We start from the raw sequence: 72,089 nt of genomic DNA on the forward strand, positions 1-72,089 counted from the left end.
GGGCACCTGGCTGTGACAGCCGGGTGCCCACTGCGCATGCGCGAGAAGCGCTGCGCTTTTTGAATGGCCCGGCATCTTCTGGGACACATAACCGGTCTCAGAAGACGCCGGGCCATTCACAAAGCGCTGCGCTTCGCGAACATGCGTAGTGGGCACCCGGCTGTCACAGATGCCGGCGCGGGAAGACTGTACAGCACTGGACCGAGGAACAGGTAAGGTCCTGCTGCAGAGAAGAGCTGAGTGGCCGGCCCGGTAGTCCGACACGGTGTCGGCGGCGTAAATACCGGACCGGCAGCTCCATATTCGCTCCATAAGACGCACAGACATTTTCCCCCCTTTTTTGGGGGAGAAAAAGTGTGTCTTATGGAGCGAAAAATACGGTACATACATACACACACACACTGCATGTTGAAATGCGTTTTTATTTCAAAATATATGAAAAATATTACTAAAAATACATTTCAGAGATGTCTTTAAAAATATAGATTTTTTAAAAATATATTTAGATTTTTTTTTTAACATATAAAAATGTCATTTTAACATATATTTTTACATATATTTGTAAATGCATTCCAAAAATGTAGATTTGTATTTTTAAAGACATACAGTATATCTGAAATGTATTTAATAATACTTTTCATATATTTTGTAATAAAAACGCATTTCAACATGCAGTATACATTTATTGAAATATGTTGAATATGGGCAAAATTGTAGCATTTCAAATATATGGCAATATATGTGGGAAGAATATTTTTAAAATATATTTCAAATATATTTTTCTTCCATGTGGGAAGCGAATATCCTGCCCTAGGAACCAGACATTTTTCCCTCCTTGTTATCCTTGGCACTGGTCCCCTCACCATCCTCATGATTTCTCCTACCTTTGGAGCCTAACAGAAAGGATCTGGCCACTTTAAGTGTTGTCTCCATAAAAAAGGGTAGAGCATATCACTGCAGGCAATGATGTGGACACCCCAAGAAGGACCCCAGGAAGTTAGCAGACATAAAAAAATTGCCATGTGACTGTGGCTTCACTTAAAGTGGTTGTAAACCTCAGACTTGAAATATGAACAAAGCTCATCTCTCTATAGTGAGTACTTGTCCCAGTTCAGAGCACTAAGTATCATTTCTGTCTGATGCTTCATTCCTCTGCTAACAGAATGAATCTCCTCTGAGAAGTTTTCCTTACACCAAGAGACAGGGGAGGGATCTCCAGCAGATTGACAGCCTCTGCTCTGTTCTTGTGAGCTGTGTGAAGGGGGTGTGTCTCTTCCCTCCACTGATGCAACTTCAGCTCCCCGCCCCCTGATTTTCAGAGCTGAGAGATCCTATGTAAAGTCTGCATTTTGAACAGATGTAGAGAAGACTACAGATAAACAGGTACAACTTATGTAGGAGGATTTGTTTAATCTCTGTGTATAACTGGTGCCCAGTCACTTCACTGGGTATAGACAAGGGATTACAACCACTTAAGAATAATGGGCATTTAGATTTTTTTTTTCATACCAATGGTTAGTAAGAGGAGGATCTGCTAATATCCTGAATATGGCTTTAAAGTGTTACTAAACCCACAACAGTAAAATCAGTCTGTATATGCAGTAAAGCATGCTTGTTATACTCACTGTGGAACCTAAGGGGTTAATCCTCTGCATTGTGTAAAAAGGCTGTTTAATTCTGACTTCTCTGCCCCTCCTCTTGTTCAAATGTTCACGCTAAGACAGACTGAACCCGTAGCCCTTCTGCACATGCTCAGTTTAGTGTGTATTGCTAGAGAAGTTTTTTTCTTGGGAGAGTGCATGTGATCAGCACAGGGCCAATCAGCCTGTCCAGACAGAGGTAAGGGGTTTTGCATCCTCCTAGAGCAGAATTAAAACCTCCTCCTACAAGCTTTAACCAGTGCTCAGCTGAAGTCACAAAACTGCTCTAACTGCTGATGAGAAAAGGTATTTAGCAGTTTATAGTTAATAAAATAATTGTACTTCCATGTTCTGTGTGATACCAGATATAGTGAATGCAGGGTCCTGGGTTTAGTAACACTTTAAGAAAATAAATGCAGCGTACGTGAAACAGTTTGAATTCTAAAAGTAATATTTCTTATTCTTGCAACTAGCCCCCCATTTATTGTTTTGTTAAAAAAAAATATATACATCTTAAGAATTTTTTTAATCCATTTTTTTTTAACTTAAATGAATAAATTACAAAAAGTTAAGTGCGTTATTTTTTTTTAAAGTAACATATCACCAAAATAAATATATACATAACTGTAGACTACAACCATATCTTTAAAAATATGGAATTGAGATTTATAATTAAAATAGGCCCAGTAAAAAAAAATTAATAAAAAAAAATAAACAGAGATAAAAGCAAAAAAAGTGCCCTTTCTGGAGATTCTGACCTTTGCAAGATCTAAACGTGCAGTCTATGTTTGTTATCCAGTGACCAATATTAATTAGCACCCTGTCAACCATGAAAAGCAGCCAATTTTAACCATTTTCTGCCAACTAATACATTAAAAAAAATAGTCCTCGTTGGCCACCCTTTACGTGACTTCAAACTGCTTCTGACAGGTATTCTTGTTGTTCCCATGTAAAGCACTTTGGTGGCTTATGAAGTGTTACTTTCCTGAGCCAACTCCAAGTTTTCAGCTGCTGTAATATGCATCTCCCAGAATATTCTGGGCTCCACTGTCCTTTAGTTTGGCAAATAGAATCTGTGCTGGAGGTGCAACACCAAGCAGATTACAAAATAGTGTTTTTTACGGTTATGACTTTGCTATATATTTGACATGGCAGTATACACGGAAAACCAAGGATCTGGCTCATGTGTTCCGAGAATGGCTTCCTGAGGTTTTGGGACAAGGGCTGGAATTTATTAAGGCTGTGGTTAAGTCTTCACTCAAGGCCATTTCTTTGGAGTCGAGAAGGTGGAACTCTGCACAGAAAAGCAGAAGGTGAAGGTAGAGGGTGTTCAGATGGGGATGTAGTTCAAGATTCACTACCGTTTTAAAGTGACAGGTGTAGATGTGACCCAGAAGGTGGAAGAGGAATCTGAATGTCTTTTGAATGGCTGGTTTAAAGGCCTTTGGGAAATCTTTACCTGAACGAAAAAAAAAAAAAAGACAAACATCATTGTTACAAAATCAGTCAAACAATTTTAAAAATGCAGACATTTTTAAGAGCAAATACTTGATCAAATGTGAATTACTGGCTTACGTACCTTGTTACGCAATTACAAAAAAAAAAAAAAAAAAGCAGCTTTGAGCCAATAAGCTTTGGGTTCCGGTACCTTAACCCCTTGACGCCGACGTAACACAAAGATGTGGCCTCACAGAACTGGGTTTTTTTCAGTGGGGCTGCATATTTGCGTAGCTGTCTTTGTGCTGGGAGCGTGCCGCCGAGCCAAGCGGTATTTAGATTTGTTTTACACTTAGGCGTGAAGGGGTTAATAAAGAAGCATTTCTGTCACTAGTATTCCTTAGGTCAGATCTGTGCCATATCATAACCTTCAAGTACCATCTGTACTTCTATGCAATTCAGAGCATCTTTGCAGGATATGAGCTGTATTTACACAACAGCAACCACAAAGTACAGCTAAAACTTTGTTCTTGTTTCTGGGCCATGCTACACAGAGACTGAAGCCATACCTTTGACAAAGCTGGCACTTAAACTGGACATTGCTCTCTGAAATTGCATGTCGAGTGGATCTGAATGCAAAATGGGAAGATTTGCTGTCTTGATATATTAAACATCTGGAATTGTTAACTAATTAGTATCCTGAAAAATCTGCCTTTTTATCGTGAATTCCCCTTGAAAATAGCAGTTCCTGGTATGTGAGGGTGCCTAGGTACTCCTGTGCCTACAGCCTCATAGATGTACAGTATATGTGTGTGTGCATTGTGTGAGGCACTGCTGCCTTTGACTGCTAGTGTCACAAGAATTGAAGCAAGATTTGGTAAAGCTGCTTACTGCTTTCTTTTCTGAAACGAAAGCTACTATGTAATGAGCTCCTTGTACCTTTCTTAAAATATATATATATATATATATATATATATATATATATATATATATATATATATTTTTTTTTTAAATACCAAACATTATACTAAACTGCTCTGTGTAATGGTATAGCACAGAGCACCTCCAAACCCCCTCTTCTGGGGTGCTCTGCCACTGATCTTGGCTCTTCCTCTTTTCTTTTTCCATGTGCCACCATAGGAAGCCGCTTCTTATGGTGGCACATGTGTGGGCTCGCTCCCGAGATAGACAGTGTGCATCCACAGACACACACACACACCGCAGCTGAGCCCCACCTCCTGCTCCCTCCTCTCAGCATTTGATTGACAGCAGCAATCTCTGCTGCCTCTGAGTCTGTGAGAGCGGAGAGAGAGAACCAGCACTGCTGCAGATGGGCACAGTGCTGGATTGATACAGGACTCAAGTATTTAGGGAGGGGGGCGGGGTTGGGGGAATAACTAGTGGAAGGTTTTTGCCTTAATGCATGATGTATGTACTACATTAAAGGAGAAGTATAGCCAAAGCTTTTTTGGTATACTTCTCTTGATCACTGGACTGTAGTTAGCTCTGCACTCCTGTGACCTGTTTTTCAGCTGACAGAGGGCTGAAGCCCGCTGTCATCTGACGTCACAGAGCTGGTCCAGGTTCTGAAAAGACCCCAACCATACATTTGGTATATGCCCAGAAACCTGGACTGGCAGCCTGCTCAGCCTCTCAGAAAGCCACTGAGAGCCTGAGCCAGCCGCTCCCACCTCCTCCACAGCCCAGTGCTCCAATGAGCGCTGGAAGGGCAGATGACTGACAATCACCACTCTCTGCTCAGAGTGGAGGGGGAGAACTGAGAAATCGCATTGTTTGATCGCTCAGTGCAGAGCAGGTGGGGGACAGATGCACCATTGGATCACTGCTACATTCACCTTGGTAAGAATAATGTTTTTTGTTTTTTTTTAAAGTCCATACTTCTCTTTTAAGGTAACAAAAACAAAAAACAAACAACAACCACTTTAAATATTCCCAAACCGAACAGTAATAAGATTACCAGTAGACAAGTCATCAGAGAGCAACTAAGCAAATCCCTGTGTTCTTTAAAGTGATTATAAACCTTTAATTTATATTTTAAATAACAGTTGTTATATTTACCTACTCCGTGCAATGGTTTTGCACCCCTGATCCAAGCCCCACTTGTAAGAAGGGCCCATGAAACATGGGAGATTGCAAAGCAGGTGGGGGCAATGGTCTTTGGAGTAATGAAGAGAAGATATACATATAGTATGACTGCTGCCAAACAGCCCAACCAGGTAAGTGACTTCACTTTACTGCACTGCAGTGAAGCAATACAGTTTAGTCACGGACTAAATATTAAGTATTTTTTACATGGGATCAAAAGGGTAATGGTCAGGGCACATAAGCTTAACTTACAGTGTTTAGTAGGGACCAAATCCTCATCTGTCAGGATTTTTTGGATGATGCTGGCAGCATAATCTGCATACTGTGGTCCAGAGCATTTTCTTTTGCGTCCTTTTTCATCTGTCCACTGGATTTGCCTAGGAAAAAAATAAATTAATTAAACTCTTGGCAAAGACTGTGGCTTTATACATCATTTAAAGCATATGCAAATTAATTTTTTTTTAAATTAAATTTTTTTAAGTTTTGGATAGAATGGGAGGGGTTAGACCATCTGTCATATTTTTGTTTGATCCACTCCACTATTTTGTCCTGGTGACCACTGTCCCTGTGATAGAAAATTTAACATTTTGGCGTTAGTCATGACTGCAAGAGATGAAGGAGAAATCTTCCAATGGGGGCAAATGTTCTGATGACTATGTTGGAAATTCCCCTTATTTTGGAAGATTTCCTCTCACTTTCTGTTATGTCTGCAAGACAGAAAGTAAAGGGAAATCCCTACAGCAGGACAAAGACTTTTACTCCTGTTAAACCTAATTGCTTTACATAATAATATACTGGTAACCCAGCAATTTTAATTTAAAGTAGCATTTGTCACCCTGTAAAAGCTCTGATTGTTGCAGTTATCAGCAGCCTCACTTATTTCTCCAGTTTTCATAAATCAACCACTCTAGTTACTGGGGAACTACAAGTCTCAGCATTCGCTACCTATTATACTTCCCATGTCCCATCATTCTTTTCCAGTTGATCTTTATTCTCTAGCATTCTTCATCAGCCTCCATAAAAATAAAAATCTTAACAGATCTACAAGCCCCAGTATACAAATTATGTAGAACCACAGTGTTTAGGATGACTACACAATACAATCTGATTGTTGTCCTGCTGCCACTTTCCTTTGTCCACAACTTACCTCCTTCCTCAAAAGCTACAATCGTCTTTCTGTTTATCTTCCAACCATGCTTAGCCCCTTCTATTTATTCCTCCAATGGTCAATGATCACATTACAATCAACCGACTCTACACCTGGTCCATAATCAGAACCACCTTATATCTCTACCCCTCCAACTAATCCACAGTAATCTACATTCTGCCTTTTCTCTTGGGGAAAGTGGAAAAACAGCAATAGAGCCATAAGGTTATCTTACTGGTATTGCCATCTTAAAGAACGGATGTTGATGTAAATAATCTGGTCCTGGGCAGGCAGCTTCTAAACCCCAGTGGATCTCCATGGTCTCCTTGGCTTGTAGTGTTATGTAACAAAAATGTAAATTGAAGCTCCACACCACTGCTTACAGGCTCAGATGTGACTTTGTTCTAATAAAAGGCCGGCTGACAATCCAAGGAGTAACCAATGCATTTCAGAGATCCAAAACCCCCCCTTTATCAGGGCCTAATTGAAAACAATGTGAATGGACTAGAAGTGAACTGGGCCTTTGATGGCATTTCTTCCAATGTGGTTACAACCACAGGTCTTGTCAACAGCTTGTCTGGCAGCCAAAACAGCTGCTGATAGCACCTATGCTTGGATGGAGGAATCAGTTATGTTCTTGATCATTCTATGCCTCTCTATTTGTTTCCCAGTCATCTCGGACCCCATCTTCTCTATCCTTTCCAATGTTCCATGGTATGCTGTAATGAACAACTTCCATTTTGCCTTCCCTAAGCTCTCCTGGTCCACAATCCTTTGTAGTTCTGCCGTTTTCAACACGATGGCACAAGAAATGCATAAATGCACATCAACAGATGTCAATGCGCATAAAAACACAAGTAAATGCTTTTCAATGCACGCGTATTTTCATGTTTTTTAAATGCACGTTATGGTGTGAAAGAGCCCAATCCTTTTCCTTCAATCATGTTTGGCTACCATTCTGCCTTCTTCTTCCCTCATGGTAAATAACAGTCTCCTATACCTCTGCTCCATGATCAGATTACCATTCTCTCTCCACCTATGAGTTGTAAATGGGGAAGACCACTTGACAAAATAATCTGTTCAGCTATAATATCGTATGAATCAGCAGTAATGCATACCAGTGTGTTGAAGCCAAAAGACCCCAAGCCTAAATTAACTCATTCATGAACGGCAAACATTTCCTAGTCTGTAGTTCAGCCCATCTAACGAAGGTTTTCATATCACTGACAGATGGAACAGCTAAATTGAGCATAAGCTGCGTGTCAAAGACCACTTCAATTCCGAGCAAAGCAAGGCAGCAGGTGCAGGGGGAGCTAATTATACGTCCCTCAGGCCTGCGTCAGCTGGTTTTTTGTTTGCAGGTTACCTGGCAACTTCATGACAACAAAGCGGAATCTGCACAGCTCTTCGGCAAGTGTAACATTGGATTTCCCAAACACTAGCCACAAAGAGAACATGTGTCATAGACCACCTTCTACAATGCTGGAGAACCAGTAACGTCACTACTTAAATTGGTTCTTCTTAAGGGAAGTGTGATCTATGGTTTTAAACAGCACTTTCTGGCCATGCCATCTGAAAAATGTAATTGTCAGAAAGTGCTAGGCTGCACAGCACTGTTAGAATGGGTTTTCTGATGCTGACAGTAGACTTTGCCTGCAAAATGTACATTGATACTGCCGCTTATAGTCTGCCTGAAGCTCACATGACAGGGTGATACCACAAGAAAACAGATGGGAGTTGGGTTGCACCAATACTGATACGGTATCGGTGTCAAAACTAAACATTTGCATGAGTACTTGTACTCATGCAAATGCTCCAATACCTAAAAATTGTTTGAGTGGTGCGATTTGAGCCCGTACAAATTGAATAGGCTCAATCGCACTACAAAGAGTCGCATGTGATTTGAACAGGAATGCGGTATGATTCCTGTCCAAAGCACATGCGATTTTCCTGTGGGTGCAGTGCGATTTGACCCTATACAAAATTAATGGGATCAAATTGCACTACAAAGATTTGCATGTGATTGAACAGGAATGCAGTGTGATTCCTGACCAAATCATATGCAGTTTCCCGTTCACATAGGAGCGGTGCAGGAAACTGCATGTGATTCAGACAGGAATTCAACTGCACTCCTGTTCAAATCACGTGTTTCTATGCAGTGCCATTTGAGCCCACTCATTTTTGTATAGGGTCAAATTGCACTGTACCACATGAAAAAAATAGATAGCGGTAATTGGTATTGGCGACTACTTTATATTTACATATACTGCCAGATGTTTACCCCCCCCCCAAAAAAACCCCCCCATCAAAGTCTGCCGATTAAAATCATATTACATACATGTGATTTCTATGGAACATAGTAGAGAAAAGTTCTAAGAAAATGTTTTACTTCAGGAGAGTTTTATTCCCCTTTCTAAGCTACATTGCAACCCACGCAAGGAAAAAACAAAATGGTTTCTGTAAACGGTTAGCATAACATAATGATAAGATCAGGTCAGGTTGGCGAGGACTCAAATGAACACGACAGAGCATTTCACAGATTCAAGATCACTAAAAATACAAATGACATCCCATAATTTATGTAAATATTTGACGCTTGTACAACAAATTTCCTCTTGATTGTCCAACATCATTGCTGAGAGCTGGGGAAGAATTTTTGAAAAGAAGTTCCTTTTTTAAAAAAAAACTTTTAATTTTCTTTATGAGGTGGAAGGGGGGGGGGCAGAGATCTGATGAATTAAAATGGTTGTAAACTCAAATAGGTTTTTACCCTAATGCATTATCTGCATTATGGTAAAAAAAACAAACAAAAAAACTTTCCAAACAACTGTTCCCATCACCCGGTCAACCTTCTCTCAGCCGTGCTCCCTCCTGGCCAAACAGGAGACTAAGAGCAGCGGGAGCCATTGGCTCTTGCTGCTGTCCATCAAATCCTGTACGGAGAGAGTGGGTATGGCTGAGCAATCTATGAACACAGTCCGGCTCAGGAGTGCACCCACATGGGGCACAAGGCTTGCTGAGAGGGCACTTGTAGGAGAGGAAAGCGCGATTGCATTTTATTTTTTAAAAAGAGCCTTTACAACCACTTTAAACTGGAGCTCTACCCAAAAGGGGATGTCCTGCTTTAAGGCCTCGTCCTCCACTCCCTATTAAGGATTGGCACCTTTGGGAAGTGGGTGCCCGATTATGACAGGTACCTGATCCCACTTCTACTGAAATCACCAAGGTGATCGGAAGCAGAAGTTGTGATCCCCACCCTTCCTCCCCGTCATCTTCTGGTTGAAGTGACAGGTCTCAGAAGATTACGGGACTATTCACAAGAAACAGCGATACTTGTGCATGTGCAGTGGATACCTGGCTCTGAAGCCGCAAGCTGTCACAGCCCGATGCCCACACTTAAGATTCCGGCATCGGGGAGAGAGGACGGCCATTGAAACCGGCTGCGGTGAGGACACCGCTGGATCGAGGGACAGGTGTTTTTTTTTAAAAGTCAGCAGCTACAGTTTTTGTAGCTGTTAACTTATATTTTTCAACATTTTGACTGAGCAACCGCTTTAAGACCAGATTAAGACCCTCCCATGCAGCTTTGTAGCAACAGATCACTTCTAAAGCTGGCCATACATTGATCAAAATTCGATCAATGCCAGGCTATCCCTGCTTGGCAGAAGCTGATTTTTTCATCGACTTCTGTCGAAGGCACATACTGGAAATCTTTCATAGTAGTGCCAAAAACAGTAATGTGCATTTTGCTTTTTCATCCCACCTAAAACACACTGACACTAAACAAAAACAGATTTTCTATTTCATCTTACATAAAATACACTGATCCTGACCCATAACTCTGACCTAGATATAACCCTGATCTAGTTATTTAATCTTTATTTTAAACTCAACTTTTTTTTTGTTTTACAATCTTCTCTAGCAAGAAGAAATGAAGTGTATCTTTTTTTCTCCTTTCAAGAGGAGAAATAGACAGTGACTGATCACTGAGTGATGTGATGGCCATCAAAGGCTATCAAGAGATTCTGGTTACTAACATTTATAGGTAAAGTTGATCCAGGGAATATCGGATTGCCTCTAGAGGGATCACGATGGAATTTTTTCCCCTGCAGGAGCAAATTGGATCATGCATTGCTGGGTTTTTTGCCTTCCTCTGGATCAACTGTGGGTGTAGGATTATAACAGTTTTTTTTAATGATTGAAATGGATGGACTTTTGTCTTTTTTCAGCCAGAAACCAAAGCCTTAAACAGCCTCTTTGGCATTCGTAATTTCTGTGATTGCCGAATGCCTGTGCCTAGGCCAAGCTCTGGCTCCTCCTTCACTGCTTAGTCCTGTAGTGACATAGGGGGTTGGAGAAACAAACCGGAGTGTGTGTGTGCGCGCATGTGTGGTAGGGAACACAAATATCCAAAATTCCTGGAAGAGAGAAATGCCAAAGACATGCCGAAATGTGGAAGGCAGCAGTGCTGGAATGGAGGAGAGGTAGGAAAAATGGAGTGGTAAGTATATAGCATGCTCTATTTCAGAGGATTGCTACATTTAAACTTTTAAAGATCTGACAGGGTCTTTAAGAAAAATCCAGACCATGTTATCTACTGCCTGGCTGAATTTAGATCCTGGCAACTTAACAGCGCCCTGAGATCCTAAGAGGTTAACATGACAACACATTCCTTAATATAACTCAAGGCAAGAAAACACTTGCAGCAGAGTAAACTGCATGTGCTAACTTCAGAGCTCAACTATTGACCAATCTCAGAATGATCTATCATCATCAATGTCCAGCGTGGACCCCAGAGTAGAAGTAAGAGGCACAGTCTACTCCTTCTCATAACAATGAGAGAAAAAAAAAAAAAAAGCACACAGATCCCTCTTTAAAATACATAGTGTTTGCTCAGTGCTCAGGCACAAAAATTACCAGTCAAGTGAGATGCATTTACTGTCAGTTTTGTAGCCTTTTGGTGGATCAGAAGATTTTATTTACCCCCACTGGAGCAATTTGGACCATGCTGCATAGGGGTTTTTTTTTGTCTTCCTCTGTATCAGCTATAGGTATATGGAGGTTTTCAATGTCTTTATTTTTTCTGTTGGTTGAACTAGACAAACTTGTGTCTTTTTCCATCCTGACGTACTATGTAACTATGTAACAACAACCTTGACATTTCACCATTGCCACACAATTCATCATGGTGCCTGAGTTTTGTTTTCCTATCAACAGAATAAATTCCATAAGTGGGCCTGTCCTTTTTTACAGGACTTCCTGCTACTGCGACTTTTAACAGCAAGACAAGCCCAATGCTTGATAAGCAGGAAGAAAATACTTTCAGACTGTGCAACAGGTCATCAAAAGCTTAAATATGCTTATCACAATGTGTGGGTGTGTATATCTATCTATCAATCATATACACACACAAAAAAAGGATTATATATGTGTGTATATGTAAAGTACTGATATGAACAGTTCAACATCCTCTGATAGCACTGTGTATAAGTGCTTTCAAAATGCTAAACGAGCAGGAAATGGGTAACAAGGAAAATACAAAGAATCTCACAACTTATATACGGTAGGTTCCTTGCATGCACAGAAAAGCAACTTAAAAGTGGTTCTAAACACTAAGGTTTTTTTTTTTTACCTTAATGCATTCTGTGCTGCAAGATCCCCTCCTCACCCCTTATACTTTCCTGAGCCCAATCTCGAGCCAACCTGAGCCCAATCTCGATCCAGCACTGTACAAAAGAACAGTGGCTCTCTCCCTCCTCACAGGGTAGATTGATAGCAGCAGAATCCGTTACCATATAGGCAAATTTGGTTCACTGTTGTATCCACCAGTATAGTTCCTCAGCCATATTTGCATAAGACAGTTATGTACAACATTGGTCCTGACCCGAAAACTAACCCAATAACAAGAGCAGCATGTTATGTCATCAAACTGTAGATAGAATGGGATTTCATGCTTTTTTTTATACAAGCAGCAGCAAAAAGAAAAATATACTATTACACATGTTATATGTTATTGCCTATCCCTCCCTGATGAAATATTGGCTAATTCGAAAGTAAAACTCAGGGCTTCCATATGAAGCAAAGAAAAAGTATGTCTGCACCTCCGCCCCCTTTCCTTCTCCCCAATACTTTATTTATGAAGAATCATTAGTAACAGGCTCTTGCAGATACCAAGATTTTTGGCTCTTCACAAGTTCAGCTACAAAAAAAAAAAAGAAAGTCTGCTACAAAGCAGAAAGGATGTACAGCAAATGCCAGGGGTTGGCATACCTATCCTTAGTAATGAGAAAGAGTGGGAGCAATATAGGGTAAGTCTGAAGATAGATAGATAGATAGATAGATAGATAGATAGATAGATAGATAGATAGATAGATAGATAGATAGATAGATAGATAGATAGATATAGATAGATAATCAACCGTGGAGGGCTTAGAAATTTTTAGGACTTTAGCTGAAGAGTTACATAGCACGCCCGGCAACAATTTTTTTTATTTTTCCAGCAATGTGCCAACTAAGCTCAATGTGATTTAATGGGTTCAAGTTTAGTTTAAAAGGGAATGTGTTTAAAGTTTTCATGAGTTGCAGCCTCTGTATAAGGCGTATATTGGTCCCATAAACAAAGTTACAGTCTACAGAGAATACTATTAAGTTGAGCAAACATGTTATATATAGTAGGTCTAGTTGAAAAAAAAAAAAAAGACATAAGTCCATCCAGTTCAACCAACAATATATTTTTCTTTATTCGACAAAACTAGGCTGCGTGCCAGGAAGAAGAAGAATGTTACTGTCCTAAGAAGAATGCTGCACAGTCTTGGCCTCATATTTAATTTATCACCTGATCAGAATCCGAGTGCTTTATGTTTTCTCCAAAACACAAGCTTTGGAAGAAAGCATAACTACAGAAACGCCATCTGTTGTTTGCTAGAGAATCATGGAAACTTAAAGATGGCCACCCATGTGCCGAGTTTCTTGGCCAACTCAGCAGATACATAACATTGGCCGTAACAAATAAATGAAACTGCCTTCATTAACAAAGGCCTGAATGTAAATTGACAGCTGGAGAATTAAATTATGAAGCTAACTGGTTGCTGCGCATCATTGCAGACAGTTTTAATACTAGACAGCAAACATTTTCCAAATATCGAAATACCAAAATCATTAAATTTTAACAGCACCTGCAATGGCCTACCATAAGCTAACCTTTCAGGAAGACGAACTTCTGTACAAGCAGCCTGCCCACACATGGATAAAAATTTGTCCTGTCCCTGCTGAACTGGTCCCTGAATTTCGATCCATGTATAGCCGGCTTTTCAGGGGCGCCTAAAGGTGGGCAGGGTAGGAGATAACAGGACAAACTGAGGTAAAGAGATCTAAAGGATGAGAGAAGCTCTAGAGAAGTCCTGGAGGTGAGAATGAGAAGAGGTAACAAGAGGGTTTGAGAGCAGAAAGTCTTGGGAAGAGCGCAGAGGACAAATTTGGTTGATATTTTTGAGACAAGGTTGGTGATGTAACGGAAGCAAAGTTCTGGATGTCTTTATATGTTGTCGTTTAGATATATTTTAAAGGAAAACTACATCTTAGTATGGTGGTGTTAACATTTATATGATTATCATTGATGCATAATTATATTTTAACTCATTTATGGATGGTGACCATGTAACCATGACCATAATAAAAAAAGAACCAATATGTGCAAAAGACAACACATTCACTTTAATTTAAAGTGGAAGTCCAACCAAAACCTAACTAACTAAGCTTAAACCTGCACCCACTCCCATTTTAAGCCCTATGCTATCTACTCTGTAAAGCAGGGGTGTCAAACTGACGGCCCTCCAGCTGTTGCAAAATCAACTGGATCAACTGTGGGTGTAGGATTATAACATTTTTTTGTATGGATGGACTTTTTTTTAACTAGACTAACTATGTATCTACCTAATCTAAGGGTGCTCTGGTATGGTCACATGATCTCTTCAACAGCCTGCTTCAGATGGGAGGAAAGTGACAACAGCTGCAGAACAAAGCGGTGATGTCACCCATAGACTTACTATAGGGGAATCATTGTCCACTGTCCCTCCTCTCCCCTTCAGCCAGCGCTGAGAGCCAATCATGTGACCAGAACAGAGTGCCCTTGGATTAGGCAAGTATAAGCATCTTTCCTGTACAGGGCAGTTAGTATAGGGCTTAGAATGGTTGTGAGAGCAGATTCAAGCTTAAGAGGAACTTCATCCTCGCAATCAACAATGACTATTTTGAATCCTTATTCTGCTAGCATTATTAAATAGATAGGAAAGTATACTTTACATGTTTTAAACTGTTTTTTACATTTCTTTAGGTACTTTCTAGTTTCCATGCCTAGGCAAATGATGTCATATATTCCGGAAGTTTTTGGAGGGTTTTTTCTGCCAAGCACACCCTCCTGCATGCATGCCTGAGCTAAGTGCAAATGGATTCCAGGAAGTAAATAATATATGAATCATTTGCCCTTACTCAAAATAGCCATGGCCAGAAATGCTAGGGGGTGTTTTTGGTTTGTGGTCCTCAGATACAGTGTAGTTCCGCTTTAGTTAGGTTTTGACCAGACTTCCACTTTAACATAATGAAAAGTCAACACGTGAAAGCACCCCCCCCCCCCCCCCCCCCTTTCATAATGGCTGTAACAGGCTGGTTGATCTGGTAATTCAGACAAAAAAAACCTCATAAACTGGTGTTTTTGTGGCATCTGCAGAAAACCCAATATCAGTTTGTTTTATGTTTAAATAAATAATCTGCATTAGATATATGGAATTGAGACTCTCTAACTATCTAACTACACTGTAAATGTTCTTTGTTTACCTTTCACATTATTACATTAATTCACTAGTGCACAACATTCACTTGAACAGAACAGAATGTTAATGATTGACCAGTCTTGGAGGTCACTATGTCAAAATTGGCACAGACGGGAGTTGGGCAGTTTTTCCAGACTCAGGAGGAACACATGTGACCATACAGGTGTATACACAATATTTAATCATTTAACCACCCAAGGGATAATATATGCAAATCAACCATATTCCACAGGGTCATAGTCAGATAATCAGTGAAAACATGATTCGCAAGCTACATTCCCTTTACAATGCACTGACATTCAAAACGGTTCATGTGCTGTAGATGGAGGGCAAGGAGTACTGTGTCTATCTGACAGGTGATTAGTATTAAAGTATATATAAGCTAAAAGTTTTTAGTTTTTTTTAAATAGAATAGGGGAGTATTAAAGCATTGCTAGTTTTTTTGTCATCGGTTTCTCATTATGGAGATCTTGCTTTACATCCTGTCCTGTAGACTCAACAGGAAGTGTGAGGATTTCTTTCCAATGTGAGGGATATCCCCTTTTAGACAGTTGTCACAGGGACATGTGTCCCCATTGGAAGAGTTCCCTTTTATTACTGCTCTGGTGGCAATTCAAAATTTTGGGTTTTTCCTCACTTTCATTCCCAGGGACATTGGTGAACAGGACAATTAGAGATTTTTTGCAGTCTTTGTCCCTGCCTCACTCTAAAAGTGGTTCTAACATTATTTTGTTCCAACCAATGCTTAAAAAAAATAAAAAAAGATGTTTTGCCTTTAGAGTGGTTGTAAACCTCAGACCTGAATAATGAACAAAGCATATCCCCCCATAGTGTGTGCATGTCTCAGTCCAGAGTACTAAGTACCATTGCTGTCTGCTGCCTGTTCCTCTGCTATCAGCATGAATCACTTCTAACAAGTTTTCCTGATACCAAGAGAAAAATTATGACAGGGGAGGGAGCAGATTGACAGCTTCAGCTCTGTTCCTGTGAGCTGAATCAGCTCTCTTCACTGATGTAACTTGAGCTCCCCGCCTCCTGCCTTTCAGAGCTGAGAGGTCCTGTGTAAATTCTGCACTTTAAATGGCAACTCCTGTGCACAAAACACCAAGGCAACTTCCTGCCTTTCAGGAGCATCTTGGAGAGGTTGACTTTGACATCAATCAGGCTAATGTGTTCAGCCCTCCTTTCACAGGAAATTCTGCACCCACTGACTCCCCAGATCCAGTGACACTGATCTGACACTACTAAAAAGCAATAACAGTGCAGAATGCAGTCAGTAATTTTGATTAAAAACAACAGAAAGTTATTTTATTGGACACCATCCCTGTATTATTATGCTGTATCTCATACCAGGTGCCTCTTCTGTCATGTAGGACATGCTTCATTTGTCCATCCACATAAGCCATCATGTCTGAGAAAATACATTCTTGCTATTTTACTCAATTTTTTTACCATGGGCATTAGTAGACCCAGACATCTGGAGTATGTGCTCTTGCAACATGCTGGGTAGAGTAATCTTTGGCAGACAGTGTCTTCACAGTTCCAGCACTGAAATCACTGATCTGTGCGGGAGCAGTGGCGCTTTTCCACTCTTAGATAAGTAACCACTGACACAAATGATCTGTTTGTCTCGCACTGAACACCAAAGTAAGAGGACATGTCTGTCACTAATCACCAACGTAAGGAGGCCCTAGACTTCTTAATGACGACCAACTTAGGAAGGAATTACACTTTACCACTGACCACCAATGTTAGGGGGCACTGCATTTTACCACTGACCACCAATGTACAGGATTGCTACACTGACTACTTTACACAGTGCATACCACAGATATCCTCCTAACCACTGCACTCTTGAGAGCTATGCTGTATATTACACACTTCTGACTGCTGTACACCAAAAGGTGTGCTGAATATCATTTAGGGCGGCTTCAAGCTGTCCCACTGAGCATTTACTAAAGCGCAGCTAGGTCACAGTTTTCTTGTGGGTTAGCTGCGCTTTACCATAGACTTCTATGAGCTCCTACGGTTTTGGTGCAGTTTCAGAAAGCACACCAATATTCCTGCATGGTGTATCTTTGGTGTTCTTTATGAAACAGCACTAAAACTGTGGGACATCATAGGTCTATGACAAGTCTATGGGAAAATGCTATTAACCAGCACAAACCCGTAGTTTAGCTGTGCTTTGCCCAAAGTACAAATGGGACCATACTGGGGCAGTGTGAAGCCACCCATAATTTTAACTGATGGTTTATGTAAGCTGTGCTGTACATTACATATCCCTGATCATTCATTGTCTATGTATGTAGCACATACAGCAAGTATACTCTGATTCTATTCAACGTTGCCCCTTTAAGCTACACCCACTGTTGAATCTGATGTGGCAAGATGTACAATTTGGTAACATCTGTCTAAGTGCACCCAAGGGTGCTCTAGTGCTTTCACAATTCTAGCAACACCTCTGTTATTGACAACATTCTAATTCCTGCCTGCTGGATTATTCACACATCAGAGTAAAAAAAGACCAGGAGTGCAGTTTTATGAAAGATTGTTTCCTGTGGTGGAAGGAAAGTAGTCTGGACAGACTACCCCAATGACATCAATACTTCTAGATGGAATTTGGAAGACAGGAATCTGCATCAACACCCTGTGATAAATAGGTGTTGAGAATCCAATTTTAGACCCGCTTAAACAAACATCAGAATGACTATTATTACTAAATCTGAACTCTATGCAGATATAAGCCACACACCTTAATGTAACTCTGTAAATTATTAATAGATCATTAAACATTTCATTAATGCAAGCAATACAAGTACCCTAATGTGGCAGTCCCTGTACAGCAGGACTCCATTGTGAGAGGAGGAAGCAGCAAGTCAGTTAGTGCATGTGCTGACCAGAAGCATGTTGCTTGGAATAGAAAGAGTGACACAGACATGAGCTCATTACCATGCTGCTTCTCTTTTCACTGTCCATTTCTCAGGCTGGGGTTAGTCAATGACAGCCTGGGCTCAGGGAAGTGGGATAAAGGGTGCTGGACAAGGCTAAGGACATCTAGCGGTGTAAAAGAAGTATTGCTAGGTGGTGGTGGAGTGCCGCCTCTGGACTGAAAATGTAATATTGCAGAAAAGGCTGCTTTTCTATTTTAAGGTTTAATGGGCAAATAACTTCCATCTTACTGTTGGATGGAGTTCTGTTTCAAACACTTCATATGTATATAAAAAACAGAAAGATGTTAGATTTTTTGTTTGTTCCCTTTAAATTTTATTGGATAGACTACACAATTTTAGTCACTTACATTGCCCAGGCCTTCATCGTGGGACAGGATGATATTGTACAGAATTCAGAGATGGAACCATACATGAGGCTGACGTGGTTGTAGAATGCAGATGCTATAAAAAAGAACAAAGTTAAAATAAATAACAAAACTGTGTATATATATATATATATATATATATATATATATATGCCAAATGTCACAAGGTACTCTCCTCCCCTACCATAGTTACTGGAACAAGACTATAATCATGGTAACCAGAGGCTGTTGCACAGAATCATACAAATTATATATATATGTTAAAGCTTGCCATAGATGGGTTTATTCTCATTGTCGTAAGTTTAAAATCATTAACTGCAAGTTTTGCTAAAGAGGATAGTTGCATCCACCCTTGTGCAGGGAAAATGACTGCATGCTGAGACCATAGACCAGTAATTTCATTAATTGAGACTTTTTTTTTTGCCAACTCTCTGACCGATGTGCCAATAACAATTTTTCAGGTAGTAGCATGCCTACTCCCTCCCTATAAACCCATTTCATCATCTGTAAAGCAGTCTATGGATTTATTTTTGTGGCCAGTGCAGAAACTTCCGTTGTCAGCCTCATTGGAAATTTCAGCAAAAATAAGGTTCACTGTGAAACAGCAAATGTTAACTATATTTTTACAAAATGTACAGCTAAGTGTATGTAAAGCCAATCCCTTTTTTTAAGTTGTGAATGGCACATGGAAGGATTGGAACTTCTATCAAGTTTTTATTACAGTCTGGGGAGACTGACCCTCTTGGTTGATACTAGTGACCCTTGCCTCAGGTACAGAGAGGGATGGGAATTTCGACAATTTTTTTAAACATTTTGTTCTCATGACAAATCTCTAAGTAGAGATCTTCCATTTACTTCTGGGGAGATTTTCTCTCACTATCTGAAATGAAATCTCCCTAAAAGGGACATAGACAGGGTGGTGTATGTTAAGTATGATAAAGCAAAAAAAAAAGAAGAAGATATTATTGTTATACAGGATTTACATAGCGCCAACAGTTTGCTCAGCGCTTTACAATATTCAATACATTTTTGCAATACATGCACATTGCGCATGTTTTTATCCCTTAACCACTCACCTACAGGGCACTTATATCCCCTTCCTGCCCAGGCCAATTTTCAGCACTGTCGCACTTTGAATGACAATTGCGCGGTTATGCAACACCGTACCCATATGAAATTTTTATCTTTTTTTTGAGACAGATAAGAGCTTTCTTTTGGTGGTATTTAATCACCTCTGGGTTTTTTATTTTTTGCTAAACAAACCAAAAACCACTGAAAATTTTGAAAAAAAAAAGTTTTAGTTTTTGTTATAAAATTTTGTAAATAAGTGATTTTTTTCCTTCACTGATGTGCGCTAATGAGGCTGCAGTGATGGGCACTGATGGACACTGATAGGTGGCACTGATGAGGAGGCACTGGTAGGTGGCACCGATGGGCATTGACAGGCATCACTGATGGGCACTGAAAGGCAGCACTCATATGGCACTGATGGGCAGCACTGATATGCAGCACTGACTAGCACTGATAGGTGGCACTGATAGGCGGCACTGACTGGCATTGATAGGTAACACTTAAAGGCAGCTCAGATGGGCACCGATATGTGGCATTGATGTGCACTGGTAGCCACTGATATGTGGCATTGATGTGGCACTGATGGGCACTGGCAGGTGGCAATGATGAGCACTGACAGCTGGCACTGTAGGACACTGACAGGTGGCACTGCTGGGGCTACACAGATCATCAGGGCACACTGATCATCAGTTCCCTGATGATCAGTGCACATGTCCCCTCTGAGTAAAGCCAATTACCGGCTCTTCTCTCGAGCTGTCAGCGTGACAGCTCGTGAGGAGAGAAATGCCGATAACCGACATTTCCCTATTTACATGTGATCAGCTGTGATTGGACACAGCTGATCACATGACCGAGCCGACATCTTCGGCTCTTTCCTTTGATAGGTGATCTGCTGTGTCCGAGGGGCACAACGCACCACCGATCGCCGCGCTGCGCGCTCCCGGAGCCGCGCATGTGTTGTTAGAATGGGAGGACGTCATATGACTTCCTCCCAGAATGAGAGAACCGCCTTGTGGCCGTCATTACCTTATATGGCAGGCAGGAGGTGGTTACTAAGCTCAGCATCTTACTGATGCAAAGAGGACACATTGCAATGTGCAGGCACCGCAGGTAGTGTATAAAGAAAGTGCCTAATAAAAAAAGGAAGGAGTTTAGCCCCTTTCACAGGGGGCGGACTTCCTTCTGATCAGCAGGGGATCAGCTCACAGATCCCTTGCTGATCAGAGCAGAGCAGATGGATGACACATTTGTGTCCACACATTTTCTGTAGAGGGGACATGTATAGCGCATGCTCTGCTCTATAGGCAGCTGTGAGCAGTTGTCCATTTACCCTCGACTACCTTCTGATCTGATCTGCCTAAAGAGAAAGACGGACCCCCTTCCTTTTTTTTTTTTTAGTGGACCAAAACGAGCCTGGAAGTAGGTGAGTGTAAACTGACACAAATGCAATTTACATCTGCCTGTCCATAGCAATGCACTGACCTTCTGATCAGGTCCACCTGAAAAAAGGACAGGCAAAACAGATCGGATCGCCTAAGTGAAAGGGACCTTTTTTGGGCGAAAAAAAACATGCAAAGTCTCTTCTACCAAAATAAACAAATACTATATTCAGTAGTGTTTGCCTGAAAGCAAACCTGCACTCAAATCCACATAGTGTATATACATATATATTTACAGTGAAACTAAAGGCAGGAATACTCACCTACACTCCAATGGTCTGACGCCCATGAGGTCCCTTGCCAGAGCCAGCATCTTCTCACCAGCTTCTTTTGGGTGGCATTCTTTGGCCATCTTGATTGGCTGGTGCAGGATGACATCCCTTTCAGACATGTGCAGCAGTGCAGTCATCGTGGCACAAAGGCAGTGTACTCAATTGTAAAGGGAGCTTCATAGCTCAGCGTACATTCTACAGAAGACTGTGAACAGGCAGGTAAGTGTATTATAGTGCAGAAGAGATAATGCAACACCTCTTCTGCAATAAAGAGTTTACCTGTCTGCAACTTTCTATTTTCAGCTTTTAGCCATGTTTTATTATAATATTGTAATAGTGATCTGTTGCTGCAGAGAGAGGCAAGGCGGAGCAGCACATCACTAAGTACTGTTTTAAAACTGTGCAGGGATAATAGCTGTAAAAATGCCGTAGTAGCACACTTTTAAAGCAGTAAGTAGCTGATATTCTTTGCAGATCGTGGCTTTTCTGACTTGTGAAAGATGAGCTTGGTCCCATCATTCCGATGTCCCAAACATCTATGCTGGCCCTTTATTGAAATGGGTGGCCTCACTCAGCAATAGGGAGACTTAGGGAACAAGGGACAGAAAGGGAAGCTTAACCGTACAGAAAAAAAATGTGATGCATATAACTGCAGCTGCCTCTTTATCTACTTACCTTTCTGACATGTTTTCATCAAGTTAACTTATGCTTCTGAAATTTTGTTTTTTTTTCCATTATATGCTCAGTATGAATTGTCTACGATTGTGACTGATATACTTTACTACCCCCACCACTCAGTTTTCCCTGAACTAGTGAACCAGATCACAAGACTAGGAAAAAATTCTTTGGCAGGAAGAACTTTCATTCCCATTTAAAAAACAAAAAAACCTTCAAGTTTGTAATTGGCTATTTGCCTGGTGGTCTCTGATGTACTCATAGATAGAACATTAAAGAAGGATTGCAATGAGTTCAGAAAACCAGATAGATACGGAAGCAGCCCAAGCTAGTGAAAATATCGGTTTTAACTTACCATTACTGGCCAGCCATTCCTCTACGTTGAGTCCTTTAGGTAACGCCACCAGCATTAATATATCAGCATCTAGTATTCGGGCAGATGTGTATCGAGGTTCCAAGTAGAGCTTTTCTGTTTCTGCTGTGGCTTTCTTCTTTATTTTACTGCTGAGATGAAAAAGTAGAGTAATTGAGTCTAGGGTCAGATAAATGTCTGGTATAATCTTAAGAAACATATTAAATATGTTTTATGTGACAAAAGCAACAATTATTGTGAAATATGGATTACACTAGAGCGGTGGCTGTCAACTTGTGAGGCGTAGAGGGCTTCGAATGTGTGCCCTGACAACAGGGCCACACCTAATATTCAATGACAAACAACTGTCAGAGACTTCCGACATACTAGACGAGATGGCCAGAGAATGTGGACATGCAACAGGTGTGGTTGGAAACTGAAAACACACTCCAAGAAACAGTCAGTCAGGGGTTATGCTAAGGAAGACTTCAAGACCTCTGCAATTACAGCCTCTTCACAAATGAATGGTCCCGCTACTAACTCCTGGGGTCTGCAAAGGGGCACACAGCAGGTACAAAAGGGTTACTTGGGCACCAGGGCACTGGAGAGATCTAAAACCCAACTTATCTACACATTTTGATATTGTTGAGCTACCAAATACATAATTTATGGAAAAAGTCTCCCCTCCTTGTTAAAAAAGCCCCATAGCCTAGGGGCCAATGACATTACTCAACTTCACCATGGGATCCTAACAGTTGAGGATCGCACATATTGTGAGAATGCACTCCTGCACTTTGTAGGCTACTAAATAGAAGGACAAAGCATTTTCATGCCAGGTACACAATAAGGTTAAAGCCTAACTCCAGGTTTCTTAGGACTTTAAAAAGTTTGTTTGGACCAAGCCAGTCCAAACAAACTATTTGCTTCACTAACAGATGTGCCCACTGGGAGCACTATATGAACTGTATGTAGCATCAGCAACTGTACATACAGTATATAGCGCTGTGTTCCGGCACTGGTACAGGGAACTCCTGTCTCACACCTGGAACAAAATCACTGCTCAGCCATTCACAGGAAGCATTGTTTTTCATCAATTAATACAAGGCTTCCTCTAATTGGCTGAGGTGGAGATCTTGTCATCATCCGCCTGTCTCTTCAGCTCAGCTGATTAGAGGAAGCATTTATTCATTGATGAAATACAGGGCTTCCTGCAAATGGCAGAACATCGCTCAACAATTTGGTTTAATGAGTGGGACGGAGAGTCTCCATCCCGCTGCTGAGCACAGTGCTGCTACATACAGTTTATACAGCGCTCCCAGCAGGCACATCTTATAGTGCAGCAAATAGCTCACTTGGGAAAGCTTGGTCCAAACAAACTATTTAAAGTTACAAGAAAACTAGAGTTAAGCAGCCCATAGATGATTCAATGTTCTTTCCTTCCAACATGGGTGAAAGGAAAGAAAAATTTCTCAATTCCTCCATCAACAATTAGTGTTGATGGGGAAATGCCTCCTGAAGTGGTATTGTGTTCTGGTGGCAGAGGAATCGTTCCTGGACAGCAGAACACAATGATTACCGCTAGCTGCTATAGCCTCTGGCAGTAATCGCATGTAGAAAAATCTGACAGGCTAGGGTACAATCAGCCTGCCCATACATGGATTGAATCTTCGCCGGTCCCTGCTTAATCAGCTGATTTTTGATCCATGTATGGCTACCTTTAAGCTTTAACCTGTCACAAGACTGGGTAATTCACCATTCATTGAAAACCGCATGTCAAAACAATCAGTAAATCCAGTGATGCAATATAGCTGGGGCTGGGTGGAAGAGATGGGGGAGGGGTCAGGTCAAGCCTAAATTTTACAGGAAAGTAAATTTCTACCTATAGCTTTGGCTGCCTAAATATCTGGATTTAATGTTTAGTCTGACATGCAGTTTTCAAAGGTAACCTTTGCTAATACATTCCTTTATACGTTCATTCTGACTCGCCCAAGTTTGTAAAACGAAAGCATTTAAAACATTTTTTACTATTCTCGCTTTCATCTTCAGCTTTTTGTCACAATTAAGATAACACAAGAGGTAACTAATCCCTTTAATAACATGAGGAATTATGCCTGGCTTAGACGCAGATCTATTAATGTATAACCTCAGTGTATGCAAGCCAAGCTTTCCGCACAGCTCAGTACCCTACTCAGTCCTATACCTCTAATTACACACGAGGCTCTTGTTATATGTGGAATGGATCATCCTGATGACTACCCTAATAAAAACTATGGAGGATGTCACAAGTGAACCTCTGATCCCTCACTACCCCCAAAGTTACTGCTGGCAGCACTATCACCATTCCCACTTTGCTGGTTTACCGACCTCTTAGATTCCTCTCTAGTCAATACATCTTTACTTCCTCCTTAGCCTGACTCGGATATTTTTTTACTCTCTACAAGTTTACAATTACACATTACTAGTCCCGAGGGCCGGTTCACACCGAGAATTGCACAGGAATGAGCTGTGTGTTCCTGTGTGATTCACATACAGTTCTGTGTGGTGCGATTTCAGCCCATTCATTTTGAATGAGCTGAAATCGCACTGCACCAGACCAAAAGACGCACATGCATTACTTTGGAAACTCACTGCAACCGTATCGCATGGTACTTCTGTACCAAGTGATCCAGTACAGGCGACGCTTTGCATTTGCGACCTGCTTTGAGTATCAATCACTTAATAATGACACTTGCTGCAGATTGCAACTGCACTGCAGTTTGAATGTGGGAACGCACATGGAATGTTGGTTTCTGGCACTGCACTTTGGTGTGCATAGACCCTTAAAGTAAGGATTCATTTATTTATCAATTTTGATAACATTTTGCACTAAGACCTAAGTCTTCAACAGACACCATTGAAAAAAAATCTCTTATATAAAAGTATATTTGAGTTTAAACACACTCTACACAGTAGCCCTGCGTGCAGCCACCAAAAAACCAGGATCAAAAATCCTGAAGAACCTCCCTTTATATTCAGTATATTATGCTCATTTTATAACCCCTACCTTGCAATAGGCAAAGTAACAGGTTCTGTTTAATAATGCCCTCTTTTCCAGCTGAACATACTTACCTTTCTTTTGCTCCCCCGCCATCCTGTTCAGTTGCCAGGAATGAAGAAAGATAGCCCTGTGTAAGCTCTGAATCACTTTAGCTGGAGCTGAGGACTATCCCGGTTCCATGTGACTCTCTCACATGATGTGAGCCACACGCTCTGCCATACCCTGAAGTACCTGGTACTTTCTCTGGCGGTTGGAAAGGTGAATATACGCTGCTTGAAAAGGAGTGTTCTCAAGCAAAGCTTTTGCTTTGCCCTGCATTAGCAAAGCAGATATTTTCTTTAGGGCCCAAATACACCTTTGTGTTACTGTGTGTTGTAAATGCATCGAAATGCCAATATGCATCATACTGCAAAGCAATGTACAATGTTTTGTGTTGATGTGCTTCAGCATGCATTTTGATGAGTTTCCATTAATTTCAGTGGGAAATGCATCAGTCAAAAACACAAAAGTTGTGGTCCCAGCCTTAAAGTGAACTTGTGCACAGACTATGTACATTAAAGTATTTACATATTTTAAACAGGGAGTAAAAAAAAAAAGAAAGAATCAAATTAAAACAATCCCTCAGTAGCCATAAGCAACTGATCTTCAAAGTTCACAACAGAGACACAGAAATCACAAAAATATTTAAAATTACACCTGCGCCAAAGAAAGCTCTAATAAATAAATAAATGTTGCTGCTCAAAGATGAAAAAACATCAAGACATAACACCAAAACCGCAGCGCAAGAAAAATGATTAAACATATAATATAAATAAATATATTTAATCATTTTTCTTGCACTGAGGTTTTGGTATTACAGAAATCACAGCTTGTTTTCTCAATACTTTTTATGTACACAGACTCTTTGGTCAGCTTCCAATGCAGTGGTTTCTAAGCTGAGGTATATAGGGATATACACAGGACATTTAGGGGTATGCTAAATAAATAATCATAATAATAATAATAATGACTCACAAGGTAGTGGACCACTACCAAGATGACAGGCCCACAGCCTACAAGGAAGACCATATGGATTTTTGGTCAGGATGCTTTATGGTCTAGATCTAAATGGCACTGTCTACTATGAGAGAGGGATGGGAATGTCCTATCTTTGGGTAATTCAATTGACTTATTCCACAGTGTGTATTTAATCTGATATCCTGATATCTTGCTATTAAGTTCTGTATTCAAAGCATAGCAGTAAACCAACTACTATATCTACAATAGTCAACCCCTGCTGGCTGGAGGAGAGGTAAATATGAATGATCCCTATGCAATATTTTATATTGCATAGTTACATAGTTTATAAGGTTGAAAGAAGATACAGGTCTATCCAACTCAACGTATGTGTGTATTTGCGTGTTTGATTTTTATTCTCTTATCAATTCCCATAGCCCTGTATATACCTGGGGAGGAGATCCAATTTCTTTCTAAATTGTTGACACTCAGCTAGTACCATTTCCTAACATATAACTTGCTTAAATAAAATATATAGGAAGATGGTTCCAGTTAACACACATTTGTAATGCAGTACGGTAGTTAGCAACTAAACATCCAGGTACTGAGTAGGGAGTCTATATACACAAAAGCGTAAATATGTAAAAAATACTTACTGTTTTCCGAGTAATTTTCCAACTGCTTGGAACACCATTTTGCCTCTGGTTACACTTCACTTCAGACTGATGTTCAAGCGGAATACAGCTTCTTCAAAAGTTTGTCCTGATGATCAATTTGGGAAAAAAAAGCGGTCAGAGCCTTGTTTCACTGGCATTGTTTGCAAATTAGCATTGTGAATAACAATACAGTGTTAACAGTGGTAGATTAATTGCACCTTGGGCCCCAGTCTGCTTCAGATTCATGACACCCCCCCACCACTAGGTTCAAGGGATCATATTGTTCGAAAGGGTCAGTGTTGTTTTACTTCTGATGCGCATTTGTGGAGCATTTCTAAAGGATTTGACATCTAGTCCTTTCCCCCCAGAAACAATAAAAAAGGCTAGCACTGTTCCAGACCAAATAGGCTAGGATAGTTAGAATAATGGGTATTTTTAAATAAATCTTTTTTCCAAGACCATAGAACTATACTGGGTTTATCTGTCTGTCAAATCACCAGCCTTAGGTAAAACACATTTCTAACACACATCTTTACATGTTAACAGATAGCACCACTAGAATGAAATAATATCAATTACAATACCTCATATAAGTTAAATCTAAGGAAAAATAAGAGGTTGATGGTATCCACAGCAATTAAAGGGGTTCTAAAGGCAGTTTTTTTTACTTTATTGCTTTCTCTGCAATAAAGGGATATAAAAGTTTTTTTATTGAAATAACAAACATGTCATACTTACCTGCTCTGTGCAGTGGTTCTGCACAGAGAAGCCCCAATCCTCCTCTTCTTGGGTTCCCCGTCGGTGCTCCTGGCTCCACCCTCCTGCTGAGTGCCCCCAGAGCAAGCAGTTTGTCCATTCACACACAGAGCAATGGCTCGGCCCCACCCTCTTCCATCTCCTGATTGGCTCACTGGCTGTAAATGCCTCAGCCAATCAGGAGTGAGAGTTCCTGGAGAGCCAAGGCTCTGGTGGACATCACTGGATCAAGAGGGGGCATAGGTTAGGTAAGAATTAGGGGAGGGGGTTGCAGCACACAGAAGTTTTTTTTACCTTCATGCCTAGAATGCACAAAGGTAAAAAACCTTCAGCCTTTAGAATCACTTTAAGGTAAAAAAAAACCTTCTGAATGACCCCCCCCCCATCCCCTCCTTATAGTTACCTGAGCCTGATGTTGAGCACAAAAGCAGAGGCTCTTGCTCACTCCTCATTGGATATAGAGGCAACAGTGGTAGCCATTGGCTCCTGCTGCTGTCAATCACAGCCAGTGAGAAGGGAACAGGGGGCAGAATACACATCAGTCCGTAATAAAATAGCGTCTACACTTTACATCACCATGGCAAATGCTATCGTCATATACGATCTTCCACAATATTACTGAAATGATCCAGGATATACTAAACCTTAAGTGATGTCCACATGTGATTTTTTTGGCTTGATCTTATAGCTCGCATTGTTTGGACTTGGATGAAGATGGAGAAGATGTTGTGTGGATTTATAGTGAAGACCTCTGATGAGGTTTAGCAGATCCCACTTTGTTCCAGTAAAATAGTGGATGACTGCTGTAAAACCATCCAATATCTCAAACACCCAGATAGGACAGGCATCATGAGACATAGTCCCTGAAAAGAAGGCTGGAGGTGATGTTGCTCAAACCCTGCCCTGGCAGCCATTAAACGTGGAGAACCTGCTGGTTACATGTAGAAGTCACAGGTAGTACAGTAATAGACAGCTTTTATAATTTATGCCACTGGTGATTTACATTTTTTTGGGATTGATGTGTGCTTAGGCAGAGGTACTAAAGCAGAGGAGAAGACTAATTCTAGAAGTGGGATTAAAAGTAAGATATATATTGATATTGACTGCTTTGCATCAAGATGTCTATTTGCTAGTAGACCATTAGACTGAACTGAATAGAGATGAATGCAAAACATGAACTTGGCTCACAACGCTTAAAGTGGAACTAAAGTTGTAAAACTGCAGTAGAAACATGTAAGGTCTCTTCTGCTATAAAGTGCATTTACCTGCCTGTTTGCAATACCTTGTAGAATTGTACTTTGTGCATGAGCAGATCAATTTACATTCTGGCACATTGCCTGTGTGCTGGGATACCTGCACTCCTGTGCATGTGCAGAAGTAACATCATCCCATGCCAGCCAATCAAGATGACAGAAGATTAGCACCCAGAAGAAGGCAGGGAGAAGATAGAGTGCCAGCAAGGGACCTCATGAGCGGAGGACACTTGGAATAAAGCCTTTAGTTCAGCCTTTAGAGTCCACGAAAATTTTAAAATAACAATCACATGGCTAAAAAATAGATCCTTATTCTTGTGTTTAAGCTTCGTGAATTGAGCCTACATTGTCTTAAACATTGCACAAATGATAGATACTGACATATATGTCATAAACTTGCGAGTTTAATGGAATCTCACCAAGCTGTTACAGAGTAGCAACAATCTATCATTTTAGTAATGGACATATACTGATCAGCCATAACATTATGACCACCCGCCATAACCTGTCGAGGAATGGACTCCACTAGGCCTCTGAAGGTATGCTATAGTACCTGGCACCAAGCTGTCAGTAGTAGATCCTTTAAGTCCTATAAGTTGCGGGGTGGAACATCCATGGATCCCCAAAGATGCTAGATTGGATTGAGATCTGGAGAATTTTGAGGCAAAGTGAACACCTTAAACGTGTTCTGTTCCTCAAACCATTTTTTAATTCATCAGACCAGTCACCTTCTTACATTGCTCCTGTGGTCCAGTTCTGATGGTTAAATGGCCATTGTAGGCTCTTTTGGCTGTGGACAAGGGTCAGCTTGAACACCCCGACTGGTCTGCGGGTGCACAACCCCATATGCAACAAACTGCGATCCACTGTGTGTTCTGACACCTTTCTATCAGAACAAGCATGAACTTTTTCAGCAATACAATAGCTCCTTTTTTTACTGGATCGGGCTACATGGGCCAGCCTTTGCCCCCCACATTCATCAATAAGACTTGCCCGCCCATGACCCTGTTGCTGGTTTGCCAGTTTCTCTGCTTTAGACCACTTTTGGTAGATTCTGAACACTGCAGACTGAGAACATCCCACAAATGCTGCAGTTTTGGAGACCCAGTAGTATAGCCATTACAATTTGGCTCTTGTCAAAGTCGCTCATATCCTTACACTTTTTTTTGTTCTTTCAACACATCAACTTCAGGGACAACATGTTCCCTTGCTGTCGAATATATCCCATCCACTTTCAGATACCACTGTAAGAAGATAATCAATGTTATCCACTTTACCTGTCAGTGGTTATATTATGGCTAATCAGCATATATAAAGAAATAAAGCCACGGAGTGCCTTATTTTTTTAATAAAACAGCTCTGAAGTATAACTAAAGGCAACACTTTTATTAAAGTTTTGGGTAGGAGTGCAGAGGGATTAGAACACCTTTCAGTTTATATTTCTACCTGTGGCCCCATTAGACAGACTTGCCCCCTCTCTTTGTCTCATTTACCATTATCATTGAAAGTAAAAGAAAACCCCAAATTTTCAGTTGTCCCCTAAAAAATAATAGAGGAGAAATCTTCCAATGGGGACAATAGTTCTGGTGACCCAGGGGTCCCCAAGGAATTTCCTTAAAGGATAAATTCACCTTAAGTAGCAGACCGGCCCCTCCCTGTTGTGACAGCTAATTGTAAAAAATGGTGTTCTGTGAATGAACTACAAGTCCCGACAGACTTTGTGGCTTTCAGCTTGTAGTTCTCTGTGAACTAGTTTATTGATTCTTCCTGTCAGTATATCTGCTTGTCTGTACATCCCGTACTGGAAAGTAAATATACTGACAGGTCTGCTAGAGACCTACATGGCACCAGCAATCTGCTGATTGCTGGTGCAATGCTTTAGAGACTCCAGATACAAAAAATAATAAATGCGCTTTTTTTACCTGCAAAAAAATGTGCATTTATTATTTTTTGTAAAAATCTGAACGTATCCTTTAATTTGAAGGGATTTCCTCTCACTTCCTGTTTGACTATGGGACAGGTGGTGAAGGGAAATCTCCACAATGGGACACAGATACAAAAAAATCTGGCAGGGGTTATAACCCTCCCTTGCTCTTTTCAAAATGGAAAAGAAAACGTTTTGCCTATATTTCTACTTTAAAAATATGTAGTAAGGTGAAGAGTGCAGAAAATTTAGGATAGTAAATAGACTACCAAGGTATCATCTCAAAGTTCAAAGGCAAAAGGGAACTGTACATGTGTGGGATTTTCAATATACTTGTGGTAGTCATCCAATACACAAGTGAATACAATTTCTAAAAATATAAATTTTATTCCAATATATTAAAAATATTAAATCCAACAAAAACATTTAAAAACACAACCACCACTGTTTGTTGTATGTTTATTAGTCTACGCGTTTCACAACTTCCACTGCTTCCTCAGAACCAACAATGCATATAAGTGGTTTAAAAGGATCGTGAAGGTTATACAGTCATATAAAATCAAGTTCAAGATCTTGCTTTATATGATTGTATAATTTTCACAATGGTTGTGTTTTAATGCTTTGTTGGATTTAATATTTTTAATATGTTGGAATAAATGTGATATTTTTATAAATTGTATTCACTTGTTTATTGGATGACTAACAAAGGTGTATTCAAAGTTTCACACATGTACAGTTTCCTTTTGCTAGTTCTACTTTAATTTCAGTTTTAAAATAAGGGCTAACTAAACAGCTAGTACAGTAACAAGGATACACTGTGGTTCAGGGCACAAGAGATAACAGTATCTCCTAATAAGCAAATTTATGTGCATTTTCCCTAATATTAAGTGGCTGTCAAGTCTTGTTTCTGCAAAACTTCTATGGAGGTCTAAATGTAGCAAAAATCACTTGGAAACTATTTTTAGTACTTCCATCTACATGCAAAGCATTCCTGGCCTGTAACATTTATATATGCTATACACTGCAAAAATAAACAGGACAAGCCGGATTTGTTCCGTCCGGAATTTTTAAAAATGCTTTATGTTTACAAAGGACAGAGGACGTTGTGTAGTAAATTTCAGCAGTCAAGATTTCAGCATAAACACATGACTAACAATGACCATAGTAATAATAATAAATAAAAGATTTTAGTGGTACCATACGTAAATGTCAGCATAAACCTATAACAAGTCATGCTGGGATGGATAAATAGGGAGAACCTAAAGGCAGACCATACATTATGCAATTTTCTTTCCTTCAACCATGGGTTGAAAAGCAATTTGTTCGATTTTCCCCATGAAAACAATCAATGTCGATGGGGGATTTCCTCCCAATGTGCTATTGTGTTCTGCTGGCGAGGAGAGCAGGAATCTTTCCACACCAGCAGAATACAATGATCACTGCTGGCGGCTATAGAAATGTCAAAATAGGAAAAAAAAAAGCTGAGGGTGGTTGTACTGAAGTTGATTGATGGATCAACTTCAGTGCAATCAACCTGCCCATAAACGCATCCAAATTTGTCCGGTTCCTGCTGAACCATCCATATTTCAATCCCATTCAGGCCTGCTTACTGGCTTCAATACCCTTAATGTGGAAAATGTTGCTCCAGGCTCCCTCCAAGTGCTTTCACAATACCAAAACCCAGGGCATTGGCCATAATATCTCTGTTGTAATGCAGGATCAGAGTGTACATTGCCTCGTCCTCCAATACAGGAGAATCCATGTGACCATGGCATTGGATTTTGGCCTACATTCTGCAAATGGCAGCCATCATAACAATAACCTATAACATAGGGGCCCTAATACCCCAAAAAAGACATCTGATTTTCTGCAAACTTCTCTCCCATGCTTAAAGTATCACTTTTCTATAGGTGACCCATGTGTTCCAAACAAACTTTCCTCATGCATGCAAAACACGTATAAAAAAACGGTGTATTAATTTTTAGCACAATGCACTAAAAGTGATAAAAACATGGCATGTGCTTTCTAATGCACAGGTGTAAATGGACCCTTCAATGAAAGTTTTACTGTAATAAAAATGTCCCCAGCTTCACATCAAAGGTTCTGCAGAACTCTACATGCTTCCTTTCTGTTCTGGAAAAAAATCCACATCATGCACGCTCGCTTTCTCAGATCATCTTCCAGCGGGCTCCAGCTTCGTATTATCCTCCACGTAATCAAGAGGTGAAGACGTTCCATATCATGGAAAATGCAGGCTTGGGTTTCCCATCCTTTTACTGCATGTTTAAAAATAGACTTGCTGCAAGCTGTCGCAGAATGAAGTCTACATTTACCTTTGCCTGAATTATTAACGAGAGCCCATCTAAACATGATTGTGCAACTTACTCAGGTCAAATGTAGACTATTGTGTAACTCAGAGCTCCTTATCTGTGTACTCATAGAAAGGTGAGGAATGACGGACGTATGAGCACAACGACCATGAATTTATTAACACTGTGTACAGCCAAGCAGAGAGAAAAGAATAAAATATAGGTATTTCTGGCAGTTGAGTGTTTCATAGATCAAATCTGTAGTTTTCTTTTTAGGATGCAAAAAATTTCTAAACCTTCAATAGGCTGGATGTACGAAAGTTTCTGGTGAGAGCCATCTAAAAATCTTTTGCATATAGGGGTTGAAAATGAGTTTTGGTACATATGCCCATCACCACAAAGCATGTGCTGGTGTATGATGGAGAAATTTTTTTTTACTGAGTTAATAAAGTGGCTGCTTAGGAACGTAAACCTTTTGTGAGACAAACATGGAGGCTGCCATTGCCGAATTCCCTTTCAGCAAATGCCAGGCTATCATGCTGGTCTACCGGCATAAATACATTTGAGTTACTGATCCAGAACAAATATGCAGATCATGAAAGTCAAAATTCTTTATCTTTATGCTTGCTCTGGGCTAGTGACTCAGATTCAGAGATTTTGCTCAATAAACAAGCAACCTTTACACGCAATAGATGATCCTAAACATATGGTCACCAGCCAACTGTGAATGGCGTTGGAGATGATCCATTCCCTCTAACTGAAGTGCAAGCCATAATGGGTGTCACTGCAGGCTTCCTATAAGGCCCTGGCGCCCAGAAACAGCTGCAACCTCTTGTAGTTTCTACTGTTGTATCCTTCAATATTTACTTAGGCAAAACTTACCCTATCCTGAGCCATTAACATACACCAGAAATATGATATCCAAGGACAGCCTTGAATGCAAAATGTGCTACATACCTGTCCTAACCGGTATAGCATAAGTCTACAACATCCTGAGCTGCCTTACACTTGGATATGCATCAAAATAAAAGTCTATGTCAAAGAGTAATAATAATAATAATCATCATTTACCGTATCACCATCAATTTTGTTAATAATGATTATTACCAAATGATCTAGTGTGTTCCTAAATTCTTGCTAGAGCTGAAAACACGGGTTGATTTACTAAACCTTGAGTGTGCAAAATCTTGTGCAGCTCTGTATAGAAAGCAATCAGCTTCCAGTTTTTTTCTTTGTCAAAGCTTAATTGAACAAGGTGAAGTTAGAAGCTGATTGTGCACTTTCCAGCTTTAGTAAATCAACACCACTGTGTCTCTGCTTCACTGAAACTCCAAGCACTTTTACTTTAGAAGTAAAAGTAACTTTAGAAATTAAAAAAAAAATACTGAATATTATCATTTACGATATTACCAGTTCCTTCCTGGAGCATGTTTTTCTTTTATTAAAATTTGCATCAAATTCTCTAAACCCCAGGTTTTTTGAATGCACAGGCCAAGTAAAAGAAAAAGATAGTAGTTACAATTTTTTATGTCACACAAAATTTGGGCAACTGCTAATCAAATCTATATTTTTTAGGAAAAAATACAGTAAAATAAAGTTTAGTGCACAAACACAATTTAATGTTTTTAGTCCAAAACAAAAAGGACGTAGGTAGTGTCCAGAAAACAGATACCCAATATTTAAAACCTCAAAACTGTGAAAAATCATTGTACTTAAATTTATTAATGGGTGATGCTTTAAATGCCCTTACAGCTCAGTTTTATAGTTAACCAAAAAGGATGGACTTTGAATTATTTCTCTCACTGAGGTGCAATCATTTATGTACATGTGTTTGCATTCGTATGTGTGTGATGGGGCAATGGATGTTCTTTTTTAGAATTATATATTTGACACTTTTTTGCATTGAAAGCGGCTGTAAACCTTTGAAATAGAAATATATCCTTCTATATATAATGAGCATATTCTCCTATACTGTGTACTTACCCCTATCCAAAGCACTTGTGTTTTCTCTCTCCATTCTTTCTCATTCCTCACTTCTGACAGTCTGTGTGGACACCAGATAATCCTGTGAGATGGCCCCGCTTCCCTCCAGCACACAGAAGGTGACTCACAGCTTCGGTTGTGCATGTTTGCATGGATGTGTCCATTCCCTCCACTCAGGTCTCAGAACACACTCAGCTCTCTGCTCTATGGTGTGCAGTGTGTGACATCAGATCCCCACCCCCCTGCCTTCTGGAACTGAGAAGTGTCTAAATTTTGTACTTTGAAGGACTGTTGAGGAGAGGGGGCTCCAGATCAACAGGTACAACTTATGCAGAAGTATCGCCCGAGGCTAGTCATTTCAGTGGGTATATGTAAGGGTTTACAAACACTGTACCTCTATTTCCATCACAAGCGGCACCCAAGAGTCATGTAAATAGAAGCTCTACAGTCGGCAAAACCACTTTTACAGAAAAAGCCAGTGAACTTCTGGTGGCATCGGCAAAACTAGCTACCCCCCCCCCCCCCCGGTCAAAAAAAAAATTGTCCAAAAGTGCCAGAGGAAGGGGAGGACATAATGCAAAACTTCCCTTTTAGAGGGAATTTCTGCTTTAACATCTTGTGGCATAAAAGAAGTCCTGCAGGGGATGGCTTTAATATGGAGATGAGTACTGCAGCCCAAGCTGCATTGTTATCTTGTAAACAGCCTCTGGGCTAATTTAAATAAAATACATAAAAACAAAATGACCCAGAGTTTTGCAGTAAGCATTGTTGTAAACATTAGCAGCTCTTTGAAGGAATAAAAATGTTGTTGTTAACCATTACAAGCCTTTAATTATAGTAGCTGTGTGCGATCCAGAGTGCAGAGATATTTTCTTTCAAAGAGTTCAAGTGCAAATTCCACCCCACCCGCTTACCAGAAAATGTCCCAGGTGTAAACAGGGCTGATCTGTAGCGAGCTGCTCTGCTGGGAAACTGCAGAACAGGGCATGGTAAGAATGTAATGGAGAAATGATCAGCTACAGGAAGTCTACAGGCAATTTCGGAGTGGAGCCCTTTCCATCATTGTATGCATATGTGCACGGGGAATTTATTTATTAATTAATTTATTACAAGTACTTATAAAGCGCAATCAATTTACACAGCACTTTACATATTTATTGCACATTCACTTCTGTCCATAACCCTCAAGCAGCGTACAATCTAAGGTCCCCAACTCTCATTCATACATAAACATACTGGGGACAATTTAAACAGGAGCTAATTAACCTACCAGCATGTCTTTGGAGTGTGGGTGGAAACCGGTGTACCCGGAGGAAACCCACACATGCACAGGGAAAACATACAAACGCAGGTAGTGCCATGTTTGGGATTTGAATCAACAACCCTAATGCTGCTAGGGGGAAGTGCTAAACACTTAGCCACTGTGCTGCCCTATTTTTTTGTTCTTTTTTTGTTAAAGCCAGCCATAGACTGTTCGAATCTCAGCCAGTTCAGCAGGAACCAGCTGAAATCCGAACCATGTATGGGCAGCTGACTGTACCTAAGTTGATCAACGATAAACTTGGATACAACCAACATGTCGAATTTTCCATATGATTTATGACATAAAACACTGACTGTGTTGATGGGGGAATTAACGATTTTCTTCAGGAAAGAAAATAATTTCATCTACAGCTGGCTTAGGACTTTCTTTTCTCTTTCCACTTTATTGCTATAATGAAGGAGCTGACAAGGACACTGGGGTGGGCTAAACGGACTCTTCAGAACTTTGTACCTGACAAACTCTACCAGGAAAATGCATTAGGACATAGATGTGAGCTATGCTGCTCCGAATCTGAACTTTGTATCACACAAGATCTCCAAGTGACACAAAAGAAATCATTATCTATCAGTACCCCTCTACTGGCCGATCAACCACTTATAAATTATGTGCCTGGCAGTAAATCACAAAACGTTGATATGAGATAGCAGCTCTGTCCACCCAGCACTCAATCTCTTGAAGGCCCCATGGGACCAAAGTAGCCCCATTTCTTTGATTTAAACTGTATGTATAGTATAACCAACACTTTTTTTTAGGTCTGGATGATGAAAAGATAAACTTTGGACACGTCAATTATTCTTGCTGTTTGCGTCCTGTTGGAGAGAATTCTTTATCCTGGAGACATAGAGGAAGCGAGATTGAAATCCAAGGGGAGGGGAATTCCCCTCACTGGAGCATTCTTTGGTGTGTATGGGTAAGAGCCCCGTGCAAAAGTTCACCTCATTTGAAAGACTTTTTGAAACATTTAAGGTTAAAGGCACCTGAACAAAGCCTGCGCTTTGGAAAATGAACAAAAATGAACAAAAAAAAGTGCAACGTACTTGCAGTGCCATTGTTTCTTAACGGCACCCCATACGCAGGTAGCAGTTGAGCGAAAGAGGTGGCAAAACTAGAAACCTAAAACGCGCCTGGCTCAGTGCCAAACAAAGTACATGAGCTACTTTTGGCATGTTAGTGGCATGTAGGGAAGCACATTCAAGTGAACAAACGTTCCCAAAAAAACAAAACAACACAAAAAACCACATTACGTTGTGTTGCTCAGATGTGAATGCAACCTAAGAACTCACCCAAGCAGGTACCACCACTGAAAGACTGGCCCTCACCTCCAGTTCTGGTGACAATTCCCAAACTTTTATATTTCTCATCACTTTCCATCTCCCTGACAATGGTCACCAGGTCATAAAGAGAGTGAAATTTCCCCAGCAGGAAAGCAATAAAAACCGGACAATAGTTTTAACCTTTTCCCAACCCATCCAAAACAAAAAAACGATACACTTTATTACATGTATTCCACCTCAAGTTTCATGTAGCCTAAAATGGCAGGCTTTATAAAATAGAAGTTATATCAACTCTGTTATCCCCTAAACTAGTTATATTTAGACAAAAAGGCCTTATTAGGCTGCACTTTGTTGTGTTTTTTTTTCTTTTTAAACTTATTTTTAAAAAACTGAAAAACACTTCCCAAATCTTCCTCCCAAGATATCAAGTCGTCACCTAACAGCATATTTCATCTAGATCCAGGAGATGGCTTAGAGGTCTACACTATATATGAGCAAGCTGGCCGTGATCTGAATTGCTGCGCGCATTACTGCAGCTCTGAAAAGCAGCCACTGCACTGGAGAGGGGCCCTTGGGTACCACATAAAACAAAGCAGATCCTGCCCCTATTCAGCAAAGCAATCTGCTCCGTTTTCTATTCCATGTTTGTGCCAGATACGGCAGAGAAAGCAATAGAGTTGGAGCTGCTTCTGGCTTCAGCTTCCTCTGTCCACCACTGTCAAAATCGAGAGGAAGGAGTAAGGCTATTAACCCTAGGTTTTCTGGGGTTAGCAACCAGGTATATAGGCAGTGAAAAGGGCTTTCCTTGCTTAGATTTAGGCTCTGCCCGTGTAGAGTGCTCACTACACGAGCAGAGTAAATTATGTACACGTTCTGCCAGGTTATTGGTAAACAGTTCACATCCTGCATGCCAGGTCCAATCTGGTGGGGATCTGAGGCAGTTTTCTATATTGAAAATGAGCATAATTATTTTGTTAACTGGGCATGGAACCCATGCCAGTTTCTTTTTAGGACTTTAATGTCACTTTAAAATGGTTGTAAAGGCTCAAGGTTTTTACTTTCTCTGTGAAGCCTCCCCCCCAGCCCACCCTAATAGTCACCTAAGCCCCCTCTCAATCCAGCGATGTGCACTGGGGTCATGGTATCCCGGGACTCCCTCTCCTCATCGGCTGTCAATCACAGCCAGTGAATCAATGAGAAGAGAGAGGGGGCTGAGCCGCGACTCCGTGTGTAAATGGACACATGGAGAAGCAGGTGCCCCCATAGCAAGCTACTTGCTGTGGGGGCATCCAACAGGAGGGAGGGGTCAAGAGCGCCAGCAGGGAACCTGAGAAGAGAAGGATCTGGGCTGCTCTGTGAAAACCACTGCAGACAGCAGGTAAGTATAGACATATTTGTTATTTCTTTGAAAAAAAATAAGTCTCTAGAATCAATTTAAGTGTTTTGATTTGATCGAAAGTGAACAGAAAAAAAAAAACAAAAAAAGTGGGGGTTTAGCTTTAAGATACAGTCACACTGTGGCTGTCGAGAATCACTGGATTCCCTACTACCAGTTCTAAATGCTACCTGTTTGTCCAGGGTCGGCATTTTGGTGACATTCTGGCCACATCTAGTTGGACAGTTTGTATGTGGTTACAGCATCCAGATGCGGGGTTTAACCACATGTGAACACAGCAAACTATGCACCCCTGCATTCCAGTTTTGTACACAAATTGGAGCTTCTACATATGAATTAGTGAATATTCTAAACATCTCTTTTCTGAAATGCACATCATTTTTTAATCACTTGCCTACTACACTTGTACCCCCTTCCTGTCCATGCCGATTTTCAGCTTTCAGCGCTGTTGCACTTTGAATGACAATTGCGCGGTCATGCAACACTGTACCCAAACAAAATTTTTATCATTTTTTGAGACAGATAGAGCTTTCTTTTGGTGGTATTTAATCACCACTGGGTTTTTTTTTGTTTGCTAAACAAACTAAACAAGACTGAAAATTAAAAGAAAAAAAAAGTTTTAGTTTCTGTTAAAAAATTTTGTAAATAAGTAATTTTTCTCCTTCACTGATGTGCGCTAATGAGGCTGTAGTGACGGGCACTGAAGGCTGCACTGATGAGGAGGCACTGGTAGGTGCCACTAATGGGCATTGACAGGCATCACTTGTGGGCACTGATAGGCAGCACAGACGGGCACTGGTAGGCACTGATATGTGGCATTAATGTGCACTGATGGGCACTGGTATGTGGCATTGATGAGCACTGACAGGTGTCACTAATGGGGCTACACTGATCATCAGTGCCCTGATTGCCGCAACACGCGTCCCCAGGGGCATGCATGTGCAGTTAGAGTGGGAGGACGTCATATGACGTCCTTCCAGAACGAGAGAACTGCTGCCCGTCGGTCAATTCCTTATATGGCAGGCGGGAGGTGGTTAAAGCAGTATTACACCCAAAACATCATATATTGCAGCATACTAATCCTTAGATACGGTGGCTATATTAGTTTTTTTTTTGGCTTTTTTCCTTCTGTTTTCACCTGATGATCTGGCCAGTAATACACCTCCTGTTATTACAGGAGATGTTACCAGCCAGATCACAGGTAAAAACAGAAGGTGAAATCTGGTAGTACATCTAACACTCTCTTCTCCCGACTGACAGAGCTGCTGTACTAAGGTATCTATGTTGCTCTTTCATCCAGAGTGGGGCACTCTATTGAGCAACATAGATACCTTAGTACAGCAGCACTGTCAGTCGGGGAGAAGAGAGTGTTAGATGTACTACCAGATTTAGATACACTAACAAACTGAAGCCAGATTTCAGCTAACACTTTATAAGAAATTACAGCAAGTTTTTTTCCTTTTGGGATAAAGATTTTACATAAATAAATAAAAATTGACCATTGTAAGCACCCCTGTCAGTGTTAAAATGGTTGTCTCAAGCCTCTAAGTGCTACATTTGCAGGACAAAAAACAAAAAGATTTACCAGATGAAAAAAAAACAAAAAAACCTTTATCAACAAAAATGAATGCAGCCATCACATCTATGAATTGGTAAGCTGCAATATATTAAATATTTGATTTAGGGTTTAATAATGCTTTAAGTATACAAATTCTATTTGCAGAATACTATAGGAATGAACAAACATACGGCAGCCTATACTGTAAGACTCAACAAAAGGATTTTTAGGACATATGGTAGTATTGCTGCAATACATTCCTTCGTTCCCAAACAACAGATTTCCTCCACATGGCACACTGATCACCCCAAGTCATGAAAAGCAGGAGCACGCCACGTTCTCCTCTCCATGTCATGATAGGAATATGCTTTGAATGGTATTGATGTGTGAGTTGTATAAAATCTAGCGGCAGGAGACTCCCAGCATGTGAACAGGGTGGCAGATGGTGGCCTAGCACAAGCACAGACCTGCTGTGGGGTGGGTGGAATGTCGTCAGGGAAGAGATTGGCTCGGCTACATCCTCGGCTTCCTGTTCCAACCTGTTTCAGACACTCCAGGTGAGATGGAGGCTGCTGAGAGGTACAAACAATGCATGGAATGTATGCAAAGCCGCAAATATTTACTGAACAAAGAGAACAAACAAGATACTTGGAGGAAACAGATCTTCAGAAAATACTCCCACAAGAGCATGTAAAGCACTACATACCAGTGGAAGCTCTTCGTCAAAACAGACTTTTACAAAAAGTTATTCAAGCCTCAGTCAGACCATAAATAGATTAAAATGAAAGCAAGCAATGGTTTTGATTTCCCTAAAATTGATTTTAGATTAGCATTAGCATAGCAGAGGAACCGTTGAAATTACTTTCTGGTCTCAGGGAACCTCTGCTAAAAATTAATATTTCTCCAACTCATTATCATGTGATGGTCATCATCATGCGATGGTGATCATGAGTGTGACGGTCAGTGGGAAGAATGCTCTTTACACTTGTGATCATTGGGAAGTATCCCCTTATAGATAGCTAAAAAGACCAATGGTGTCAGTGGGAACTCATCTGAGATGCAGAAATTGCTCAAGGAACCCCTGTTAACCTCTGGAGGAAACCTCAGGCTCAATGGAAGCCTGGTTGAGAAACCCTCTGTGCTTGAGAGTATTAATCCACGTATCCATCAATGGAGAAGAGCGAAGGTCAAAAGTGCCAACAATTAGCAATTGTTTGCATCAACAGAGTGAGTACTGTTAGCAATCACATGTAAAATCTGACATGCTGCTCGATCAATCAGCTTGGGTACATTCAGCCTGTCCATACATGGTTCGAATCTTGGCTGGTCCCTGCCGAACTGGCCGAGATTTGAACAGTCTATGGGCAGCTTAAGTCCAACTGCTATTTTTGGGGACGTGACTAATAGACAATGGCCACTCTTAATTTGGCCATACATGGAGCGAATTTTGTCTGGTTCCTTACGACCTGACCAAAATTTATTTAATTGGTGGCCTTTTTGGCACCCTCCTTTTCAACACCCTTTGATTGATAAAGCCAAAGAAGCTAGGTGGAAAACTGTTGGCCAAACAGTGCCTGCAACCAGTCAGATACAAGTACTCATTGGGTATTTTAACAGCTGGTGGGGTTGCCTGCCAAAATACAATAGCCAAAGCGGAAGAGTTATCCCTCTGCACTGTGTAGTGCGCATTAAGGCTGAAAGCTGAACGAAAAAAAGAATTCATACATGTATGGCCATTTGTAGGCTAGCCATACAGGTTCGCAAGAGAAACTACTCAATTCCCCCACTGACACTAAACATTCAAACAAATTAAATCACTGTTCAGCCAGCAATTTTTCAATCAAAGGTTATCAAGCCAGGTAGAGTCAACAGGGCCACCCACAGCTCAAAACGTTTACAGATTCAGCAGGAATCACTTAAAATGCGAGCCATGCATAGCCTAGTTTATGCTTGTGGTTGAGGGTTGGTAAGAATAGGCAGTTGAGTTACATTTTTACTGCCCCCCCCCCCCTCCAAGCTGAGAAGATAGGGTATACATACATAGACTAAAACAAAAACCCTCCTGTCGCTATTCAAGAAAATATGGTGTTGTGCTGCAACTTCCCAGTAGCCATGTGCAATGTATGCGGTTGCGGCATGGTAGTGTGGGCTTTTAGGGAGTTAAAACAGGCAGTGAGGAGGTAACATAATTCCTCCTTACTGCCCGTCACACGTACTCTAAAAAGCGATCCACCACAGATCAATCTTCAGTCGGAAACCACAAGTGTTAAAGAACCCTTTTAGTGACACTTGAGAACATTAGAGCTCTGAAAAGCAGAGGATACTGAAGTCCTGACTCACACCCGAGCTTTCTGTAGCATGAAGCTCCAAAATGCACAAAATCCAAAATCCTAATGCTTTTAAAACACAACTGCGCATGTATGAGTACCTGAAGATCGAAGCTTAAGTCCAAAACGGTACCTGAGCTACTTTTAACATAAAATGGGACATTTTTGGTCCTGCAGTCTTGAATGGGAGCTCCTAAAAATGAGCGTTTTTAAAGCAGAACTCTAGGCAAAAGCGCTCGCACTGCATGAGTTCACGGCTCATTTTGTCCAGGGGAGCAAGGAAAAGCTATACTTACCCGATCCTTTGGAAAACAGCTCTCCCCCACATCCAGAGCTGGTCTGTGGGTGTGATGTCAGGAACAATCCATTCACAAGACCGCTAGCAGTGGGGACAGTCTTGCGCTTGGAGGATCAGGAGATTATAGTGAAGTTCCAGCCATTTTTTAGTTTATTAAAAGTCAGCAACTACAAAAACTGTAGCTGCTGACTCAATAAACACACAGTTAACTGTCCCAGGGTACAGCACTCTTGAATGGGAGCTCCTAAAAATGAGCGTTTTTAAAGCAGAACACAGCAGAATACAGGGTCCAGGGTTTAGGGTCCTTCTCTTCTTCACGGCGCCAGCATCTCAACTGTGGGCTGTGACAGCTTGCGGATTCACAGCCTAGTGCCCACTGCGCATGTCGCGCTGCTCCTTCTGATTGGTCCAGCAGTCTTCTGAAACCTGTTAAAATTCCCAGGAGACTGCGGGAGGAAGGAGGGGGCCGAACATCCGGCTCACTTCGCCGTGGCGAACTGAACCAGAAGTGGGAGCGGGTACCTGTCAAAAACAGGTATCCACCCCCCCCCCAAAAAAAATGTGCCAAATATGGTAGTGGGGGGGGGGGCAGGAGGCAAATAAACAGAGCTTCCGCTTTTGAGTGGCACTCCGCTTTAAGTGAGTATATTTCCTACTGCATGTGAAAATAAAGGTTTTTCCCGGGGTTCTTCCTTAAGTCTAAACAGCCATCTCCTCCTCATAGTAACTAGCTTTCTATTGGCTAAATAAAAAAAGCTCCGACTATACCTGAAAAAAAAAAAAACACGCTCCAAAATCGCCTGTTAATGCTCAGATGTGAATGCAGCCATAGACTGTATTTGTCAAGTACATTTACTTGTGTTAAAAACATCTGTCAAAATGACTCAGCACTGAACGATCCCATTGTTATTAGTCATTACCAATCAATTTTGTACCTTGAATGTTATGACAGACATTCATGTTCGAATGTAAATAAATCCCGTATAGGTACAGCCTACACGGGATAAGCCAAGAGGCAAACAACCAGAGCTCAACAATGCAGTTACATATCAGGCAATATAGCCTTCTTCACCCCTCATGAGCCAAGATTTGCCAGTTACATATGGAAACCACCAAAAAATACCATAATTTTCACATTCCTATCACTTCCTTTTTAAAGCTGAATCAGGTTACTGAAATCACTAGTGATTAATAACTGAAAGCTGCGATTACTGAATAAACGGACTGAATTAATTAGCTCCTATTGTTAAAATCCGAAATCCAACAAATATTGTCTAAATGCAAAAGCCATGTATTATTAAAGTGTTACTAAACCCACAACAGTAAAATCAGTCTGTATATGCAGTAAAGAATGCTTGTTAAACTCACTGAGGAACCTAAGGGGTTAATCCTCTGCATTGTGTAAAAAGGCCATTTGATCCTTTCTTCTCTGTTCCTCCCCTTTTTCAAGCGACCACTGCTTATCTCCAGATTGAACCGTAGGCATGCGCATGCTCAGTTTGGTGTGTATTGTTGAGGGTTTTTTTTCTCTTCTTGGGAGCGTGCATGTGATCAGCACAGGGCCAATCAGCACTGGTCAGACAGAGGTCAGGGGCCCTGCATCCTCCTAGAGCAGAAATAAAACTCCTTCTACAAGCTTTAGCTAGTGCTGGTCTGGACACAGAAGTCACAAGATTGCTCTAACTGCTGATGAGAAAAGGTATTTAGCAGTTTATATTTACTAAAATAATTGCACTTCCATGTTCTGTGTATTGTGGGAGACCAGATATAGTGAATGCAGGGTCCAGGGTTTAGTAACACTTTAATGGCATCATGGGATACTTTGTGTGTTTCCTCCAGATCTGTGCAGTGATCCAGTGTGAAACGTTTTCTCCGTGCAGGAGCTTCCTGTAATAAAAGACTGCTCACTGCTCTGCTCTTTTCATGTGCAGGTTGACTGCTCTTGCCTCCGCCCCCTCCTGTAGTTTTCTGCAGGCAGCCTGTAGTGGCTCGAGCTAAGTGCAGCGCAGTGATGAGGTCACTGACACTTTTACAGGAAAATATCTGGATTTGCAAAGGCATTTGCAGCAAACAAAGCGTATTTGTATTCTTTTGGCTATCAAGGAATATATTTAAATGGGTTTTTTTGAGTTTTTGAGCCTGGACTTCAGCTTTAATTTCCTAGATCCTAGATTGTAAGCTCCAAGGAGCAGGGCCCTCCTATCTGTCTTGTATTGAACTGTATTGTCTCCCATTATATTGTAAAGCTCTGAGCAAACTGTTGGCGCTACATAAATCCTGTATAATAATAATCATTTAATATTGTTATCACTGGACACATACCTGCATGAATTTGTGATTCTGTTTCTGCATGGAGTTCAGATTGTTACTGTTTTACAAGTAATAGCGCTCAATCTAGCATAGTAACTTCAAACTCCAAATGTGTGCGACATATTCTTAGTACATGCTACTCGCGTAGCCTATACTGCAGAGACATTTGCTCTGTTAAGCGATTGTTGGCGACTCTCAGTGATTCTTTGGGAGCTATATTAGTAGTGCAATTGACATTCTAAAGATCGGCCATGGAACCCTGAACGAGTTTACCTGCATTTCAGCACATTATAGAGCCTTTTCCCGCGTTAAAGTACAAGAAGTATGCATACAAAAATACGTCAGATGCAATTCTGACTTCAGGCGACTCGGTTGTAAAAATAAAATTTTTTTTAAAATGTGGCCCCTGCGACGGAAGGTGTTTAATACCGACCTCTCCTGCCAAGAATCTTCTGAACTAAACACTTTCTGGCTCCATTCACACTTGGCGGTTTGGAATTGTTGGCAGAATCACCGCAATTCTACCCGCAATTTTAAATCACACAACATATGTTTAGGTGCTGTTCATTTTTAATGGCACCCCAAACGCGGTGCGAGTTTTCTGCGATTGTTGCGCGGCAACACAAGCCTTTAAAAGTTGCAAAACGCATTACCCAAAAAGGAGCAGGAGCCTCATTTGGGTGACAACGCGCATAGTGCAGTCCATTGAATGAATAGGCTGCCTTATGCGCGACACACAGAAACACATGTAAGTTGCGCTTACAAAACCCCCAAAACGCAGGAGCGCTCTCTGTTACACGAGATGTGAAATATGACCAAAGCATATCCCTCTATAGCACAGGTGTCAAAAACAAGGCCCGTGGGCTGAATCCAGCCCTCCAAGCCATTTCATGTGGCCCTTGCACTTCTCCTGTAGGTACCCCATTGTCTCTACCCCACCTTGTCTCAGCAGTGGGCAGCAGAGAGGAGAACAGAACTTCTCTGCCAAAATCCTGCACCTCTCTGTGCAGCTGCAGCACCCCCTCATCTCTGCCTCCCCTGATTTCAGCATTCAGCTGACTCTGGTAACTGACTCCACTCCTCCTCTGGTCCTCCTCCGGACCCTGCACTTTCTGCTTTCCACCTCTGGGAGTGCGCGGTGATGTTTCTTGAGGTGGAACCTCAAGAAAGCTAGATTCCTGGTTCTGCACTGCCCACCCCCTACATTGCTACAGGATACAATAGGGACATTGACGCTAGTAGGAAGAACCACTGTGTGTGGTGAGGGATCAGGAACACAGCTTGAAGTGTCAGATTCAGAAGATTCTCCCTGCTTCAACCCCGGTACATCAGTGATTGGTGGCATCGGTTGAAAGAGAGGGGAGTATTAGGGCTCATTCACACATTCATTGCTCTCTGAAGAGTGACCCACATTCAGCTCCCTCTTCAGAGAGCATTTGACAGGCGGTGTTGTACTGCCTCCTCTCTGTCTGCTTTAACACCACACTAGAATGCCGCAACCAATTGCTAAATACCTTTTATTTTTTAATCCAAGCTGTCCCCACTTTGGTATTCTTGCTTGCACGAAACTTATGTACCCCAGCTGCCTGAAGCTGGCAGGTAGTGCTGCCGCCAAATACGTCCCAAGTGAATGGGGCAATGATGCAACCACCAGACAAACTCTTAGCTTGCGGTTGTGGCACAGAATTTCAATAGAAGATTCCCCTTTGGCTGAAAACAGGTGGTAAGTAGGTAACACATTGACTGTCAGCCATCTGTCAACTGTCGTGTGAAAAGTGATCTACTGTAGATGGCGCACTTCTGTCTAACTAATCCATGAAAGAGACACACATATACCTACCCATTTTCAGGCTTCACCAGTCTGATCACGTGATCTCCCCTGTATAAGTCAGCAGCAGCTGCAGGGGAGAGGAGAGAGCAGCGTCAGCGGATGGGCCATTGAAGCTTATGGATGCTCAATGGCTGCTCCAGGCTTTACCAGCCCTTGATGAGTGCTCTCTCCTCTCCCCTGCAGCTGCCGTTGACGGACACAGGGGAGATCATGTGACCGGTGAGTGGACTGAATATAGGTAACGATACAGATCTTTCTAAGGGTCCATTCACACTGGTGAACTTCTGCCGTGCTAAAACACACCTTTCCACCGCGACAAAAACACAGGAAAATGATTCCCCTTTAAATCCTATGTAAGTGTTTACATTGCTGCACTGTGTTTTGAAAATTCCTGCATGTTGCATCTTTGGTGAGCTTTTCAAAAGCACGCCAAAAACAGCTCCCATTGATTTCTTTAGGAAACGCACCAAAAATGCGCCCAGGGTGTGGTTTTTTTAAGTCACATATCCAAGTTTCACAGATGTATTCTGGGCCTCAGGAGTCCAAAAAATGCACTATAAATGCATTGAAAACGCATCAAAAAATGTGATATATGTTTTTGCAAAAAAGGATACCATGTGTGAAAGGGCCTTTATACAAGTCAGTAAGGATAGGTGCTATGGGGGGGACGACAATTTTTATATTAGCTATGTAGTTCTACTGTAATTCTTCTTTAACCACTTGCTCTCCTGAGGACTCCCCCCTTCCTGACCAGGCCATTTTTTGCGTTACATCGCTGCGTTACTTTAACTGACAATTGCGCAGTCATGCACCGCTGCACCCAAATGACATTCATGTCCTTTTTTTTCCCACAAATTTTTTCCCACAAATTGAGCTTTCTTTCGGTGGTATTTGATCGCCTGTGCGTTTTTTATATTTTGCACTAGAGGCAAAAAAAGACTAACAATTTTGAGAAGAAAAAAACAACAATATTTTGGACTTTTTGCTATTAAACATGTCCAGTAAGAAAACTTAAAAAAAATCTAATTTTGTCATAAATTTAGGTCAAAACATATTCTACAACATGTCTTTGCTAGAAAAAATCCCAATACATGTAAATTAATTTGTTTACGTGAAAGTTATAGCGTTTACAAATGGCGGTATAGATGCTGGGATTTTTTTTTTCCCTACTAGTAGTCGCAATCAGCGACTTAGCAGGACTGCAGCGGACATTCTAACACTGGGGGGGAACTAACTTGGTGTCACTGACATCCCCAGTGACACCAATACAGTGATCAGTGCTAAAAAAAAAAAAAAAAAAAAAAAAAAAAAAGCAGTGACACTGTACTAATGGCACTCGGAATGAAGGGGTTAATGTGAGGGGCGATCAAATGATTAAGATCAAGGGAAGCAGAGATGAGGGGGTGCTGCAACTGCACAGAGGTGCAGGATTTGACAGAGGAGTTCTGTTCTCTTCTCTGCTGCCGACTGCTGAGACAAGGTGTGGTGGAGACAATGGGTTACCTACAGGAGAAGTGCAAGGGCCACGTGTAATGGCTTGGTGAGCCGGATTCGGCCCACGGGCCTTGTGTTTGACACCTGTGCTATAGAGGGATATGCTTTGGTCATATTTCATGCCTGATGTTTACAACCAGGTTGCATTCTTCCTAATGACCACCAATGTAAGGAGAATTTTCCCATTGACCCTGAGGAATAGTTAGGGGTTGCTCTGGGGAAGAAAAGGCTGAGAAAGGCTGGAATCATTGTTAAGGGGCCGAGAGTACCATGACATGGATATTTCACCGACATGATTAGTGAAGGATTCGGAATGCGGTGCATTTTCTGCTATATTATACTGTCAGCATATTATACATACAATGATGGCAGATCCTATGGAAGAGCTACTTCCAGGCACATGGAGTGTGCATACAACGCATTGAACAAATAATCACTTCAATTATCCAACCACACAGAAGCAAATCCTCCTCTACTTATCTGATCTACACAGCTGGACTAATCATTGTTTGAAGATGTTTGACTTATGCCTGATCAACATGATCAGAACATTTGAACGAAAAATACCGCGTTCAAAGCGATCGTATGATAATCTGATCGTTACTACACAGCTTTCGTCCGAAATTATTTGAAGGGACAAGCACGAAAATATTTTTCATTTAGCCAGTACAGTTTTCGTTCAAAAATACAATACAAATATATTACATCACTTCCAAATTTTCTTTGTCGCACAAGAATTTTGGTAACATTAGTATCCACTTCACTTTCTATATGAGACTAGCATGCAAAAGAAAACGGACGATCACTCGTCCAATAATCTCCTGTGAATGGGGCGTAAGTAAATCAAGCCGACTGGTTATGATCATTTGATTATCCTAAAGTCAACGTAAAAAAAAAATAGGAATAACAAGGCTGCTACTGTGGATGTCTAAGGCGCTGTTCACATTAGGCAATTCCAAATTGCTGAAAAATACACAACGCATGCTTGGTTGCCATTCCATTATTCTTAAAGGAGAAGTTCACCTTTAATGATCACCTTAAGGAACACGTTACATGTTCCACCCATTTTTAGGGTGGAACATGTTCCCAATGTTGCAGCCACCACCCGAATCCCACCCTGTCTGTGACAGCAGTACAGCTGTCACTTTTTGAATAGAGGATGGCTGTACGGAGCTCTGCCCCCCCAAGGCTGCGTCATTCATTCACAGAGTAGCAGCATAGTGGCTAAATGCTTAGCACTTCCACCCAGCAGCACTAGGGTTCTTGGTTCGAATCCCAACCATGACATCAGCAGCCTGGAGTTTGCATGTTCTCCCTGTGCCTGCCTTTGAGTTTCCTCCGGGTACTCCGGTTTCCTTCCACACTCCGAAGACATGCTGGTAGGTTAATTGCCTCCTGTCTAAAATTGGATCATTGTATGTGTATGTATCAATGTGAGTACACAATAAGGAAATCATACAAAAATTTTCATACGAGGATCGATCGTCCGATAATCTGATCATTAGTACACAGCTTTCGAGAGCCGATCATGACAATTTATGTGACAATATCCGAAGGGACAAGAGTGAAAATGTTTCTCGCACGACACCAGATCATACGATTTTCATTTAATCAGTACAGTAATCATCCGAAAATACAATGCATTACTTCACTTTCGAATTTTTTTCTATCGTAAGTTCAGTACCCTTTTCATTTTCAATATGGAGACGAGCATGCAATAAAAAAAACCAAAAAATGGATGATTATTCGTCCGACAATCTTATTGTGTGTACAGGGCATTGGGGATCTTAGATTGTATGCTCCTTGAGGATTAGGGACCGATGCAAAATGCACAATATATTTGTAAAGTACTGCATAAATTGATGGCGCTATAGAAGTACCTGTGATAAATAGAGTACTGTGAATGAACTACAAGTCCCGGGAGACTTAGCGGCTGTCGGCTTGTAGTTCTCAATGAACTCAATTGATTCTTCCTGTCAGAATATCTGCTTGTCTGTACATCCCATATGGGTGATCAGATATACTGACAGGTCTGCAGGAGACCTTCATGGCACCAGCAATCTGCTGACCACTGGTGCCATGCTTTACAGCAGTAATCTCCAAGCTGCGGCACGAGGGCCGAATGTGGCCCTTTGCTTGCTTTTATCTGGCCCGAGGGGCATTATTATTCCTCCCACTGTCAGCATCAAATAGTTCCTGCCACTGACAATGAGAAACGTTTTTTCCCAAGACACCAATGACAGGGCACAATTTCTTCAATTGATACCATGGATGGGGCACTATTCCTCCCACTGACACCAATGATGGTGCACTATTGATAGTAATAATAGGGCACTATGACTCCCATTGACACCAAGGATGGGGCATTGTTTACTCCCATTGATACCAATGATGGGGCACTATTCCGCTCACTGACACCAATGATGATGCACTACTGATACTAATAATAGGGCACTATGACCCCCATTGACACCAACAATGGGGCATTGTTTACTCCCACTGATACCAAGGATGGGGCATTGTTTACTCCCACTGATACCAAGGATGGGGCATTGTTTACTCCCACTGATACCAAGGATGGGGCATTGTTTACTCCCACTGATACCAAGGATGGGGCATTGTTTACTCCCACTGATACCAAGGATGGGGAATTGTTTACTCCCTACTGACTCCAGGACATTTTCTTCTCCCACTGGTCACTGTCTGCCCCGCCTAAAGTTTGAAGGACAGTAAACTGGCCCTTTGTTTAGAAAGTTTGGAGACCCCTGCTTTCCAGGCCCATCCAACCAAAAATAATAAATGCACATTACCTGCAAAAAAGGTGCATTTATTATTTTTGGTCCAAAGGTGAACTTATCCTTTAATGGCATCCTAAACATGGTGCAATTCTGATTGTCATGCGGCATTTAAAAGAAAAACAATTTGCACTAGGCTTGTCACACAGAAAGGAACAGGAGCTTCTGTTGGGGGACAGACTTCCACAAGGCAGCCCATTGAAGTGTGTGAGCTGCCCTATGTGTGATATACAGAAACAAGTGTAAATGGCGCTTTTAAAATCATAAGCAGAAATGCAACGCGGAATCTGAACAGGCATAAAGACTCGCAAAGCTGAAACCAATCTACTATAAACAATACTGACGTCAAAAACTTTTTTAGCACCCCTTTGTGGTCAGTGGCCCTGGACAGCTGTCCAATCAGATCTTATTCAAATCTGCCGTGTCGTGGATAAAACATATATATTGAAACCCCGGGTGCTAGGCACTGAAATTCCATGCATTTCCTCATTTGTAGGAACCAGCCAGTGTAAACATTCCCCTGCTCCTTTAAAATTCTTCCAACTGAATATACACACTTCAGTACTATGAGAGTGGACATGCACTATACAATCTGATTGTACAATCTCCTTTAGATCAACCATCAACTATGCAGTGCAAAGACCTGCCACATTGGACACAGACTGAATGGATAATTTAGGTTTGCACTTATATAGATAGTTTTAGTAAATGTAATGAAGATTGCGCAATCTGATTGTAAAGTGTGCGGCCATCAGAAGGTGAGCACTATACATACAAATTCTAGTGTCATTTACTACAGATAGTACAAACAGCACAATGACAGAGATATCCCTACAAGGGTCACCATACATGTTTCAGTCCCTGTACAATCCACCTAAAGCTAGCCATACACTATTCAATTTGATTTTACAATCTCCTTTAGATTTGCCAAAATATGTAATATGAGGTCAAATGTAAACAACCCATTAAATTCAGGCAGGCCTGTCCTACATAGTTGATGGTAGATTCCAAGGTGATTTTACAATCAGATTGTACAGCCAGCCTTAGGATCACTACCCACCTTATAATCTGACTGTACAATCAACGATTGAGCAACCAAAACTATGTAATATCAGGAACTATCTAATCTAAACAATCAATTTGTATCCAATCAAGAAGACCCTTACATGCCATTGTTGTTTTTAGATCTAAAGCACATCTCACACACACACACGTTACAGTCTGATTGTACAATCACTTTTAGATCTACACACAACAACGCAATGTAAGGTCTTGCCTGATTGGATACATCAGGCAGGTCCTCCTATTTCATAGATGTTTTTGTGGAATAGTTACAGACAGGGGCAGACTGACCATTTGGAAACTCGAGCACTCCCCGAGGGCCCAGTGTCAGTAGGGGGCCCCATGAGATGCCCCTGGTACATTTTTCATAGGCTTTTTTGAGTTTGGGCAAGGACACAGGGACCCCATGATCCCCTATTGCCCGGGGGCCCCATGAGTTGTCAGTCCGCCTCTGGTTACAGTGGAAACCCACTGTGTGGTATCATGAGAATCCGCTAATTTTTCGATATGTTATCCTATTACATAGTTTTGGTAAATCTGAAGTTGATGATACAGTGTGTGGTGACCCCAAGGCTGACCATACACTATATAATCTCCGACAGATCTACCATTAACTTGGTAGTGTAAAAGCCTGCCTGATTGGATACATCATGAATCGGCTGTTTAGGCGTGCCCTCATATTACACAGTTTTGGTAACTCTAAGGCTTCGCCATACACATTACAATCTAATCATACAATCAACATTTAGAATAAGCCCTGGTTTACACTAATGTGACTTGTCATGTGACTTGACAGTTCAAAGTCGCATGACAAGTCGCACCCCATTTGCGGCAATGGAACCGTTCAAACCTGTGCAACGCAAGTAGCAGCAACTTTGAAAATGGTTCCTGCACTATTTCTGTGCGACTTCATTGCAACCTGCTTTGCCATCTGTTAAATGAACTCGCACAGGATGTCAGCAAGCTGCAAAGAAATCGCACTGAATAGTTGGCTTTGATGTTGCACTGGTGTGAATAAGGACATGCCAAAACTATGTAATACGAGCACCCGATCTATCCAATCAGATGGCCACTTACACTACATAGTTGTTGGTGGATTGACACTGATCAGCCATAACATTATGACCACCCCCAATAACCCACTGAGGCATGGACTCTACTAGATGACTAAAGGTACGCTGTGGTACGGGCCGTCCGTAGCAGATCCTTTAAATCCTGTAAGTTGCGAGGTTGGACCTCCATGGATCAGATTTGTTTTTCCAGCACATTCCACAGATGCTCGATTGGATTGAGATCTGGAGAATTTGGAGGCCAAGTCAACACCTCATACTTGTTGTGTTCCTCCAACCATTCTTGGATTCATCAGACCAGGCCACCTTCTTCCACTAGTCCTGTGGTCCAGTTCTGATGCTCCTGGGGCCCATTGTAGGAGCTCTTGGCTGTGGACGTGGACAATGGGTCAGCATGGATAGCTCTGTGGCTACGCAGCACCATAGACCACTGCGAAGCTCTGTGTGCCCTGACACCTTTGTGCCCTCCAACACCTGTCATTCGGAACCAGCATGAACCTTTCCAGCAATCTGAGCTCCAGTATCTCTTCTATTGCATTGGATTGGATCAACCTTCACTCAATGAGTCTTGGCCACCCATGCCCTGTCCCAGACCACCGCTTCTCCTTCCTTGGGCCACTGTTGGCCGGTACCCATGCCCTGTCCCAGACCACCGCTTCTCCTTCCTTGGACCACTGTTGGCCGGTACCCATGCCCTGTCCCAGACCACCGCTTCTCCTTCCTTGGGCCACTGTTGGCCGGTACCCATGCCCTGTCCCAGACCACCGCTTCTCCTTCCTTGGGTCACTGTTGGCCGGTACCCATGCCCTGTCCCAGACCACCGCTTCTCCTTCCTTGGGCCACTGTTGGCCGGTACCCATGCCCTGTCCCAGACCACCGCTTCTCCTTCCTTGGGCCACTGTTGGCCGGTACCCATGCCCTGTCCCAGACCACCGCTTCTCCTTCCTTGGGCCACTGTTGGCCGGTACCCATGCCCATTCCCAGACAACCGCTTCTCCTTCCTTGGACCACTGTTGGCCGGTACCCATGCCCTGTCCCAGACCACCGCTTCTCCTTCCTTGGGCCACTGTTGGCCGGTACCCATGCCCTGTCCCAGACCACCGCTTCTCCTTCCTTGGACCACTGTTGGCCAGTACCCATGCCCTGTCCCAGACCACCGCTTCTCCTTCCTTGGACCACTGTTGGCCAGTACCCATGCCCTGTCCCAGACCACCGCTTCTCCTTCCTTGGACCACTGTTGGCCAGTACCCATGCCCTGTCCCAGGTCACTGCTTCTTCTTCCTTGGGCCACTGTTGGCCGGTACTGACCGCTGCAGAGCAGGAATGTTCCACAAGAGATGCAGTTCTGGAGTTGCTCTCACCCAATCTTCCAGCCATCACATCACAAAGTCACCAAGATACTTACACTTGACATTTTTTTCTGATTTTAACACATCAACTTCAGGGACAACATGTTCACCTGCCCCCTAATATATCCTACCCACTTCCAAGTGTCACTGTAAGGAGAAAATCCATGTTATCCACTTTACCTGTCAGTGGTCATAGTGTTATGGCTGATCAGTGTATGAGATCGTACAATCATGTTGTAACGTGTGTGCAGATGTTAAAGATAATTGTACAATCGGATCGTATAGTGTATGGCCAGATCCACAGAGACATCGGGGTACAGTACTGGGCTCGGCTGTGATCCACACACAGGTCTATGGTCTCCCTCCCCATAACCCCCGATCTGCTCTCACCTCTCCGGTTTCCTCTCTCCGCTGGCACTGCCGGGCTCTGTGTCGCTCCGCAGTCCGATCAGTTTAATAAACATCCGCAGAACAAAAGAGGAAGAACCGGCCGGAGCAGTGCGTGTTCCAGCTCAGCCTACACCCCGCCCCTCCCTCTACAGGGCCCACCCACATCGCTCTCAGTCAGCCAGCCAATGGATGGCAGCCAGGGGAGGAGCCCAGTGCTATGGCAACCAAGGGCGCATCATCCCCGCCCCTACACACAGGGATCCCAGCTGCTGGCTGCAAGTCTGAGGTGTCACCCATCACAGCTCTGACTGCAGGCAACAGTAAACGACACCAAACTGTCCTCCTTCCTCTCATCAACAGCCACCGTCACCAAAATATCCTCCTTTCTATCATCAGGCCACAGCCACCAACACCAAACTATCCTCCTTTCTATCATCAGGCCACAGCCACCGACACCAAACTATCCTCCTTTCTATCATCAGGCCACAGCCACCGACACCAAACTATCCTCCTTTCTATCATCAGGCCACAGCCACCGACACCAAACTATCCTCCTTTCTATCATCAGGCCACAGCCACCGACACCAAACTATACTCCTTTCTATCATCAGGCCACAGCCACCGACACCAAACTATCCTCCTTTCTATCATCAGGCCACAGCCACTGACACCAAACTATACTCCTTTCTATCATCAGGCCACCAAAACCAAACTATCCTCCTTTCTATCATCAGGCCACAGCCACTGACACCAAACTATACTTCTTTCTATCATCAGGCCACAGCCACCGACACCAAACTATCCTCCTTTCTATCATCAGGCCACCGACACCAAACTATACTCCTTTCTATCATCAGGCCACAGCCACCGACACCAAACTATACTCCTTTCTATCATCAGGCCACTGACACCAAACTATCCTCCTTTCTATCATCAGGCCACCGACACCAAACTATCCTTCTTTCTATCATCAGGCCACAGCCACCGACACCAAACTATTCTCCTTCCTATCATAAAACAACAGCCACCGACACCAAACTATGCTCCTTTCTATCATCAGGCCACAACCACTGACACCAAACTATCCTTCTTCCTATCATCAGACAACAGCCGCCGACACCAAACTATTCTTCCTATCATCAGACAACAGCCACCGACACCAAACTATCCTCCTTCCTATCATTAGGCAACAGCCGCCCACACCAAACTATCCTCATTCCTATCATAAAACAACAGCCACCAACACCAAACTATCCTCCTTCCTATCATAAAACAACAGCCACCAACACCAAATTATCCTCCTTCATATCACCGACACCAAACTATCTTCCTTCCTATCATCAGGCAACAGCCGCCCACACCAAACTATCCTCCTTCCTATCATAAAACAACAGCCACCAACACCAAACTATCCTCCTTCCTATCATAAAACAACAGCCGCCGACACCAAATTATCCTTATTTCCTATCATCAGGCAACAGCCACTGACACCAAACTATCCTCCTTCCTATCATTAGGCAACAGCTGCCCACACCAAACTATCCTCCTTCCTATCATAAAACAACAGCCACCAACACCAAATTATCCTTCCTATCACCGACACCAAACTATCCTCCTTCCTATCATCAGGCAACAGCTGCCGACACCAAACTATCCTCCTTCCTATCATCAGGCAACAGCCGCACCAAACTATCTTCCTTCCTATCATCAGGCAACAGCCACCGACACCAAACTATCCTCCTTCCTATCATCAGGCAACAGCCGCACCAAACTATCCTCCTTCCTATTATCAGGCAACAGCCGCACCAAACTATCTTCCTTCCTATCATCAGGCAACAGCTGCCGACACCAAACTATCCTCCTTCCTATCATCAGGCAACAGCCGCACCAAACTATCTTCCTTCCTATCATCAGGCAACAGCCACCGACACCAAACTATCCTCCTTCCTATCATTAGGCAACAGCCGCCCACACCAAACTATCCTCCTTCCTATCATAAAACAACAGCCACCGACACCAAACTATCCTCCTTCCTATCATCAGGCAACAGCCACCGACACCAAACTATCCTCCTTCCTATCATCAGGCAACAGCCGCTGACACCAAACTATCCTCCTTCCTATCATAAAACAACAGCCACCAACACCAAACTATCCTCCTTCCTATCATCAGGCAACAGCCACCGACACCAAACTATCCTCCTTCCTATCATAAAACAACAGCCACCAACACCAAACTATCCTCCTTCCTATCATAAAACAACAGCCACCAACACCAAACTATCCTCCTTCCTATCATAAAACAACAGCCACCGACACCAAACTATCCTCCTTCCTATCATCAGGCAACAGCCACCGACACCAAACTATCCTCCTTCCTATCATCAGGCAACAGCCGCTGACACCAAACTATCCTCCTTCCTATCATAAAACAACAGCCACCAACACCAAACTATCCTCCTTCCTATCATCAGGCAACAGCCGCTGACACCAAACTATCCTCCTTCCTATCATAAAACAACAGCCGCCCACACCAAACTATCCTCTTTCCTATCATAAAACAACAGCCGCCCACACCAAACTATCCTCATTCCTATCATAAAACAACAGCCGCCGACACCAAACTATCCTCCTTCCTATCATCAGGCAACAGCCACTGACACCAAACTATCCTCCTTCCTATTATAAAACAACAGCCGCCGACACCAAACTATCCTCCTTCCTATCACTAGGCAACAGCCGCCCACACCAAACTATCCTCCTTCCTATTATAAAACAACAGCCACTAACACCAAATTATCCTCCTTCCTATCATCAGACAACAGCTGCCGACACCAAACTATCCTCCTTCCTATCATCAGACAACAGACGCCGACACCAAACTATCCTCCTTCCTATCATCAGGCAACAGCCACCGACACCAAACTATCCTCCCTCCTATCATAAAACAACAGCCGCCGACACCAAACTATCCTCCTTCCTATCATTAGGCAACAGCCGCACCAAACTATCTTCCTTCCTATCATCAGGCAACAGCCGCCCACACCAAACTATTCTCCTTCCTGTCATCAGGCAACAGCCACCAACACCAAACTATCCTCCTTCCTATCATAAAACAGCAGCCGCCCACACCAAACTATCCTCCTTCCTATCATCAGACAACAGCCGCCCACACCAAACTATCCTCCTTCCTATCATCAGACAACAGGCACCGATACCAAACTATCCTCCTTCCTATCATCAGACAACAGCCGCCAACACCAAACTATACTCCTTCCTATCATCAGACAACAGCCGCCCACACCAAACTATCCTCCTTCCTATCATCAGGCAACAGCCACCGACGCCAAACTATCCTCCTTCCTATCATCAGGCAACAGCCGCTGACACCAAACTATCCTCCTTCCTATCATAAAACAACAGCCACCAACACCAAACTATCCTCCTTCCTATCATCAGGCAACAGCCGCCCACAACAAACTATCCTCCTTCCTATCATAAAACAACAGCCACCAACACCAAATTATCCTCCTTCCTATCATCAGACAACAGCCGCCCACACCAAACTATCCTCCTTCCTATCATCAGGCAACAGCCACCGACACCAAACTATCCTCCTTCCTATCATCAGGCAACAGCCGCTGACACCAAACTATCCTCCTTCCTATCATAAAACAACAGCCACCGACACCAAATTATCCTCCTTCCTATCATCAGGCAACAGCCGCCCACACCAAACTATCCTCCTTCCTATCATCAGGCAACAGTCCCTGACACCAAACTATCCTCCTTCCTATCATCAGGCAACAGCCGCCCACACCAAACTATCCTCCTTCCTATCATAAAACAACAGCCACCAACACCAAACTATCCTCCTTCCTTTCATCAGGCAACAGCCGCCCACAACAAACTATCCTCCTTCCTATCATAAAACAACAGCCACCAACACCAAATTATCCTCCTTCCTATCATCAGGCAACAGCCGCCCACAACAAACTATCCTCCTTCCTATCATAAAACAACAGCCACCAAAACCAAATTATCCTCCTTCCTATCATCAGGCAACAGCCGCCCACACCAAACTATCCTCCTTCCTATCATAAAACAACAGCCACCAACACCAAACTATCCTCCTTCCTATCATCAGGCAACAGCCACCGACACCAAACTATCCTCCTTCCTATCATCAGGCAACAGCCGCTGACACCAAACTATCCTCCTTCCTATCATAAAACAACAGCCACCGACACCAAATTATCCTCCTTCCTATCATCAGGCAACAGCCGCCCACACCAAACTATCCTCCTTCCTATCATCAGGCAACAGTCCCTGACACCAAACTATCCTCCTTCCTATCATCAGGCAACAGCCGCCCACACCAAACTATCCTCCTTCCTATCATAAAACAACAGCCACCAACACCAAACTATCCTCCTTCCTTTCATCAGGCAACAGCCGCCCACAACAAACTATCCTCCTTCCTATCATAAAACAACAGCCACCAACACCAAATTATCCTCCTTCCTATCATCAGGCAACAGCCGCCCACAACAAACTATCCTCCTTCCTATCATAAAACAACAGCCACCAAAACCAAATTATCCTCCTTCCTATCATCAGGCAACAGCCGCCCACACCAAACTATCCTCCTTCCTATCATAAAACAACAGCCACCAACACCAAATTATCCTCCTTCCTATCATCAGACAACAGCCGCCCACACCAAACTATCCTCCTTCCTATCATCAGGCAACAGCCACCGACACCAAACTATCCTCCTTCCTATCATCAGGCAACAGCCGCTGACACCAAACTATCCTCCTTCCTATCATAAAACAACAGCCACCGACACCAAATTATCCTCCTTCCTATCATCAGGCAACAGCCGCCCACACCAAACTATCCTCCTTCCTATCATCAGGCAACAGTCCCTGACACTAAACTATCCTCCTTCCTATCATCAGGCAACAGCCGCCCACACCAAACTATCCTCCTTCCTATCATCAGGCAACAGCCGCCCACACCAAACTATCCTCCTTCCTATCATCAGGCAACAGCCGCCTACACCAAACTATCCTCCTTCCTATCATCAGGCAACAGCCACTGACACCAAACTATCCTCCTTCCTATCATCGGGCAACAGCCACCGACACCAAACTATTCTCCTTCCTATCATCAGGCAACAGCCACCAACACCAAACTATCCTCCTTCCTATCATAAAACAACAGCTGCCGACACCAAACTATCTTCCTTCCTATCATCAGACATTTTTTTCTCATTTTGAATTAAGGTTAGGGTTATAACCCCTGTCAGTTTTATTTTGCCATCTGTGTTCAAAAGGAGAGATTTCCCTTCAATTCCTGTCCCATAGCCAAAACAGGAAGTGACAGGAAATCCCTCTAAAGCTAGGGAATCCTAGGTTATCACCAGAATCAGTTTTCCCATTGGAAAATGGACAAATGGGATAAGGGACAAAATTGGACAACCCAACTTTTGAAACTTGGTGATAACAATTAGCAGGATAAATGGAGAGGAGGTATCTTTTTTTAAGCTGGGACCAGCCAAATATTTATCCGCATATGGGCTAGCTGGTTGTACACAGGTCGATCTATCATCTGACTTATGTACAACCAGCCAGTCATTTTTCTCCGGAATGATCAGAGTCGCCGGCTGTAGCCAGGAATACTGATCCAAGCATTCTGATGGCGGGGAAGGATTCCTTCTAGCAGAATACAATAGTTCAGCTGCAGTGATTCCCCCATCCACCTCCAATGGGTGGATGGAGGAATGGGTTCTTTTTTTTGTTCAGCCTGCCAGTTGAACTAAGAGATGGATCAGTACACCAGACACTTTTTATTGCTGTCTGCGCCCCCTGTTAGGGAGATTCCCCCTCTCTGTTTGTCCTGTTTACTATTGTCACTGAGAGTAAAAGTGATAGAAAATCCCAAATTTTGGGTTGCCACCAGAACAGGAGTAGAGGTGAAATCTTCCAATGGGGACATTCTGGTGGCAACCCAGGATTCCCTCTCTCTGGAGGGATTTCCTCTCACTTCCTGTTTTGTCTAGATGGCAAAAAACCCTGACAGAGGTCATAAACCTCTCTTATGCTATCCAAAATGGGAAAAAAAAGTTTTGCCTGTCGTTTTACTTTAGGGATTAATTCAGACTTCTCCAGTGCAGTGTGGTGTTTTGCAGAAATGTGTACGTTCCTCAAATGCACACAGAGGCTGTTCATTTTGAATGGCACGCCAACATAGTAACCCCATGCAGGTCTTGCACACATGCACTGCAGAGCACCACAATGTATTATTATGCATCATGGTGTGCTGCTTTGAAAACAATGGAATGTGTCCAATTTGTGTTCAGTTCTGGTGCATTGGTACTTGGCAGCCCATTCGTTTAAATGAGCTGCCCCAACTCACCACACAGATTTCTGCCCCATTCACACAGAACAAATGTCCATCTACTTTTACTGGGTGAACGACTACGTGAATTCTTTATAAGATAGCCCCTATGTAAAGGGAAATCACTTACCCCTGGATAGCAGTGGAAATCTGATAGGGATTCTAATCATTCCTCACTTGATCCAAAACTAAAAAAAAAAAGTTTTGCATGGATATACACTTTAACCCCTTGGCGCCAGCGCCTCCCAACCCTTTAAGGGGTTTTAGGTGCTGTGAGGCAGGGTGGGGTTTGTGATCATTGAACCGCCATGTCTGGCTGTCACAGTGGTCACATGATTGGCAAACTCCTAATCACGAGAAGAGATTGGGAGATGTACGTTAGCCACCAGTAACTGCAGAGAGCACGAAACATTCACATTCTCGGAGCAGTTCTGTTTTTTTTTTTTTGGGTACGCATATATGCAGCCTCTCTGTGTTAAGGCCCACCTGCTGAGAGGCTACCTAGGGCTGGCAGGAAGGAGTTAATTTACATATAAATTAGGAAGTTTAAGAAGCTACATTAATTTTGGCCTCCAGAGGATTAACCCCCCCTCCTGACCAGGTCATTTTTTGTGATGCAGTGCTACGATACTTTAACTGAAAACTGCGCAGTCATGTAAACGCTGCACCCAATTGAAATTTATGTCCTTTTTTTCCCACCAATAGTGATTTCTTTCAGTGGTATTTGATCGCCTCTGCATTTTTATTTTTTTGCGCTATAAAAAAAAGACCGACAATTTAGAAAAAAAAATTTTTGACATTTTGCTATAAAACATATCCAATAAAAAAATTTAAAAAATCAAATTTCGTCATAAATTTCATCCAAAATGTATTCTTCTACATGTCTTTGCTAAAAAAAATCCCAATACATGTAAATTAATTGGTTTACGTGAAAGTTATAGTGTCTACAAATGGTAGTATATATACTGGAATTTTTTTTTCTATACTAGTAATGGCGGCGATCAGCGACTTAAAGCGGGACTGTGGCGGGCATTCTGACACTGGGGGGAAACTGACTAACTGCCACTGACATCCTAATTACACTAATACAGTGATCAGTGCTAATAAAGAGCACTGACACTGTACTCATGGCACTGGGCAGGATGGGGTTAACATCTGGAGGGGTTAGAACACCTGGCAGGTTTTTATTGCTGTTTTTTCTCCTGTTAGGGAGATTCACCCTGGGAGATCCTGATGACTGTGAAAGTACCTTGGATGTACAGAAGGCGATCAACCGACTGACCTCTGTACAATCAGCCTGTTGGGTTTCTTCCAGATAGATTAGTGCTATCGGTTATAGTCGGCAGCACTAATCATTGTATTCTGATGATGGGGAAGGCTCCCTGACGTCAGCACAATATAGCACAGCAGGAGGATTCCCCGTTCACACTGACTGTGTAAATGGGGGAATTGAATCTTTTTTTTTTTTTTTCGTTCAAGTCGCTGGTTGTTTGTATGGACTGCCTAAAAGGAAATTCCAAATTTTGATTTCTCATCAGAACAAAAATAGAGGGGAAATCATCTAATTGGGAACATCCAGGGATTGCCTCTCACTTTTTGTTGTGGTTATGGGAGAGAAAGTGAAGGGAAATTTCCAAAATGGGACACAGGTAGCAAAAAAAACTGTCAGGGGTTATAACCCTTCCTTGCTCTATCCAAAATGAAATCCAAAAAAAAATGACTTTAATCTCCTCTCCACTTGGAGCTGTAGCAATCACAATCATTCATTATGTAAGAGGATGGCACCTAATGATTAAAATATCTTTTTAGGATAGATGCATAATACTGATTGTCCATCCAGTTCAGAGTTACATCGAGTACCAGTTCTGTTAGAGTCACATTCACTCCGGCTGACACATGGTTATATTGTCATATTAGTGCACATGTAGACGTGCATGTAAACATCTGAGGAGCAGAACATACAGTAATCTGTCTGCTTCATTCCACAACACATTTGTCATCAAAAGACACATCACAGACTGGTCAAGTCATTTCCAGCTGTTCAACTAGTGAGCCCTAATTAAGCTCATATCTGAAAAGAGGAGACTATCTCGCCAGCAGTAGCCAATAAGGTGTTAGCTGAAATCTGATAATGTAGACCAGGACTGGGACAAGGGGTGGGCAGGAAGGGCAGCAGCCCTGGGCATCACAGGTTTACTGTAGGGATGGGGGTGCCTTCCTTCTGTTACAAGACTGACAAGAGTAGTGACAGCGATCCCTGAAGCTTGCACATCATGAACAGGAGGGGTGTCACAGTTTGGCATCTTTGCCCTAGGCCGTGGATGACCTAGTCCCGGCACTGATGTGGACTCCTCTAGATCAGGCCAATATCTGGGGGGGCATGCTGGGGTGAGCTGTGCACCCCCCAGATTTTAGTTCTGCTCTTCCAGGTCCATTTACTGATCCATGAACTAGCTTGATAGAGGAAATTGATGTAAGGGAGGACTCTGATGAGGACAACGTATGTAAGAGGGACTCTGATAGGGCCATTGATATAAGTGGGGACTTGGGCTGGCCATACATGGATTGAAATTTGGCCAGATCATCAGGGACCGGACAAATTTTGATCCATCTATGGGAAGGCTGGTTGTACTGAAGTAAATTGATTTGATCTGATTCAATTTGATTGACTTCGGTACAACCAGCCTGTCAGGTGTTGTCATGCTATCACTGCCGGAGGCTATTGCCACGAGCATTGATCATTGTATTCAGCCTGTGGGGAAACCACAAAAGCGTTTCAGGAAGGATTCCCCCATTAACACTGACTTTGTTGATGAGGGAACCAAGCAATTTTTTTTCTTTCTACCCATGGTTGAAGAAAAGAAAATTGCAAAATGTGTTGCTAGCGCTGGATGGGGGCAATTGATGTAAGGGGGCCCTCTACTGGGAACAGATGATGTAAACAGGCACTTTAGTGGGGACCCTGATGTATGGGGGACTCTGATAGGGCAGATGATTTAAGGGGACGCTCTGATTACGACAATGTAATGAGGACAACTGAAGAAAGGGGGCACTCTGATGAGGCTGATGGATGTAAGGGGGCACTCTGATGAGGACGATGGATGTAGGGGGGCACTCTGATGAGGATGATGGATGTAGGGGAAGGCTCTAATGGGAGCTTTGATGTGGGGGAGGACTCTGATGTAAGGAGGGGCTCTGACCTGATATTAGGCGGCAGATGCTCTGTTTATTTATCCTAATCTATTGACAGTCTGTTTCCTGTACACTCCTGCACCACCTCTGTATTACCTGTCAGACATTACTGGTCATGACTCAGGATACAGAAGTGTGCTGGGTGAACTGGGAATACTGGCTTCTTGCATCTCTATCACACTGTGTGACAGACTTTCAGTGACTCACAAACAGTGTTGACATTATGCCCCCTGACTTTTTTTTTACTGCACCCCCAGACATATAGGCTAGATCCGGCCCTGCTCCAGATCCTTTACAAGGCTCACCATACACAATTAAATCTGACCATACACTTTCTGTACAATCAACTATAAATCTACTAAAACTATGTAATATCAGGACCTACCTACACCTACATTTTTTGTGTTTTGTGCTTAAAATCTGCCTAGCAATAAGAAAACTAGAAACTGAAAAACAAACAAACTGCAAAACGCATCAAAAATGCATAAAAAATGCAAGTGCAAAAACGCAATGCAAAACGCAATGTAGAAATGCCTCAAACTCAAACTACATACAGTAGGTGTGAACCTAGACTAAGGCTCGGTTCACTATGTAAGACTCTCACTTCATCCCGCAGTTGCAACCACCCACGCACAAAACGTGGGACCAGCGCGCGGGTGCCATTAATGTTAATGGCACACTGCCCGCACTGGAAACCACATCTGCAATGTAGTGCAGTTCCCAGTACAGGCTGCGATTTTTGGAAAGGTGCAGGGAACTTTTCACTGTGTTTTGCAAGGCACGGCAACCCATTCAAATGAATAGGCTGTTGTGCTTCGACCTGCAAAAAGGCACTAATGTAAACCAAGGGTAATGGAAGGGCAGGTGCCATGAATATAAATTAATTGGATTGTATAGATTTGTCTTCATGTTACAAGCAAAATCTGTATAGATGTCCATATAAATAACATTAATAAACTGTTTTATAGGTATAAAACATATTTTGCTGAAATACTGTAGATACAAGATATACATACAAAATAGGGTCAAAAGAGCAGGACCGGGACAAGGGGTGGGCAAGAGGGGTGGATGCCCTGGATGTGGTTGGGGATTTAGAGGGTTTTGCTAGAGGGGGTGATAGGGAGGGGGATTTGTACTAGAAGGGTGAATTTGTGTTAGGAAGAGGGATTTGGGAAGGAGTTGTGCTAGTAGGGATGATTGGGGAGGATTTGTACTAGGAGGGGAAATTGGGGGGGGGGGATTAGCGATAGTGGGGGGAAATTATGCTGGAAGAGTGGGATTTTTAAGTGGTACATGATTTTTGCTAGGAAGGGAAATTTGGGGAGGAAGAGGATTTGAGCTGTGAGGGGGTATTCATACTGGAAGAGGGTACATTTTTTTGTTTAGGGAGGGAACATTTTGACTTCCAAACGGAATTTTGGCTTAGGGTGTGAGTGTGAAATTAGTTTGGGGGTAAGGGAGGAGATTTTTGCTAACACACAAAGCTCATATATTTGAGGGGTGGCGCTGTTTGGCATCTTCGACCTGGGCACTAGATGACCTTGTCCAGGCACTGCAAAAGAGGGATGAGAAAGGAAAGAGTTGGGGGGGGGGGAGAACTAACAAGTACAGGCGATACTATATTGTTTATTGCACAATTTGTGATATTTAAGAATCATATACCGAAGCTGTGTTAGATGCAATAAAAGATAATTAATAGGTAAAGAGATGCCTGAAATATTACAAATTTTTTGTTGAAGGAGAATCGAAGGGTTACGAGTTATTGCTATTTATACATTTTTCAAATAGGAATTAATATTAGATTAATTTCTAGATTTTTTAAATATAATTTTTTCTGTATATCTTTTTATTCTCATATACTGTATACACTGAATACAGTACATACATTTTCCTGACAGACCCCATGGCAGCACACGTATGGGTCAGTCCTGCCTTCTCCTCTCCTATAGGACCCCACTCCCATAAATCTTTGCTCTTCATCAGAGGCCGTGTTCTTTTTTTGTCCTGCTCCTATGGACCTAGTGTAAGCCTTACCTGGTTCATGCATAGAGGATAGTCCGCGACCAAGTCCTGGCGAGTCTCTCCGGGAGATGTGAGGTGACACGCCGCTTGTCAGTTCCACGGGTCCCCAGCTAATGGCGGGGTATTGGACACGGCAGATAGATATGGTGCCGGTGGAGTTGTGCAGATGCTGCCCCCCATCAACTCCAGCATTCCCTAGCTAATAGCGGGGTTGGAAATGGGCAAGCAGGAGACCTGGAAGAGCTGAGGTCTGGCAATGGAGGGAGAGAGGCAACTTGGGCCGGATAGCCTGCTAACAGCCAATGGCCATGTAGAGCCCCAAACGGACGAGGCGGTCTCCGAGGCAGGGGGTTGTGGGAGTACCGGGATTGGTAAGCGGTGGTCTCTCTCTCTCTCCTGTAGCAGAATTGTCCCCGTTTGTGCCTGCTTTTCCCTTTTTCTTTCCCCTGGTGCTAGTGGGTGGCCTGAGTGCAGTGCTGCACTCTAGGCCGCCGCTTCCTGGTTTGCGATTCCTCTGGAACACTGCACATGCACAAGCTGGCCTCAGAACGAGGCTTGGCTTCGTTGTGCGCAGTGCAGCAAGATGGTGGCGCTCACACATGCATGCAGGCGTTGCAGTGAGATGCCAGGGTTCTGATGCAAGCACAGTATGGCGGCTGTGATGTCAACATTGGCGGCAGATTTAAGCAGCTGTCAGAGCTGTTTTCTCTGCGGGTTGAATGCAGCAGCTTCCCCAAGCACTGTGGACAACTTTGAAGGTCAGTACCTGCTCCCTCCTGCCCCCCTTGGTGGTCTGTTGGGATTCTGCTTGTGGCATGTCAAGCTTTTGTTTACAACTTGGTTGCCTTCATAGCTGACCCGATATGGATGTGTCACCGCCTCTTTGTGGCCAGCCCTTGTGCAGTAAGTACAGACAGGCAGCTTTATCCCCTTGATCCCCCATTGGTGCCTTTCTGTGACTTTTAATTATTCCCTGTTCTGTGTTTTTCAGCCCTTCTAGGTCTGATCTTCACTATACGGCACATGATGATGGAAGACTTCCAGTCTCTAAACAATCACTCTTCCTCTAGATCCGGACGCCCCAGGTCTCTTTCCAGATCCAGGTGTCATAGGAGAAGTTCTCGTTCCTCCTCCAGGCATCACATTAAGCGGCACTCCAGCAGTTCCAGCAGGGAAACGTACTGGGTGGGCGAAACTCAGGTTCCTGACAACAGGTCATTTTGTGACTGCTGTTTCAGCCGGGCAACCGGTGAGAGAGAAAGTGCCAGCCAACAGATAGAGGCTTTGGTTAGGGGTCCACTCCCAAAGATCCACAAGAGGGATTGAAACCTTCACAGTCTAATTACCTATCAGCTGGAGCCTCAGACAGTGGGGCAAAAAGTGAGGATCCGTGTGTGGGCTTTGACTTCGCTTTGGTCTTGCCCTTAGTCAAAGCAGTCAAAGAGGCCCTGAAGTGGGAATCTCCTCCTAAACATAGAAAATTCTTTAAACATCTAAAAAAAGATCGTCCAAACTTTCCTTTCCTGGAGGAACTCAGGGAAATTTTCACACAGGAGTGGAACAATGTCGATAAGAGGGCATCCTTGCTGAACAAATCAGCCAAGCTTTATTTGTTCAAATCAGAGGACGGCAAATATTTAGAATCGGCCCCTCTAGTGGATGCAGCCTTGATGAGGCTAGCCAAGCACTTTTGAGGATTTGGTGTCCCTCAAGGACAACCTGGAGAGGAGAATCGAATCCAATCTCAAGTGAATATACACTACGGCAGGGATGGCTTGCAAGCCGGTGCTTGCCCTAGTGGCCTTATTCAAAGCTATGGAAGTGTGGTCAGATAATGTGGATGCAGCTCTCAGAGGAGTTCTGGAAGAGGTGGCCAGGAATTCATCCATCCGGGAGCTGAGATTGGCATCTGCCTTACCCGTCTGCTGGTTTGGGTTATGCTGTCCTTGGTTACAGCTAAATGTGCATTTTGGCCTTGGCTCTTTTTGGCTGATCTAACCCCTAGGCAGGCATTGTGCAAGATCCCCTTTGAGGGTTCCTCCCTGTTTGGGAACAAACTGGACAGCGCTATAGCCAACTACAGGCGGGAGGTCCGGTTTCCTGCCACAGGATTGGCGTCTGCTAGGTCAGAAGAGGGCTCAGCCCAGAAGTCAAGGCATGGAACGAGTTAGGGAAGTGCGCCTCTACAAGCTGGGCCGCAAATTCAAGAGAAGCCAGTCATCTTTTAAGAAGTCCTCCAAGGGCTTGACCTCTGGAGGTCGTGAGGCCACAAAGTCCTTTTTATGATTGGGCCTGTTCAGGCAGGCCAGGTGGGGGCACGCTTTTGCCATTTTTTACATGTCTGGGCGGCTTCAATTTGGGACGTTTGGGCTGTCAGCACAGTATCTTCAGGGCATGCTTGGGCGGTCAAGAGCCCTCCTTTTCTCAAGTTCATCCCTATGGCCCTTCCACATTCCAGAGAGAGGAGGAAGATCCTACTGTCCTACATGGACTCTCTACTGGCACAGGGTGCTGTTGTACTCTCCCCTCTTTTTGGTCCAGAAAAGAAATGGGGCCTGGAGGCTGGTCATAGATCTCACCCATCTAAACTCCTTTGGAAGCCAAAATTCAAGATGGAGACGCTGTTCACAATTCAACAAGCAATTCAACCAGGCAATTGGGTCCTGCCTAAAGATCTGAAGGACGCCTATTTTTATGTGCCCATTGCAAGAGATTTTCAGAGGTTCATCCAGCTTGCTGTGGACCAATGGCATCTCCAGTTCATATGTCTTTCCTTTGGGTTTTCAACGTCACCTCGTGTGTTTTCAAAGGTCTTGTTGGCGGTCATGGCCCTGATCAGAAACAGAGCCATTCGCCTGCACCATTACACAGACGACCTGCTCCTACTATCTTGGAACAAAGAACAGCTACTACAGCACAAGGCCCATGTCATCTCGACCCTTCTCAAGTTTGGGTGGTTGCTGAACATGGAGAAGAGCCAGTTGGAGGCCATGTAGTCTCTAATATTCCTCGGGGCTCATTTCGACATGGTCAGCACCACCATCTCCCTGCCTGTGGAGAGGATTCCGGTGATCTGGAGCCGAATACTACCTGCCCTGTCCTCCTCGTATCTTCGGACCCTCCAATGCCTGAAAGTCATTGGCACCATGGTGTCCGCAGCACAGATGGTGACGTGGGCACAGTGAAGAATGCGACCCTTCCAGAAGGGCTTTCTTCAACAGTGGAATCCAGGCAACATAGGTCAGGTCATTTACATAAATCCATTTGTGAAGGAGAGCCTTCCTTGGTGGCAGCAGAGGAAGAATCTGCTCAATTGCCACTCGATTGCCCCATCTCCTGAGTCATGGTCACAACAGATGCCAGCAGCTCTGGATGGGGCACTCTCTGCCAGTCAGAGATAGCTCAGAGCAGAAGGAGCTTCCCCCCCACAGGTTGGGGTCGAATGTCTTGGAATTGCGAGCGGCGTTCTGTGCCCTATGGGCCTTCCAGCACCTAACACAGGGGAAATCAGTCCTCCTGAGGTCCGACAATACAACGACAATGTCCTACATAAGGAAACAAGTTGGGACCCACAGCCTGACCCTCTTGCTAGAGGTAGAGCCAATCATAACTTGGGCTCAGAGAAACCTATCCAACATATCGGCAGTATACGTCCCCGGAGTCCAGAACTCACAGACTTCCTGTCCAGGGTTCAGTTAGACAATAACAAGCATTCTCTTGACACGGAAGTTTTCAAGTGAATACTGACCCTTGGGATCAGTCCGGAAGTTGACCTATTTGCCTTCCCATGCAACAGCAAACTGGAGGTGTACTACACCAGGAATAGCTGTCCCCAGGCCTTCGGGGTGGATGCTCTGACGGATCAGTGGAGGTTTTGCACAGCCTATGCATTTCCCCCTGTCATTTTCAGGTTTCTTTGGAGGCTCAGAGCAGAAGCAGTGGAAGTAGTGGCCGTAATTCCATACTGCCCCAGCAAACCATGGTTTCCCTTACTGGCGTAGCTCAGTTTTCGGGATCTGGTTTCTCTCCCTCTCAAGCCAGACCTGCTATCACAGGGGGCCTTTCCTCACCCTTGCCCAGCCTGGCTTCATCTAATGAGGGGGAGGCTGGAGGCCTTAGGCTGTCCTCCTGAAGTCATCCCTACCCTGATGAATGCCAGAAGACCAAGTACCAACAGGGTCTATGGGAAAGTCTGGTCTAAGTTCGTGGACTATATTTTGGCCATGGGCTAATCCTTTAGTAATCAGAGGGTTCAGGATGTCCTGGGATTCCTACAGTCAGGCCTGGACCTGCCCCTATCAGTCAGCACCATCAGGGTTCAAGTGTCAGCTATCTCGGCCTTCACTGGAGTATCATGGGCCAACTACTCTCTGGTCCGGCAATTCTTCAAGGGGGCAGTGAAGTTGAGGCCTCAAAAAAAACCGAGGTTCCCTAAATGGGACCTCCCGCTTGTCCTCGACGTCTTTGGAGGCATTCCGGAATCGGCTGGTCCACCCATAGTGAGGGAGCTCTCTATCAAGGGGTCCTTTCTAATGGCGGCTACATCAGCAAAAATAGTCTCTGAAATCAGGAACCTTGGCTGCAAAGAACCGTTTTTGACATTCTTCCAGGATCGAGTGGTCCTCATCCCTATTCTAGGTTCTAATCCTAAAGTGACCTCGGTTTTCCACAAGAACCAGAAGATTGTCCTGCCAACGTTTAGAGCCTTGGGAGTCAATGACGTTCACCCCCTGGACATAGGTGAGACCTTAAGACTGTACTTGCAGGTCACAGCATCCTTCCATCCCTTTCCATGG

General features: G+C 42.9%; 1 protein-coding gene across 2 annotated transcripts; it reads right to left on the reverse strand.

The window, feature by feature from the left end:
• Positions 1-2,147: 2,147 nt before the first annotated feature.
• Positions 2,148-55,813, reverse strand: LOC149467487 (MOB kinase activator 2-like). 2 transcript variants are annotated; one of them, XM_089671596.1, is made up of 6 exons: positions 55,676-55,813; positions 26,973-27,078; positions 22,287-22,432; positions 18,457-18,550; positions 5,436-5,560; positions 2,148-3,099 (listed from the first exon to the last, which is right to left on the reverse strand). In XM_089671596.1, exons 2-6 carry the CDS (start codon positions 27,008-27,010, stop codon positions 2,822-2,824), a joined length of 681 nt encoding a protein of 226 aa, XP_089527722.1. In that variant the 5' UTR covers positions 27,011-27,078; positions 55,676-55,813; the 3' UTR covers positions 2,148-2,821. The 2 variants fall into 2 exon arrangements, with proteins under 2 accessions (XP_089527722.1, XP_089527721.1); XM_089671595.1 differs by having other exon boundaries at positions 22,287-22,435.
• Between the last annotated feature and the right edge of the window lie 16,276 nt (positions 55,814-72,089).

The sequence above is a fragment of the Staurois parvus genome, unplaced genomic scaffold (genome assembly GCF_062004578.1).
Source record: "Staurois parvus isolate SC_StPar_1 unplaced genomic scaffold, SC_StPar_1.0 ptg000108l, whole genome shotgun sequence".
Classification (NCBI taxonomy): domain Eukaryota; kingdom Metazoa; phylum Chordata; class Amphibia; order Anura; family Ranidae; genus Staurois; species Staurois parvus.

What these genes read in the sequence shown, in the direction of transcription:
- LOC149467487 (XM_089671595.1), bottom strand. Translation starts at nt 27,010, where the DNA reads ATGGTGTTCCAAGCAGTTGGAAAATTACTCGGAAAACA. An exon ending in ACGATGAAGGCCTGGGCAAT is followed by an intron (nt 5,561 to 18,456) that starts GTAAGTGACTAA and finishes TTTTTTTCCTAG; the next exon opens with GCAAATCCAGTGGACAGATG. An exon ending in TTTGGTCCCTACTAAACACT is followed by an intron (nt 3,100 to 5,435) that starts GTAAGTTAAGCT and finishes TTTTTCGTTCAG; the next exon opens with GTAAAGATTTCCCAAAGGCC.